The sequence below is a fragment of the Lactuca saligna genome, chromosome 2 (genome assembly GCF_052625555.1).
Source record: "Lactuca saligna cultivar CGN05327 chromosome 2, ASM5262555v1, whole genome shotgun sequence".
In the NCBI taxonomy this organism is placed as follows: domain Eukaryota; kingdom Viridiplantae; phylum Streptophyta; class Magnoliopsida; order Asterales; family Asteraceae; genus Lactuca; species Lactuca saligna.
The window spans coordinates 123501086-123573174 of NC_136418.1; the positions used below are offsets into that span (position 1 = coordinate 123501086).

Sequence of the window (72089 nt, forward strand, 5' to 3'; positions counted from 1 at the left end):
CGCTAGACCAAGGAAACTCCAAATCTCGGTTGGAGACCTCGGAATCTCCCACTGCATCACAACCTTAATCTGGCCGGATGAACTAGAATACCCTTCTGGTTGACAAGGTGCCCCAGAAACTGCACCTCGCACAACCAGAAATCACACTTGGAGAACTTTGCGAAAAGTTACTCCCTCCACAGTGTCTCCAACACCTCTCTTAGGTGCTCCTTATGTTGCTCCTGAGTCTTGGAATAAACCAAGATGTCATTAATGAAAACTATCACAGATTGATCCAGCATCGGTCTGTACATGCGGTTCATGAGGTCCATGAATGTGGCTGGAGCATTGGTGAGCCCAAACGACATAACCACAAACTCATAGTGATCATAGCGAGTCTTGAAAGTTGTCTTCTATACATCCTCATCCCTGACTCGCATCCGGTGGTAACCGACCGTAAATCAAACCAAGATGCACCCTATAGTTGGTCAAACAAATTGTCAATCCTCAGGAGAGGATAACGGTTCTTCACTGTTACCTTACACACCTCCCGGTAGTATATAAAGATGTGATGTGACCTATCCTTATTTTCACAAACAGGATCAGGGCTGCCAATGTTGAACTGTTTGGTCTGATAAATCCTTTGTCTAGCAGCTCCTGCAGCTGCGTAGATAACTCCTGCATCTCGGGAGGAGCCAACCGATATGGTGCCTTGGCTGTCGGATCCGCACCAGGGACTAGGTCAATCCTAAACTCAACATGTCTCTCAGGAGGTATCCCAGGTAAATCCTCTTGGAATACGTCCAGGTACTCTTGCACTATTGGTACGTCATTGATTGTTGCCTTAGCCTTATCCCGGGTATCCATGACATATGTGACATAAATTGCACAACCCTGCTGAAGGTAGCGCCTTGCTCTCGCTACTGACATAGGGTCAATCCCCCCTGTGGCCTCTCACCATGAATCACTAACCCTCCCCCACTTGGAGTCCGAACCCTCACTAGTTGCTACTTGCAGTCGATCACTGCTCCATTAGGGCTCAACCGGTCCATACCAACTATAACCTTATTCCCTCACAGGGGAATAAGGACCAAGTCTATAGAAAACTTCTCATCGAACAACTGCAGTGTACATCCTCGGTGAACCTTTGCGACCCTGATAGTCCTGTTGTCTGCTATCTCCACATCAAGTGGGCAATCCAGCTCCCCAGGAGTCCCTACGAATGGCTTGCTGAGCGCAAACGACACAAACGACCGGGTAGCACCCGAATCAAACAGTACCAAGTCTGATATACCGTTCACTAGGAACGATCCTACAATAAAACACATAAACAAAAGAAATGATCAGTATAAATAAAGAGATAAGGAGAGGATATATACCCGTCACCACGTCAGGAGCTGCTCGTGCCTCCTTTGTTGTCAACTGAAAGGCCCTGGTCTTCGCCACAGGCGACTCACCCCGGCCCTAATGGTCTTCTATAATCCTCAACATAGCAGGAGTGGGTGTTGACACCTGCCCTGCTACTGCTAAACTCGGGCGCTAGGACCGCTTGTTTCCCTTCTGATTGTACTAGAAGCAAATTAGGTCTGATAATGTCGTGGTGGTGGTAGTTGCTGTACAATCTATGCTCAAATGTCCAGTTCAGCCACACTTAAAGCAACCCAAACTACATGTCCTGCATACCCCATCATTTGGCCTGCCACACTTGCCACAACGGCCTCGACGCTGCTGGCCCTTCCCTCGGGAATCTACCTTGGGCTTCTTGCATCCACTAACTGAACCCCCTCTGTTTTCCTCTTTCTCTCTAACTCTCTCTCTCTCTCTCTTTTTCTCTTTCTCTCTCTTTATTTCTCTCTCTCTCTCTCTCTCTCCGTAGAAATCATGTCTTCCAGCATCTTGCAGCTGGAACGGCTGACAAACTAGTGGATATCAGTCCACAACATCTCATGATATCGGGCCTTCTTCATCTCCTTGTTCGCCATGTACTGTGGAACGAGAAGGGCCCTCTCCCTAAACATAGTTGTGATCTCATTCACTATCTCGATCGTCTACTGAAGATCCGGGAACTCTCTAGCAAGCTGATGAACCTCTATCATGGGTGCAAACTCCGCTCTGAACCTAGCCGAGAAGTTAGTCCAAGTCATAGTATCAAGGGCAACGTCACCTACAGCATGCCCAACTTCCTCCCACCGGTCGCGTGCTTTGTCCTTCAGAAGACATGACGCAAGTTGGAACTTGTCCCCCTCAGGACATCTGCTTGTGCGGAATGCATTGGCGACATTAGCCAACAATCTAGTGCTCGTAATGGGGTCTCTACCCCCATGGTAATCGGTAGCTCCACAAGCTCTGAACTCCCTGATTGCCAGGGTGCGCGACCCCATCATGGCCGCCACCTCAGTGCGGAAGACACTCAATCTCTCATCCAAAAGCTCTAAAATACCCTCCTTGATCGTGCTGAAGATCACAGGAGTCTGATCCAGAATACTGCGCGTGATCTCAGAGGAGATGAACTCCCTCGTCTGGACATCTAGCTTCCCGGATCTAGAGCCCGAGCTTGATCCCTCACCGACACCTAAATTGTCGACTGGTCTAGTGCATAATACCACCATTCTGAAAACACATCATAGTAAACATCATAACACTAATGATATCTCGTGGGATCACATATACTACAAGTTCCCTGGATTTATCTTAGTCTTCCTTGATTTGAGTACGGATCCTCTGATTTTAGTAGTACGGGCCCATACTACCTTCCACATCTATCCGTACTTTCCTCAAGAACTGCCTCGACTTCACCAAGTCCCTTCTACTACTACTGCTTCACAAGCTACTCTCATCCTAGGTTTGCCCTAGGGTAATCAACATCCCACTCTCCGCCATCAGTTGCATAAGAATTCCCTGCTATCTCCCCCTAACTAGCTCATGAATACCATTACATATCACTAAGACTAGATAATTCTTCGAATAAGAGATTCTACCCTACAACGGTTGGACTCAAACGAGAGCTGCGAAATAGAGCTAGACCTAACCTTCTAAAATTATTTAGTCCTTGGAATATGTAACTTAACATATTCGTTTACTAGTTAGTAAAAGATAACTAAGACTTCTAAAAGCACAAAGCAAACAACATTCGAGCATCGAGTAAAAATAATCAAGCATATCCTAACCAGGCCATCATATTACTAACTAAAATGTATTAGCATGCAGTTCATAAGCTCATACATATATAACAGGCACATAAGGCATCATTCCTAGATACTTAGCCCTAATCTAACATGCAGTCCTCATAAGCATGTCATAACATAACCTTGTATGGGTAATTTGGGAGTACATACTTTAGCTCAGCTGATTGCATGCACCACATCCTTTTCTCTTTTAAAAATTCTTTTCTCTTTTTCCAAAGTTCTTTTTACAAAAATGATTTTCTTTTGAAAAATTTCATACCAAGTCCTCAGTTTGAGTTCAGACACACCGGAGAGTATGCCCGAATCCCTCAAACCATGGCTCTGATACTAACTTGTAACATCCATAAAAATCAAGCCAATTTAAAACTTTTTCAACCATTCAAAACCATTAATTTATTACAAACTGTTTTCAAAATAGTTTAGAAATTAGAGTATCGCAGAAATCAGGATCATAAAAATGAGAGGAGGTGCACGATCACGCTTTTGCCTTCCCGCGATCATCTGACGTACCTGAAACAAAATCCAAAACTGTAAGCTCGAAGCTTAGTGAGTTTTCCGCACTATACTCAAGGGTCGAAGGCACCAAGGCTGGCACTGTATATGATCGAGCATCATATGATCTATTTGATCAGTATCCTGGTTGATAGGATGTTACTATACTGTTATGATCTATTAGATCAGTATCCTGGTAGATAGGATGTTATTATGTTGTTATGATATGTTAGATCTGTTTGCCTGTCTATAGACTGTTATGTGATTATATGATATATGTTCACATGTTTGATTAGTGGTTGAGGCTTATCTGCTTTGTGCGAGAGCTAATAAAACTGGGCATTCCAACCCGATGGTTGTGGGTCGAGGGTATACCATCCCGAGGATGACTGGACCCATAGTATGTTGGCATTCTAACCTGATGGTTGAGGGCATGGGGCATTCCAACCTAATGGTTGATTGGGCCTATAGTATGTTGTTATTATATGTTTGCTACTTATTGCGCAGGTATATTGGAGGAACTCACTAAGCTTCAGGCTTACATTTTTGGATTTTTTTTCAGGTACTTCAGATAATCACGAGAAGGCGAAAGCATGATCATGCACCTCCTTTCATTTTTATGATCTTGATTTCTGGGATACTCTGGTGTCTAAACTATTTTGAAAACACTTTGTAATAACTTAAAGTTTTAAAATGGATTGATTTTTATGGATGTTACACAATAAAACAAAATCTAATCAAAATCGAAAACCAAATTCATATCAAGAAATCAAAAACTGAATTCACTAAGCTTCAACATATGAACTTCAATCTTATTTTATTCTCTTTTTTAAAAAACATCCCATTAATGTATGCTTTCTAATTTGGATTTTAAAGCTCCAAATTTACAGTCCTATTTGTACATTCCCTAAAGGTATGAACGTTTTGCTTGAAACACATAGTTTAAGATCATTATGTGTCAATCTGATGAGCAGATTCCTGGAAAGCGCTAACCTGGAACTAGTTCTCATGAAGGATTAAAGGTTTACATTTATAACTAGAAACAAACCAATTGATGTTAGATGTGAAGTGCTTTACCATCTACCTGAGGAGCAGATTCCTTGAGTTCACCAGGGACGTTGGAGGTAGAAGCGATTAGGGTCAAAATCAGAACAACTCTCAATTGGAAGGCAACAGAGCTCACGGAGGCGGTGCTGGAAAGCGACGTTGAATTCTTTGGTCGGAAGAAGGAGTAGGGACCTAGATGATGTTTCAAATGTTCGAGGTGGGCGAAGAAGTAATAAAGAAACGAGAAGGAGAAAAACAAGGTCAAAGATGTTGTGTAACGCTTGGTCCAGGAGATATTTATTTCTCAATATTTTAGGGTTTTGAGGCTGTAACTCGACGAGTTGGGGAGCTCCAACTCGTCGTGTAGAGATTCATTTGGACGCGGGTTTAACGACTCAACTCAACGAGTTGGGGAGCTTCAACTTGATGAGTAGATGCTAGAAAGGAAAACCCTATTTTTTAGGTTTTGTATCCTATTTAAAGGCCTTAAACCTCATTGTTAGCCTCCCTCATTGCCCTTTTATCCAGAGAAACGCTAGTTCGTGCTTTTCCTACCAATTTGAGTGTGTGAGAACTTAAAGAGTGCATTTTGGTGTTTGTTTGAAGAAGGCTTGAAGTAGGAGGTGCATAGCTGAAGGGATAGGCAGTAGATCGGGTGTCTTTGCTATTGTGGAAACCATATTGAGGTAAAAAGTTGATACCGTGGTCACTTATTTACTAGATCTCTTCATGTGGGAGTTTATGGCCATTATTAGCTCATTTGGGGACCATTCTTGGATTTGATTATGTCATGAAGCTATGAATTCAGATCTAGACATCTCATGGCCTCTTTTGACTTAAAGTTGCCATCTTTATCAAGTCATGGCCTTCCTTCATGCCCTAAATCCCTTAAGAAGCTATGATTGAATGTTTTAACATCCTTAATGCCATGCATGGATGTAAAGTTTGCATCTTTATGTGATATCTTCACCATAGGGGATCTGATCTATAGTTTGGAGCTTTGGACTCGCTGGAAAAGTGGTTGAATGAGTTAAGATTGGGCAAACTCGACGAGTTGCCTTTCCAACTCGGCGACTTGGCCCGGGGTTTCCCCAATCTTCTGGACATGGTTCGAACTTGACGAGTTATTGTAATAACTCAATGATTAGATTAGAGTTTTTCCCGGTCTTGATGAGAACTGAAGGAACTCAGCGAATCAGCAAGTGCACTCGATGAGTTGGGTCAACATGGACTATTGACCTTGACTATTGACTTTGACTTGGATCCGAGTTAACCAAGCTTGACCTTAAGGGTATCTTTGTTAATTCGAGGTTTTGTTGAAGTTACTTGCAGGGTGGTTGTAGGCGGTTGAGTTCAGAGGTGCGAGTTAGGATTTGATTTTTACCGGTTCAATATTTCTTGATAGGTGAGTCTTCTCACCATACCAATGGGTTGAAGGCACCAAGGCTGATCCATTATGTGATATGTGGATTGTTAGTTGGTTATGTGTTACGTTGGTATGATATTTTCATGGAAGACCCTGGGGGTTTCCCGTGGCGGTAGATTAAGACCATGTGGGGGTTCCCATGGCATTTGGTGTAAGACATTGGAGGGTTTCCATAGCATCCTAGTATTTTTGTATGTTTAGCTTGCATGATATTTCTTTGATTGACTAAGACCATGTGGGGGTTCCCATGGCAGTCAGTGAAGACCATGTGGGGGTTCCCATGGCAGGTAGTTAAGACAATGTGGGAGTTCCCATGGCAGGTAGTTAAGACAATGTAGGAGTTCCCATGGCAGTGGTTCAAGACCACGTGGGGGTTCCAGTGGCACCCGATGTAAGATCTTGGAGGGTTTACATGGCATCCTTATATGTTTGTATGCATGGCTTATGTGGTATATGTAGATGATATAGCTAATATGGGTTATGTGATTATGTGGATTGTGTGGGGTATGCTCTGGGGAACTCATTAAGCATTAGCTTATAATTTGTTGGTTGTTTCAGGTACTTCAGGATCTAAGGGCAAGAACCCAGCGTGATGATGCAACATGCACTCTCTGGCTTTTCATTTGGGACACTCTGATTTTATGAATAAGTTATCTGACGCTATGGATTTTGAAAACAAATGTGTTTGGAATTTTATAATTTATGGAAATGAATTAATTATTTAAAATGAAAATTTTTATTGAAAATTTGGGTTGTTACATGTTTTTTATTTCGGGTAAGCTATTGGGTCAGTCATAGCTGACCGAGTCAGCCATTTTATGAGTTTAGCAAATTGGCTAATCGAACTAAGTCAATCGAAAATTGTTGACTAGAACGAATTAGCCTAATATCAAACAGGACCTTACTTATGTTTATTTCAATTTTGGGACGCTACAAGAAAAAGACCCTTTTACGATGCGCAAACCACGATACTCATTGATTTATGTTACGCAAAAGAGAGTGAATTAAAAAGTATCATCTCTTCAAAAAAAAATTTGGATTTATGTCACACATTATTGTGTGCCCTTAAATTAGTGTCTAATGTAAAAAAAATTAAAAACACGGAGGGCACTTTATCTAAAATGTGCGTCGTCTATAAGTGTCGCTTTATAATTTTAAAGAAACACGCGTTTAGTAGATATGGGGGAAAACGAAATCCACAAAATTTTGAAAACCCGCTTTTCTACCTTTTTTCTATCTTTCATCTTTGCAATCGATTCTCCCCTCTCCTTCTTTCTCCCTCTTCTCCGATCCGCTTCACCATCTTCAGTAAGTCAACCATGGAGGCCAACAATACAAAGAACTATAAGAAATCATAGTCCAAATCGGATTCTCTTAGGCATGAATGGGTAGAGATGACAAAGAAATACATGGCGATTCCAATGGAAAGGGATCAATCTTGTTCTATACTTCAAACTCTCTAAAAGCTTCAATAAACAAGTCTCTCATCCTTTTTGCGAAAGCATTCAGGTAAATCTTCATAGAAACAACATCAGAGATCATATTGAGTTGTTAAACATTCTAAATCATTAATCATAATAGAGATTACTGATGGATGAGATGGAAATTGTGAAATTTTTCACAAAAGAATCATTGGTTCCATATCGAGAAAGACGCAAATTGATGGTTGGTGTAGTCTATCCTGAAGATCTTTAATTGAGTTCTGTAGAACGAAAGCTTCTAAATGCTTATAACGATAAACCGGTTCTTTCACGCCCTCAACAAGAATTATATCGGGTTTGTAATTCATTTCCAAATCTTGGGTTTTAATATTTAAATCTCAATCTTCAATTCGGAATTACGAAATTGAAATTGTGTAGATTCTTTATATTCAAGGACATAACTACTTCAAAATTGACTAGATATACATGGATTCAGCTACATTTCACAGAAAGCACTTGATGCATTCCAGGGATGATTGAAACATGGGATTCTTGACATTGGTTTAACGATTTCCATAAATTTGGTTTCTGGTTTTTGAATATGGAATTGAATTTTGTGTTGTGATTCATAAACTGAATATATGTATTTGATTGGATTCTCAATTTTTAGGCACAACATCCTGAAGAACTACCCGAGCAAGTTTTATGTTGTGTTAGGCTTAACAAGATCGACTATTTTCCCACTTCATTTGCACCGTGAAAGTAATTGGGATACAGGGTATGAACAACCTCTGATTCACTCAACTACAGGTACATATTACTATTATATTATCAAACAAGTGACTTTTTTAAAGATTAAACATAACAGTTAAACTCTGGATTTGAAAGTGCAAAAGTGTATTTGTATTTCTTGCAAGTTGAACACGTTAGGAGGGAAAGTTTCTTCTACCTTAGAGAATCATTTTGTTTTAATTTATATAGCTTTGGAAAGATGTGTGATGGTGTGACTACTAAAAATCCAATGCTGACATCCAAGGCAGTTGATGGTATTTGATTATTGGTAGTCATTTTTCCTAATCATTGTTTTCACCATGAAACTTGGAAAATACTCTTTTTTTAAACATGAATAGCATTTGAACAAGCACATTATACTTTACTAAATTATTTGATTATTTATTAAAAGGATTTTAATGATCATTAACTATAAGGTATAAAAGAATACAATTTAGCCTCAACAGATTAGTTAGTTTGGTGGGGGAAAAAATTAGGGGCAAAGTTGTAAAGTTGAGCTCAAGGTTCCCAGAAGACCTCCCACTGCCAATTTTGTGTTTCTTTTCATTTGTTGTATTTGTGCATTAGGGAATTGTACTGTACTGGTCTGAAGCTATTGTGGTAATGTTGTATGCTTTGATAAACCTGCAAATCACTAGGAATTTGGGGCTTTTTGGTGTAAAAAAACATGTACATTGACTTTTTAGTTCAAATGCTAACTAATTTTGACCCTAGAATTAGATGATGATTATTAGCATTTGAAAAAAATGATAACTAGTTAAAACATGATGAACATTACAAGTAGGAAAAATAACAAGATTGAATTCTTGTGTTGGCTGCATACTTGAATCTAGTTGATAGTTATCAATTTTCCTAATTTGTGATCACCATCCTATTTATTACTTTTTGCATTCGAGTTTCCCACATCAAAAAAGATCCATATTTGATTCTTTCTGAAGGGTCTAATTAATGGTTTGGTCTAGGCTTTCGTTGTAATAGGTTCTTTTGTGTATGAATGCAATTTTGGTAGCCTGTTTAGTAGTTTACGGCTAGAGTGTGAGTTTACGGCCGTAAACCCAGTGTCGGCCCAGGTCACTATATATAGAGGTCTTGTAGGTCATTTAATGTTTGTTGATGCCATAAAGTTCACGGTTGCTGTAAACGAGTTGTACTAGACATTTTCGTTAATAGAAGCGTGTGCAAGATTGTTCTGATTTCTGTTTCTACTTCATTCTCATTATTATTGATTTTTTTTGTTTGCTTGATCACTGGTAAGATCCGTTTCACGACCTTACAATTGGTATCAGAGCAAAACCCGTGTCAAGGCATCTTACAATCGTGTTTTTGGCTATATTCATCACTGTTTGAGATTGGAGTTGGTGTTTACTGCGAAAGGGAATCAAGTTTAATCCAAAAAACATGGTTTCTTGAATTTCTACGAGATTACGGCCAAGAGCTTACGACCGGCTTACAGCCGCAAACTCGAGATTCTTTATAGACCGTAAACTAAGCTCATCAAGTATCTTCAATAACCGCAAACATATATTCAAAAACCGTAATCTTTGGACCACAAAAAGGTCACGACCGTAAACTGAGTTTACGGCCGTAAACCTCCTTTGACCGTAAACTAGTGTGTTGACCGGAAACTTAATTTTTTTTAATAATAAGTAAAATCTGTGTTTTTAAATTTAATAATCAATGGATTCTCAAAGTCAAACACATCACCATGAGCTGGACTCTGTAATGGGCACAACCACTCGCATTCCAAGACTGCTGTCTGCTAAAGGTTTTCCTGAATGGAAATATCGGATAGAAAAGTATATTAAAATGAAGGGCTTCAAGATTTGGAGAAGCATCATCAAGAATCCCGTTAGAATAACCACCACTGTTGCCGAACAAGTCACCGAAAAAGCTATTGAGAACTACATTGATGAGGATTTTGAGAAGGTTGAGGAGCAAGAACGAGTTTTGGCCACTCTTACAATGGCCCTATCTCTAGATATTGCTCAAGGTTTTAGGGAGTATACTTCAGCAAAGGCTTTGTAGGAAGCCCTAATTGAGGTATATGAAAGGAATGAAGACATGAAGGAGAGCCGCCAGGATATGCTGCGATAAAGGTTTAATATGTTCAACTACATTCCTGGAGAAACCCTGGAGGCCCAGCTGCAGCGATTCACAACTCTCACCACTGAGATGACTATAGCTAGGATCTTTTTCACAAAGTCTAAAATAAAAAGCTACTAAATGCTCTCCCAAAGTCATGGGACATGAATGTGGCTGTTATCAAGAAGACCAAAGATCTAAGTCGCCTTACTCTTGCTGAAATGATGGCAGTAATCAAGGCATGTGATATTGATGAAAAACAGCAGAAGATAAATCATGTGAATTCATACTCAGCTGCAAACCTTGGGATCTCATCTAACAATGCTCTTTCATCTCTCACCTTTTCCTCTGCAGATCAGCCTTTTGCTGCTCAGCAAGCTCAAATTCAATCCTTTTCCACTCCATCAACTACTTCACTTCCCGCTGCATCAACCATGCCTTTCTACCAGAACCAATCATTTGTTGCTACTCAAGCCGCTTCTCCCTCTAATGTGGCTTCTTCCTTAAACGCCAAGGAGTGTGATGAAAATCTTGCTCTCGCTACAAGACTGGTTAACTACTACGATGCTCTTGTAGCTGGAGACCTTCCACCACAATTGCCATTTGCTGATCTTGATCAGATTCATCCTGAAGACATAGAAGAAATGCATATTACATGGCAAATTGCGATGGTAATTTTTAGGGCAAAGCAATTTGCAAAGAAGACAGCGAAGAATAACTGGGGGATGAGTGCTGATAAAAAGGTAGGGTTCAACAAGGGAAAGGTGTGTTGTTTAAACTCTCCACGAGCCAAGTCATCTTGCTCATGAGTGCCCGAAGCTGGATAGAAGATTAAACAATGACCGGACAATGGTTGCAGTAGGAAACAATCGGAGCGATGCTCAAGTCAACAGTGAGAAGGCTACGGTTGAGCAATCATTTGACTGGGAAGATCAGATGCAGGCCTTGAATATATCAAGACCTGAAAATGCTCATTTGGCTCAAGTTGGTGGCGAAGCTTCCACAGAGAGTGTTGTAGCTGAAGATCAAGTAACGGAGATGCAGTTTACGCTAATGGTCTCTTCTGCTTTTGAACCAAATAAAAATGAGGTAAGTCTGCCTTCATGCTCTCAAGATTGTATTGATTATATTAAAATTCTTCATGAAGAAATAGAAACACTATGTAGAGAAGTAGAGGACCTTAGATATGAGGGTACTCAGAAAAGGAAAAAAAAACCCCTTAAGGCCCAGTTAGAAACTAAGACAAAGGACTTTAGAAGACTTCAGGAAGACTACAGTAATAAATGTGAAAATTATGACTACATAAAGAGACAGAACGCTGAGTTAATTACTAAACTTGAAACATTAAAAGGCAAATTTAAAACTGCTGATTTTGATTTTAGAAAATTTGATGTATCAAGTGAGGTAGTTTCCAATATGATAGACCACTGCATGCAATTTAAACATAATCAGTCAAAGGGTCTAAGGTATGATAAAGTGCCTCCTCCTTTCAACCATTCATATAAGTTTCAACCTTTATCAAAAGGAGGAGATTGCCAATGAACCATCCATGGTTTATGGCAAGCCATCTGGTTTTGTTTCGGGAGAATTATTAATGTTGAAAGTACTAACATTTCCACTTCTCTTGCAGATCAATCCTTAAATCAGTCAAAGCACGAATTTGAAGGATCTGTTTCTGAAAATAAAACTATGTCTGAACTTGAAGTTTTAGTTTTAAATAAAGACTTTAATTTTTCTGATGTTGAAAGTGACCATGTTTTTTGTGATTTTTCTACACCTTCTGATACTGGTTTAAATGTTTTTAAAGTGTTTGATGCGATGGTTGATAATTCTGATGCTTGTAATGATACTAATGAAAATACACCATTTCCACAAGTGTTTTTCCTTTTGGTACACCGTCACTTATCTCACAACCTACTTCTTGTTCTTGTTCATGTGAGAAAAGCAAGGGTGTCGGTATGGAAAGCAAATCTGAAAAGAGTAGTATAGGTTTTAACAATAACAAACATATTTGCTTCAATTGTGGTATTGGTGGTCATATAGCTAGGAATTGTTCTAATAGAATGTTTGTGCATTATATGTCATCAAGAGGAGAGAACGAATTCAGAGGAAGGTATTTAACTAGAAAGTCCTCTAGAAGTCGTTCTCGGAATGATGATTGGAAGGAAAATCACAGTAGAAAATGGGAAGTTTTTCAAAATAATAAAAAGGTCTTTCATAACAAAGTCCCAAACAGTTTGCTAAAACCGAACATGGCTAAGCCAAGGTCGGTTTCGTCAAGGAGCAATTATGGGTCTTCAACCAATTCAGGTAGAAAGCCCAAGTGCTCAAGGCAAGCTGATAAAAATCCTATTTCAAAACCATCGAGGACTGTTAGAAAAGCTAATTACCATGGTTGCCCAAAATAACTTCCAATTTATCATTAGTATCCTCTGGAAAATTAGTTAATAATGATAAATTTGAAAAGGTAATGGGTTCACCCAGGAAAGTGATGACCTGGGTCCCCAAATCTAAATGATCCTGCATATTTTGCAGGGACAATTGCGGGGGAATGTCGTCAGACCTTGGTTCGTCGACAGCGGCTGCTCCCAGCATATGACAGGAGATATCTCTCAACTGAACAACATTCAATCTTTTAATATGGGATATGTTTCCTTTGTGGATGGAGAAGGTGGCAAGATCACTCAGAGAGGAACCATCACAAATGGAGTGTTAAGTTTCAAGAATGTCAACTTTTCTCCCGAATTAAAGCATAGTTTGTTGATTGTGTTTCAAATATGTGACAAAGGCTATTCTACACATTTCACTGACAAGGAATGTATGATTCTCAAGCCAGGAATTGTCATCCCAGAAGAATGGATTCTTGTCAAATCCAAGAGGGATGGAAATGCTTACATCATTGATATAAATAGCAACCTTCCAGAACAAGTTACATGCCTCTTTTCAAAGGTCTCAAAACAAAATGCAATGTTGTGGCACCGAAGAATCGATCATGTTAACACCAAAAACTTGTATCGTCTTGCGAAGAATGAGATGGTCCGTGGTTTTCCTGTTAAAGACTTTATAACTTTTGAAAGGTGTGTGTCATGTGCACAAGGAAAACATCATAGAAAATCACACCTGCCGAAGCAGGTTAACTCAATCAGTCTGGTGCTTCAATTGTTGCATATGGATCTATTTGGACCAGTCAACCTTCTCAGCATTAACAGAATTCGTACTGTCTGGTTGTGATTAATGACTTCTCTCGTTTTACGTGGGTCTTCTTTCTATCCAACAAAGTTGGAGTTGTTGATCTAATTAAGATATTCATTGTGTTGATTGAGAACCAAACTAACAATTGGGTGAAGGCGCTTCGTACCGACAACAGAACAGAGTTCAAGAACTCTATTCTAGATCTTTTTTGCGCAGAAAAGGGTATTATGCGTCAATACAGCTACGCTCACACCCCTCAACAAAATGGTGTTGCTGATAGGAGAAATAGAACTTTAAAAGACGCTGCAAGGACGATGTTGTGTGACTCCAAGTTACCAGTTTTCTTTTGGGCCGAGGCGATTAACACTGCTTGCTACGTTCGAAATCGTGTGTTGATCAACAAAGCTCAGATAAAGACCACATATGAGATACTATATGGTCACAATCCTTCAGTCAGTCATTTCCATGTATTTGGCTGCCCTTGCACCCTTATTCACCTAGACCCAACCCAAAGTTTAATGCCAAAGGAGATGATTGTTACTTCGTAGGGTATGCTGCACGCACCACATATAGGGTCTACAATAAGAAGACGAAGTAGGTTGTGGAATCTTATGACATGCGTTGGTTAGAGGAGAATGAGAAAGATGCTCGAGTGGGTCCGGATTGGTTGTTTGATTACACATCGCTTCTCAAGTCCATAAATGTGTCTTCGGATAGCTTATCTGGATCTTTCTCTAGTTTGAAGAATATTTCTGAAGATGAATACGAAGAAGTTGTATAAAGACCCCCAATGGTATCCTCTTCACCATCTGAGGGGGAGTCCTCCACTTTGCCTGAGGGGGAGTCATCTGTACCACCTGAGAGTCCAAAATCTCCAGTTCAAAATGATACTCATGATGCTGAGACTACACCACTTACTCCTATAGAAAGAGAGTTCATGTCTAAAGACGCTTCTGCTGTCACTTCAACCTTTATGGAACTACTCTTTCCTGAAAACATTTCTAATGAGTTTGTAGCAGAGTCATCTGGTGTGGAACAACCAGCAAATGAAGGAGGTATCAATATTCACAATCTTCCTATCTTGCTTAATGATATCAGCCAGGAGGTACCCTCAAGGATTCAACACGATCATCCGATCGAGAACATCATTGGTCAGCTGGGCGAAGGCGTTAAAACTAGAAGTCAGAGTGGAGATGTCAATACCTGTCTTTACTCTTGCTTTATATCTCAGATAGAGCCCAAGAATGTTGAAATGGATCTGAATGAGCCCAACTGGGTAGATGTTATGCATGAAGAGTTACATCAGTTTGAAAAACTCAGGGTTTGGCAATTGGTTGAGTTGCTAAAGGGCAATAAGTCTCTTGACACACGCTGGGTCTATAGAAACAAGCAAGATGATTCAGGGGTTATAGTAAGAAATAAAGCTGGATTGGTGGTTCGCAGGTTTCGATAAATCGAGGGTCTTGACTACACTGAGGTGTATGATTCAGTAGCTCGCCTGGAGGCTATTCATATCTTCATTGCATATTCCTCTTACATGAAATTCACTGTTTATCAAATTGACGTCAAGACAACCTTCTTGTATGGCAAGGTGAAGGAAGAAATCTACGTTGATCAGCCCCCTGGGTTCATTGACTCAAAGTTTCCTAATCATGTCTAAAAGTTGGACAAGGCATTGTATGGGTTACAACAAGCTCCTTGAGCGTGATTCTAGTTCAAATCTACGTTGACGACATTATATCCGGGTAGACCAGTCCGCAGCTATGCAAGTAGTTTGAAGGCGTTATGAAGACGCGGTTCGAGATGGGTTCGTTGGGAGAAATGACCATGTTTCTGGTGCTTCAGGTCAAACAAAATTCAACCGGAATCCTGCTACATCAAGCCAAGTATGTGGAGGATATTCTTGAGAAGTTCGGGTTTCAAGACGCTAAACCTGCATTGACGTCGATGGCTGAAAGACCTCTTCTGACTCCAGATACTGATGGCGACTCCGTAGATCAGATACTTTACAGATCGATGATCAGATCGTTGATGTATCTTACTGCAAGCCGTCCAGACATCATGTTTGTACTTTGTCAATGTGCACGTTATCAAGCTAATCCTAAACTTTCACATCTTATTGCTGTTAAAAGAATTTTTTGGTATATCAAAGGCAGCCCAAAATTGGGTCTTTGGTAACCGAAGAATTCTGAATTTGATTTATATGCTTTTGCTGATAGTAATTATGGAGGATGTGAGCTTGACATGAAATCTACTTAAGGAGGGTGTTAATATCTTGGTGACAGGCTAGTGTCGTGGCAGTGCAAGAAATAACACATTGTCTCAACCTCAACAGCGGAGGTAGAATATGTTGCTGCATCAGCTTGTTGCTCCCAAGTTATCTGGATCCAACATCAGTTGTTGGACTACGGTTTGAATTACTTAAAAACCCCTATTGAGTGTGATAATGAGGTCGTGATTCAAATTGCCAAAAATCCTATCCAACATTCCAAAACCAAGCACATTGATATTAAAATTCATTTCATCAGAGATTGTTATGAGCATTCACTCATCAGGCTGGAACAGGTTCCCACTGCTAATAATGTGGCAGATCTATTCACCAAGCCTTTTAACAAAGCTCGATTTAATGTGCATGTGGGATTTTTGAAAATGATTCGTTTTGAGGATTAAGTTTTTCTGTTTTTTTTTTTACTTATTTTAAGTTCTTTTTATTTCTTTTTCTTACTTTTTATTTTCTAGTTTTTGTAGATAGGGTAGTTTAAATTTGCGCATTTTTATTCATTTTTATTTCATTCTCACCAATGCACAAATTTAGGGGGAGAAATAATCAAGAATCCAAAAACAATAAAAAATCAAAAAAAAATCAAAAACAATAAAAAATCCAAAAAATTATAAAAAAAATATTGCTAATAGTCTTGTTTGTAGGTGTTGTGACGGGAAGTGATATTATCAAGTGATAATGGGAAATATGAATCTGCGTAACGTACCAAAATTGAAGTGTCTACGCTCTGTGTTCGATGCACTGGTAGGCACGAAAGATTTTAAATGGACTTGACTAGGAAGATTTGAGCTTAGGGAATTCAAGGACTTGACAAATATTGAACTAGTTAGATCCGTTTAGCTTGACAATACGACACTCAGATAGGTTGAGCAGGGAGATATACATGAGAATCTACTGGTCACATTAAAAGAACCTGTATCTAGAACTGTGGATTAACTTTTCCTCGATGTACAGATTTTGTCCTTAATTCTGGTATTGATGGGGTGACTGGGGAATTCCGATAAATTAGGTCTGTAGAAGGTTATTTTCTTTCTTTCTGTTTGTTAGTCATATGTTGCCTCCTCTGCGTGATCGAGAGATCCGACCTAGACTGTAACATATGCAATTCTATTTCTTTGCATCTTCTCTCTATACAATTCTTTCTATCTATTAGCCATATACTGTCTCCTCTGCATGACTTACAATCCGACGTCGTACACATTATATGCATCATTCTCTTCTCAATCCCTCTAAAACTTCAATTAGTCATATGTTTCATCCTCTGCATGATTGGAAGAGATCCGACCTTGATGTATAGCATATGCAATCTAAATATATCTTCTCTCTTAATAATTGTCTGCTCACCCGGTGTAAGGAGTATTTTGGAAGTCCTGGATTGCTGGAGCATATCAAGAAGCAAGAAACATGTTCTAGTACAATTAAATTTGAACACATACAGATTGTATGTAGATCTCACCGCTCAATTTAGGTGGACAACAATATCCCTGGTTGTACTCAGCTAAATGGTCCCAAAGAAATTTATTTAAGAATAAGGGCTCAAAATGTAGTGTTATTCTTAAATTGTCCAAATTCTGTCACAAATGTTTTGTGCTTAAGTGGACCACAATAGTGGCGATCGATCAGATGAAGACATGAAAATAAGGGTACTGATAAGTGGAATATGGCTGTCCAACAACTTTGATCCCAATGTCAAAAAAATTATTTTCAGTAATTAAAATTTTTAGGTTGTTTATTTTATTTGTCTTATTTTATTTTTATTTTATTTATTTGTTAGTATTTAATTGTTAATTATAAATTTTGAAATTTTATTTTATTTTATTTTTATTTTTATTTTTAATTTTAATCCTCAAAAAGTTTTGTTTTTGAAATTTTTTGAAAATATTGGACTGTGCCTTACAATGTGTGGTCAGCAGGTAAAAGGGTCAAATGTATAAATAGAGTTTACAGCCGGAAACCAACTCATTCTTCAGATTCCGGCCGCAAACTCTCTCTCTCTCTCTCTCTCTCTCCTTGATTTTTTTTTTGTTATTTGTGAAATTGCTTCGATCACTTCAAACGTATCATGATTCCGACCATAGATATGTGTTTACTTCTGGGATTTGACGAGTTTTGAGCCTGAAATCGATGAAAAAGGACTCATCGGAGTTTACGACCCAAGCTTACGGCCATGAAGAGCTTACGGCCGTAAACTCCGTTTGTGGCCATAGGCTTACGATCACGAGTTTACGGATGTAAACCTCACGTTGACCATAAACTCCTGGTTGACTCTAAACTTAATTTAAAAAAAAAAAAATACACTTCATTTTTCGGCTCGAATTTAAATCATTTAAAATATTATTTGCTCAAATATCTTTCTTGTCTTACTTAGTAAGTTTTAGTGTAGATCAAATGGCAGCCTTAAAGTTTGCAGACATACACAATCTAGCAATGGTACTGGCAGATCCTGCGGTGGCCCATGTAGATCTCAAGTCAATGATTCATGGACTAAGAGAATGCTGTTTGGCATCCGCCATCAGCATGAACACCATTGTTTATCAGAATATCATAAGAGAGTTCTGGCAAACTGCCAAGATGACAAGAGACGATGATGGAGAAGTGACTGTAGACGCAATCGTTAAAGGATGCAAAGTTATGATCAATGAGCAGTTCATCAGAGAGACATTATTGATCAATGACCTACTGACTTTTCCCACTAAAATTGGTATTGAATATGCTCAGAAAATTTTGAAGAAGATGGGGTATGAAGGCGATTCTCCTCCTACAATGAAAAATCTTCTGCCACCCTACTGGAGATTCCTAGCCCATGTGTTCGTGAGCTACATCTCCAGCAGGAGGTATGGTGCAGATGAAATATCCCTGAGAAACACTGGAGCTATCGTTTCTCTTGCTGCAGGAATTGGCTTCAACTTTTCAAGGTTTATCCTGGACGAGTTTGTGGTCAACATCAATGCTATCACACGGGATACCTTCTTGATGTATTCTAGATTTATTCAACTCTTCATCAACAAACAATTTCCTGACATGGTAAAGGAGGGAGATACACTTGATATGAAGTCCTTGGGCCCTCACACTATTGGGGTCATTAAACAAAATCACAAGGGAAAATTTACCTTTTAAGGACTTTATCCACTAGTTAAATTCGAACGATTTGCTGAGCCGAATGAGGCGTCCGAGTCCCACGGATCTTATGATAAGATATCTTCAGAGCACACTTCATCAGAAAGGGTGATCTCGGAAGGAGATGTGATCACTATATCAGACCAGGAAGGGGAAGAGACAGTTGCTCCTAATGTGGCTGTAGCTGAGGAGCATGACCTGCGATCAGTTCGAATCAAAAGTGATTACAATGAAGGGTCTTCCATGAATGCAACTGAGACTGATCAGTATGAAGACCTTGACCTTACAGGTTTTGATAGCAATGAAATTCCAACCAATTTTGGAAGTAATGATGACTTTTTGTTGAATGTCAACCTCACCACTTTGCTTGATAGTATCAATGATGTTGCTCTCCTAGCAACGGAGATAAGGGATTCTGAAGATGTTCTTGATTCAATACCCATTTCTACCAATCAAGTGATTAGTTCTACAACTCCAATGGTGACAGTCTCAGGGATTCCTCCCCTTGACGGTGCCTCACCTATATTTGAACCACTTCAGGGTGATCGTACAACAGACCGGACCTTATAGCCTCCATCTAAGAGAAGAAGACGTGATCCTAGGTTTGGGCCTCTGGACTCTAACTTGACTCATGGCTTGCTGATTACGCCAACAACTACCCCTACTATCGTATCAACATAAACTTTATGTGGAGGTCCTAGCACCATCTTTGAAGCTGGTGGCTCCTCTGCTCCACTAGGATTTTCTACTCCAAGGGCAGATCTTGATGAGGCCTCTGTGCGGTTAGCTTTGCATCTTGCCCAGGAACAAACTGCAGTACCTTCCTCTAAAGCTAAAGGAGTTGCTTTTAGAGAAGGTCATTCAGGAGAAGATGACTCTGTGGTTGATGAGCTTCAGAAGAGAGTGAATGTGCTTGAACAGAAGAATATAGAGCTCAACATTCAAGTCGAAGATCTTTTAAGCGAGAATGCGAATCTGAAAATTCAAGTTTCTGATCTTCAGGATCATCGGGCAATAAAGACAAAGCGAATATCTAAGCTTCAAGCCCACTTTAATCTCCTAACCTCTAGTTATTTTGATTTAAAGAAGAAGCTTGAAGAAGATCTTGGTGCCAAATATAAAACATATGCACATGAGTACAAAATCAATCTTCATATTCAAGATCACCCTGTTGTCGTGCCAATTGCTCAAACCTCATGGGTTGTAGATCGTTTTGAAGAAGAGCCAGCTCATGCTCCACATGTTGCAGAAATTATTCGTGATAGACAAGCTAAAGCTGCTCAAATGGGACAACTCTTGTGCAAGAGGAGTTCTGACAAAAATGCACCAGGGAATTAATCAGCAACCACTGTTACAGATCTTGAGGCTGTACGCTTTAGAGATACGTATGGTGATCGGTCAGGGATCATTTCTTGGGGATTTCATGATACCCTAAATATGTGGATCGTGCGGAGAAAGGGTGGCAACACGGAGTTCTACAAAGATTGTCATGATTTCAATTCGTGGATCAGGGTGGATCTTTCAGAGCTATCCCAATCTTCTTTTGCAAACCCCTTAGATAATCAATAGACAACTCAGTTCAAACATTTTCCCAGAAGATCAGGTGAAAAAGGGTTTCCCTTCCATGAAGATTGTTGAGTCTGTCATAAAGCATTATCCTGATGTCATAGAACCCAAAACTGGTCATCCACTTCAGGTGGTGATGTGGCCTGCAACCAATCAGGTCAAACAAATCCCTATGCTTCAAAGTTACCCGGATGGATCCCTAAGCTGCATGCTTTATTGGGTATTCGATGAGACTACAGTGTCTGCTGCTATCAAACTAAAAAATGGATGCATCCGTCTGTATGATCGAAGGGAATTGTTCAAGTTCAGGAAATGGGACATTCATCATCTGAGCCTTCATCAAATTAAAGTTGCTGAGTAGATTTTTGAGCAAGCGCGAAGGAATACACGTCCATGGTTGCTGAGATCATTAATAAACACATGTGGAATGGGGCAATGGGGTAGGCAGATGTAATGGTGATTGACAAAGATTAACTTCAAGATATTATCAAACCAAGGGGGAGATTGAAGGGTCTATTTAATGGTTTGGTCTAGGCTTTCGTTGTAATAGGTTCTTTTGTGTATGAATGCAATTTTGGTAGCCTGTTTAGTAGTTTATGGCCAGAGTGTGAGTTTACGGCCGTAAGCTGTTTACAGCCGTAAACCTAGTGTCGGCCCAGGTCACTATATATAGAGGTCTTGTAGGTCATTTAATGGTTATTGATGCCATAGAGTTCACGGTTGCTGTAAACGAGTTGTACCAGACGTTTTTGTTAATAGAAGCGTGTACAAGCTTCTATTGATTTCCGTTTCTAATTCATTCTCATGATTATTGATTGTTTTGTTTGCTTGATCACGGGTAAGATCCGTTTCAGGACCTTACACTTTCTTGTAAAATTATTCATCTTCAGAATTATTGAAGGAAAATGTTTTTACCATTTTACCATTACTTGGCCTATTTTTGCAATAATAAGTAGCATTTGAAAATATTAGTTTATTATTTGATTCTTTCTTGTAAAATTACTTGGCCTAATAACAAGAAGGTGTTTGGGAATCATTCATTTCGTCCCAACCAAAGAGAAGTGATTAATGCAACAATGAGTGGAAATGATGTTTTTGTCTTAATGCCAACTTGAGGTGGAAAAATTCTCACATATCAGGTACTACATACCATTTTATAATGATTTTGGATGCTTATAGATTTATTTCATTAATTGCTTACAAATGTTAAGAGTCTGGTTAAAAGAATTGTGCTTTTTTATGTCCAATGTATTGAGTTTAAATGTTTCTTGCATCTTTTTCTTGCAGCTACCTGCTTTTATTTGTCTAGGTGTCACATTGGTGATCTTACCTCTTGTTTCTCTAATCCAAGATCAAATAATGCATTTATTGCAGGTATGTACATATTGATATTTCTTAACCTATGAACATTCACATTTATCTGTTATAGTGAACATCAAATCTTGTGTTTGGATACAATAACAGGCAAATATACCTGCTGCTTATCTAAGTTCAAATATGGAGTGGACCAAACAACAAGACATTCTCAGAGATCTTTGTTCAGGGCATTGCAATTACAAACTATTATATGTCACTCTAGAAAAAGTAGCAAAGTGAGTGCTTATGTTTATTCTTTTAGTTCTTTTAGCTATTTCTTTTATCATGTTGCTAACATTTTAGTGACTTGATATATGAGTGCAGAAGTGACACTTTATTGAGACAATTAGAAAACTTGTATGCACGAGAATTGCCAGATAGAATTGTGATTGATGAAGCACATTGTGTAAGCCAATGGGAGCATGATTTCAGACCAGATTACCAGGTTTTTATATGTTACAAATTTGTTCAAAACATTGTGGTTTTTCTATGTTCTTATATAACAACATTGCTATGTACTATTTACAAAGTCTTGGTATTTTGAAACAAAAGTTTCCGAATATACCCCTGTTGGCATTAACTACTACTGCCACAGCCAGTGTCAAAGAAGATGTTGTGCAGGCTCTTGGTCTTCTTGACTGTATTATTTTCAGGCAAAGTTTCAATCGCCCAAATTTAAGGTATGATTTGATCATTTGAATATAATTATAATGGGATTTTCAATGTGTTGACATATTAAACATGTTAATATTTCAGGTTTTCAGTTATACCCAAAACGAAAAAATGTATGGAGGATATTGACACGTTCATTAAGGAGAATCATTTTGATGAATGTGGAATCATTTATTGTCTTTCAAGGATGGACTGTGAGAAAGTTGCTAAAAAGTTGCAGGTTTCTGCTTTTGTGCTCTACTTTCTTTCTCTTTGTGTATGGATGAAGTAAGTTACTTCTGATTTTTAGGGTTTATGGTGTTACTCATCTTTCAGGAATTTAGGCACAAAGCTGCATTTTACCGTGCTATTTTTAGGGTTTATGGTGTTACTCATCTTTCAGGAATTTAGGCACAAAGCTGCATTTCACCATGCTAGTATGGATCCTAATGAACGTGTATCTGTTCAAAAGATGTGGAGTAAAGATGAGGTTAATATAATATTCGCAACTATGGCATTTGGAATGGGTATGGAAGAATGTGATCTAGTCTTTTTATGAAAGTAATTAATAATAATGTTATAAAAATGATTGTTTTAGGTATAAATAAATCGGATGTTCGATTTTTCATTCATCATTCTCTTCCTAAATCCATTGAAGCCTACCATCAAGTACCTTTTGTGACCACATTTCACTTTAAAAAATCTATGTATTTAGATGATATTTTTATAACTTGTAGATTTTTCAAAGTACAATTCAATGAAAGTGTTGCTGTTTCTTCCTTCTCATGGAACACTTTGTTGTAGGAATGTGGGTGTGGTAGAGATGGGCAACATTCTTCTTGCATACTGTATTATAGTTATAGTGATTATGTTAGTCCTTATCAATTTGTTTCTTTTTTATACTTAATGCAGAAAGATTAACTTAATAGGAAATTCATGAAAAGAAGGCTTAACCTTTTAGAAACTTTCCCTCATTTTCATTTTGTTTTCTTAAATACCTTTTAAATTGTTTTGAAGATTCGGGTCAAACATGTGCTTAGTCATGGATCCATAGAGAAGAGCTCCTTTTCATCTACTTCAAGTACTTTAAATTCTGGAAGGCTACTGGAAGCAAATATAGAGAACCTTTTACGCATGGTAATTAATTCTGATATTTCTTTTATTGACTTTAATATGAGCATATCATCATACAAACAAATAGTATCAAAATCTATAAAATATAACCACTTCTTATTTACCTCGGGTCGGTTACTGTGAGAATGAAGTTGATTGTCGACGCTTTCTACAACTTGTTCATTTTCGAGAAAAATTGGATCCTTTAAGCTGCAAGAAAACATGTGATAACTGTTCGAAGATGCATACTCTTATAGACAAGGATGTTACACAAATAGCAAAGCATCTGGTTATGATTTTATAAAATATATTTTTCTAACATGGCAAATTTGCCATACTACAATCCTGTTGTTGCCTATATTGGTCAATTTATGTGTTTCCATTTTCCACATATAAATGGTAGCTTGTTTATAAAATAGTTGGGAGACTGAAGGAACGAGTGAATGAATTGATGGGAATACAACTGAGGTAAGAAACCTTTATGTCACCAGCTGAAGTTGAGAAGGCTGAGCCTCAAATGATGGCTAAAACTAAGGTAAACTGAGATAGAGCTCTATTTTTAACTTTGTTTTACTAACTTCCTATTTTTAAAACATCTTGTATCTTATAAAAGTTTAATCTTTATCTGGTTTGTTGATCAATTGAGCAATTGGCAAATACCAACAGATGTGACTGAGCGTAGAAAAAAGCAAGATAGGTCTGGTGCAGAAGATGGACTTTCATCGATTAAAATCATGTTTTACAATAGTCTTCTATCCATTCTTAGCGTTTCTTATAGTAGTTACTGGAGAATTCTCAATTTCAATCTCATTATTATATGCAAAGGACAGGATCTCCTTATGTGTGTATATTTAGTGCTATGAGAAGCCTTTAATTCTTGACATTATTTGGTAAATAAGCAAAAAGTCAGTTACTAAGACCCTGGTTCTTTTCCCCCATAAGTGCTGTCTTGGATGAAGTGTTATATGATAAATGATGTAAAAAACATATTTGAAAAGTGAATAAGGGGAAACTTGTGAAAAGTTAGGACTTGATAAGGATAGTTAAATTCACATATTTTGTAAGGATAGTTAAATTCACATGCATGTTTTGAATCATTTAGACTACATGTTTCTCTCTTACATTATTTTTGTTTCATTTACTCTGTAGGGTGGAGATGATGTTCTTGACCAAGCTACAAAGGAAAGGGGAGATAAAGATACATTAATTGTTATGGCACCTATTGCTAAAAAAGAAAAGAGAAATAAAGCTTATGATGTGGACATGATATCTGAAACAAGAAGGTGCCCCTTGATAGCAATGTAGTATTAGGTCATATAGTTAGGGAAAATCTGTTAATAACAATGTACAATCGGATCCCCTTTATACCAATGTATTACAATTTTTTAACATGATGTTATGCATGAAATTGATTGTTTTGGTATATATTTGTTTCCATATTTTTGTACTGCGCGTAAATGAGTATCGTAAAGACGCGTTGTAAATGTATATCGTAAATGGTTGCTGAAGTTTATGACACGCAAATGTATATCATCTTCATTTATGACAGGGGATTAAATGATACGCAATGTGTGTCGCAAACGTGCGTTGTAAGGTCACGACACGCAAATACACATCATCTTCATTTATGACAGGGGCTTCTTTGATACACACTACATGTCGTAAACACGCGTCATAAATGCGCGTCGTAAATGCGTGTCGTCTCTCGTTATGACATGACCTTCCTTGATATGCATTTACGCATCGTCTGAGCGTTTTAAGACACGCATTACGCGTCATAAAATGTTGTTTTTCTAGTAGTGGGAGGTATGAGTGGTTTTCTCCCAAGTTATTAAACCCACTAGCACATCTGCTTTTCTATGTTCTCTTTCTTCTATCTTTTCTAACCCATAAAACATGGAAATAACATATCTCCCAACCCATTCAATTCACTACCACATAATTATTTTTAATTCAATTAAATTAGAAATCTTTAAAAAATTAAGTAAAACAATACTTTTATTATAATTTTCTTAATCTTTAAAATAAACTTATACTAATTTAAAACAAAATAAAAAAACATTAAACTTAATTAAAAATAACATTTAATAAAAAAACTATACTACAATAACATAAGTTAAACCACACTAGAATAACGTAAATTAAATTATAAACCAACAAACGAAATGACCAAAAAAAAACATACTACAAACAATAAATAGAAACTAAAATAAATACTTCAATTCTAAAAAAAAAAAGAGCGATTCTTTAGAATATTTTACTCCGCCTCGTGACGAGATTATTTCATGTTATATTGTTCGCGATAATCATTTTTTTTTGCATTTTAAACTTATTCGTCGTAAACTCTGGGTTTGCGGATATTCATTTTGTGGGTGAAGATAGCATTAAACTTTTCATTTTTCTTTGCATTTCTTTTCATTTTAATAAAATAATTGATGTGTTGAACGATCAGAACCCCAAACTGCTACCTAAAATGATGCAGAGTTAATTGCAAGAAATATGGCACTCTATGCTAAATCATGGGGTTATTTTCTAAAGTGTAAGTATATGCTAAGCCAATGCCATTTCTTCAATTTCATACCATTTATACAATTACCCTTGGAATGACATGTATTTCAAATTTTAAATTGGAATGTAAAGAGAATATAGTAAAATGGAATGAAATTAAAAGATCATAAGGTAAAGGAAGTATATGAGAATGAAATAAAATTGAAATAAATAAGATGTGGTTTTAAAATGGTAGAAGAAAATTTTTATACTAGAAAATAATAATAATAATAATAATAATAATAATAATAATAATAATAATAATAATAATAACAACGATACATTGAGCCATTAGCACCACTTGCGGGTTCCTCCACCTGTTTTTAAAGCCAAAGTCTTAGGTGCTATTTGATTTTCTGAAGTAAAAATCCATGAAGTCTGCGGACCACTTCTGCAACCCTCTGCAGTAGAAGAGGTGGACCAAACGGCTGCAGACTATAATAAGAAGCGTGTTTGTTTTTTTAACATCTGCATACTGCTGCAGATATTAAAAAATTAAAATAAACTAATTTTATAAACCGAAAATAGCTTTTTAATACGTAAAATTTAATAATGTATAACATTTCGGTAAAAATTAATGATATTTCAGTAAAAAAGAATGATATTTCAACAAAAAATAAAGATATTTTCAGTAAAAAATAATAATATTTCATCAAGAAATTATCATTATTGAATATAAAAAAAATGAAAAATAAATTCAATAAGAATAAACGAAAAAAAAAGAGAAAAAAATGTGAAATAAAATTTTAATAACATATAATCAAAATTTCAGCAATAAAAAAAGAAGAAGAAGAGGTTGGAAGAGGTTGGAAGAGACAGTACAAGTGTTGCGCCAAACAGAGCACGCGCAGAGGTTTTTGACTCAGAAGACTTCTAAAAAACAAACAACTGCGAGATGAAAAGTGTTGCGTGTGTGCGGCGCCGCGCAGCAGTAAGAGGTTTGAAGAAGTTTTTTCCAAAAAAACAAACAACACCTTAATTCACCCATCCATGATATAAGCCTCCCAACGGTACCACCAACATAAAAATGCCCCTCCCATGCCACTCCGAACTCCCTTAGATATAAGAATGGGGCATAATTTTAATTATAAATCGATAGAGATGCTCAAGAAAAAAGAAATGATAAATTATATATATATATATATATATATATATATATATATATATATATATATATATATATATATATATATATATATATATATATATATTATTTATTTATTTATATTTTATACTGATATTTCTTTTTATTCATATAAAACAATGGTATGTGAAATTCATAAAGTTCTATCCATAATTTCTTGTCTTGATTTTGATACTCGTCTTCATCAACTAAGTAGGATGATAGATATGAATAAAAAGTAAGGTATTTGATATCTCAAAAGTCAAAAGAAACTGAGAAGATATTAGTTTTGTTACAACACAAAGCACCATCTCTATTACCATTGAAATATTCCTAGGTTGTGTTTGGAATTTAAGAAATTTAGAAAAAGAATAACTGTAAATAAAACTCTTAGATAGGATATAAATTTGTTAAAATAGAAGAATATAAAGTTTTCTTCACTCTCTTCAAGTTGGAGCATTAAGATCTCAAACGTCAAGCTTGTCAAGGAAAAATCAAAACGCTTCGTTCCAAGCAACTTAGACGTTTGTTAATGATGTATGAGACTTGATTTTGATTGTCGATGAGGATTGGTCGAACCCCTTTAGATGAAGCATTCTCATACAAATAAACAATCTATTTCCACATGTTTAATCTATTTATGGATTAATCATATTATATATGTTATATAAATAGATAAAAGGTTTTAATAAATAAGATTTAAAAATTAGTTCAATAATTTTACATAGTAAATAAATAAATTAAAATTTATTTATTTAATTAGTAAAAGGTTTTAATATTAGATAAGGTTAATTATTAAAATTTAACAATAAGGGTTTTTAGTTTATGTATAGTAATCGACTTAGTTTTTGTATAGTAATCGACAATGAAAACTTTTAAAAACAAAGATTATAATGGTCATAAATAAAGGGAGGCTTTGTCACATCAGTTGCTTAACTTTAAAAAAGATACCAAACCCTAAGAGATCCTTTAAAGCTAATCCTAGCTATAGCTTGTTATCTCCTCTCTTAGAGACATTAAGAAGTCTAAAATTTTTAAATTATACAGTATATATGGAAAATAAAATTAAATTATCTAAAAATGCTAGAAAATCTATTTTTCTTTAAATTAGTTATTTTTATAATGTTGTGATCATATTTTTTTTAATAGTAAATTTTATAACGATTTATCTATTTTCGGTTTATTTTTTATTATATTCATGATTTTGAGTATTTTTTTTTGTCTTGAGTCCACTGTATCTTTGGACGGATCCTAAGCAAGCAAATGAATTTTGTTCCATTAGAAATCTATTAGCTCTTGTTTCTCTCCTATGTATGGATCAACAATGACAAGTATATGTTATTGATAATTTCTCTCCTGTTTGAGGTACATTTCTAGACGCTATGAGTTGATTGTTTGGGATTGATAAAAATTAAACTGTTAATGATTGTGTTGTTTGTACTGTTATGATTGTTTTTATACATCAATCTCCTAAAGTGGTATCAAAATCTCTATTAGAACTATAAATCACAATAACTATTTACGTTTTTTTATTATTTTTAGAATGGTCTGTGTTTTCGGAAATTGTTAAAACTAGTTCATACGTGTAAAAACTAGCAAACAAATATAAACAAAAGGTATATATATATATATATATATATATATATATATATATATATATATATATATATATATATATATATATATATATATATATATATATGGTAAAGTGAATATACCTAACAACCTTATATAAGCTTAGGTACCTAACCACATTATACTATGTAATTTTGTATCATATTTGCATTGTAATCACCCAAAGTTCTTAAACTTCAACCTCATAACTTGATTGCTTCCAAAATCTTTGGACTTTCACCATTATCTTCCTTCAAATGACGTCTTTCTATCGGAGATCCCCTAGTGGGCTTCGTATACTACCGTTACAAATCAAATGATGTAGGAGGAATATAATGATGAATGTCTAAAAATCTTGGAAATAAATCAAGTTGAGAGTTAAAGTTTAAGAACCTTAGACAATTGTAATGGAAATATAATGCAAAACAATGTAGTATAATGTGGTTAGGTACCTAAGTTTATATAAGATTGTTAGGTATATTCACTTTACCCATATATATATATATATATATATATATATATATATATATATATATATATATATATATATATATATATATATATATATATATATATATATATAAGTGATTCAATGTTATATAACGACCTCTATGTAATATAATTTACTAAATTAAAATAGCTATTTAATAATAGTTTTTCCGTTATTTATGTTTAAATGAAAGTTTTGTATATATTAGCAATAAAATTATAGAATAAAAAAGATTAATAGCATATACATGAAACCTGCATGTTAGAAACCTAATTGAAAAAAATAATAATAATATGCTGAGAAACAACAAAATATGTTTATAGAAAACCACATTCATGGAAATAAATGTATAGTGTTAACTTACACTTAAACTATTAACTTACACTTAAACTATCATTAACTTTTAACATTATTTTTTATACTATACTTAACATTATTGTGTAAAAGATAGTATAAACTTTAAAGTTCTTCAACCCATTATATTATTTGTAGCACTAAAAATAATATTCTAGATATATTGTTCTTTATTTAATACTACACTAAAATTCAACATTTTATATAGTGTTAGACTAAAATTCAACACTATATACACTGTAAGGTATAGTATAAGTTTGAGCATTATAGTGTAATTTATAGTGTAAAAGCGACTTTTTAATATACCGTTGGAGATGCCTTAAGGACAACATTTTGAGAAAAAAATTTATAGATTTTTTTTAATGTTTTTTCCAATAAATAAAATGATAACCTTATATATGCATGATGGAATGAAAATATACATTTATTAAAATTAAAACTAGGGTTTACAACCTCGTGTGATGTACTAGAAATCCTGAAAATAATTATAATAATAAGTCATATAATTTTATTGATTTATTTAAAGCCGTTTACAATTTTATATGCACAAATAACTATTTGGTCGAATAATATATTTTGATGATACTATGCATAGACACAAATTACCATAAACCACTTGAAATCGGCTATTTATGACGATGTAACATCCGTAACTCTAGGCATAGAAGGTTTGAGCTTTTAGTGAATTTTTCTTTTTAAATAAAATAAAGTGTTTTTTTTTTTGAACTTTTTCTTATGAATTATCTTATTTTAAAATTATTTAATGATTAATTTCGTTTGTTTATTTAAAAAATATGTATATAAATTTTTTTTATCTTTCTATCAAAAATTTCTTTATTATTTGATCTTTATTATATATATATATATATATATATATATATATATATATATATATATATATATATATATATATATATATATATATATATATATATATAATTTGTCGCAAACTAATATTTCCCCACAAACCACTCTTCAAATGCGATATTTTTGCGTGATATTATTTTCAAAAAAATGGCTTAATGTATTAAATTAGTCATATAGAAGTGCATTAACAAAAAATCTCGAAAAAAACGTGCACATATAAATGCATATGTTCAATAAAAAGGCACATTTGCACCTTTTGTATATGCGCATTTTCTTCAAGATTTATTTTTTCGTTTTTTTGTGGATGCATTTTTAAAAGTGGTTTACGGGAAAATATTGGTTCGCAAAAGATCATGACTATATATATACACACACATATGAGGGTTCAGTTCAGAAAAAAAATTGAGAATGATGAAATCATTCTCAATTAATCATTTAATTAACTTCTAACACTACAAGAATAATGGGCTAATGTCTATTGACCTCGATCCGCATCGAAATATAAAGTAAAACCTTAGCCGTTGATTTTGTCCCTAATCCAAGGACTGGAAATCAAAAACTTACATACCAATAGCAACGACACCAATAGCGGCGACGGTGTCGCCACTAATACTCGAAAATTTTGACCGCCAAAGTCCCCCCCCCCCCCCTCAAGATGTTGCCGATAATATTCAAAAGATTTGACCATCAAAATTCCCCCCCAAAGGTATCGCCGCTAATACTCTATATGTCGCCGCTAAAAGGCATCGCCGCTAATTCCCTTTGCAGACATAACCCCCTTCAACTCCTTCTTCCCTCTTCTGTGAACTCATTTCTCTTTGTCACTACCATGCTTCTCTACCGGATTACACACTACAACATGTTCTATATATGTTTATTTTAAAATTTATATGTAGAATGTGTCTTTTGTATATGTATGTGTATTATATATGTATTTGTGTATTAGTGTGTATATATATATATATATATATATATATATATATATATATATATATATATATATATATATATATATATATATATATATATATGCGTGTGTGTGTTTTTATATGTGTATTATATATGTATTTGTGTATTAGTATGTATATCATGTATGTATATGTGTTTTTGTATATGTATGTATATGTTTTTGTATGTGCATTGTGTATGTATGGATGTGTTTTTGGTTATATGTTTTTATAAAGTTTTTATATTTTTATAATTTTATAATGTTTGTTTTGTATATTGAAAGAATGTTTAAAAAAAACTAAAAAAAGAGAAAACTACAATTAGCAGCGGCAGAAAGTATTAGTGTGGACAGAAAGTACTAGTGGCGACATGGTATTAGCGGCGACGGTAAACATTCGCAGCGACAAATGAGGTATTAGTGACAAACCAACAACGGCGACCCTTTAGCGGCGATGGGTCGCCGCTAAAGGTATTAGCGGCAACAATCGGGACCTGTAACGGCGACGCCTATCGCCACTAATAGTCATTATTCTTGTAGTGTAAACCATATGATGCAGTGTCAAAGTTGTAAATATTGAAAAATAAATTAACCATCAATGACACTTGCGTAATTTTATCTCACATTAAATCATGTCAATAAACCATCATTTCTCTTTATCGTATTGCTTCATTTCCCACTAACATCTACAAACAATTTTGAAAACGATTTAACACTTCATTTCAATCAAAACAATTTCACTCGTCCTCTTCGTAGAAAAACCTTACAAATCAGTCGCGCAAAGCAAGAATCGAGCAAAATGTCTTCCGATGAAATCCTAAACGAAACCACTTTGTCGGTATTAACTATGAACGTTAATCATCAGCGTTTTTTACTTCGATTTTCACTGATATAATGATTTCTTAACTTATAAGTTGTTTATTTGAATTTTTCGTAATCCTCATTCATTATTAGTTGATTTAAAAGTACAAATTTTGTACTCATACTTTTTTGTTTGCTTAAATTCACTTTATAGTAGTTTTTTGTAAATTATATAAATGGTTTTACATTTTCTGTTCATTTTTATACTTATTCACAATTTTTCTATTAATGTATTTCATAGTAATTACTTTCATATATGAATAACAATATAAGTTATCATAGTAATTACTTTCACATATGAATAACAATATATGTATTTCATATATATGTTTTCATGTTTTATTCATAACTTTTCTGTATGTGACTTGCTTTAATACAAATAAATTTGAATACAACTTATATATATATATATATATATATGTGTGTGTGTGTGTGTGTGTGTGTTATATTCACATATGAATACCCTAAATGTATATAAGAATCAAATATGTTCTATTCAATTGTGAATACAAACAAAACCAAATATTTATGCTTTATTCATGTTAGGTTCATGTTTAGCTCTACCTTTGAAAGATCTTGGTTTAATAAGCATTCGGGACTCTGCATAAGATGGACAAATGCTAGGTCAGATAACCATACCGAAGGTTGGACCCTGGTATTGCTCTCTGATGCCTAAGTTAGATTGTGAGTAATAAAATGTTATGGTGTTATGTGTGAAGGTTCTTGTTATTTCTTTGCCCATATTTGGTTATCATGTTTCTGCTATATTTATAGGTTATTCGTGGTTCCACGGGTTCATAGTTCTATCCAGTTATTTGTCCATTGCTCAGTTTGCTAGCACTCTCGTCTTTTGTGTGTTTATTATTTTATTGCTCTCTATCTTCTCTTTTGTAGGTGTGGTTATGAGATTCGTGCATGGTTACTTGAGCGTAGATGTCACACCCCACAACTGGAACGACGAAAAATGTTTGGCGGTGGAGGACGTCATGTAAAGTATCATAACAATGCAAAGTAGTAAACAAGCAACAACATCATCCATTGCATTAATAGTAAAATTTTAATACATGTGTCTTCTTTGTAATGTATTAGACACCAAAAATGAATGATCAAAATAAATGACGAGTCATGACTGTACTCCGTCTTCTCAAAACCTGCCATCGGTACCTATGTACTGATGACCTGAGAATACAAGTTATTTTGAAAGAGTAGATCAACATTTAAGCTGGTGAGTTCATAATTATTTATGTTAAGAGAATGCTTCTTGTTTCTTTGAATAGATGAATGTTTCCCAGAAAATCATATATTTTCTGTAGTGCATGAAAAGTAGTTTCGTTTGTATAAACTCGTTATGTCTGTAATTTAATGTTCTGGCATTGTACTTATGCATGGCTAATTATACACCAACATATTGGTAATATCTTTTATATGAGTTATTATAACCATACTGACTACATGGCCTGACCCAATGTTATGAATGCATTGAAAACTGTTGATAACAATTGTCACTCGTAGGCGTGGATGTCTGACTGTAGCTAGCAGCCTGAGTGTGGGATTGTCAATCCCAATATAGATCTACACATACATTTTTTCGATCCCCTGCTGCAGATTCTAGTTATAATATCAACACTTAACTATATTGTTTAAAATGAAATAAACAACCTGAATCAAATGTCTCATAAATGTATATAAAAGTTACACGTATTTTAGTTATGAAAACCCAATCATTCTGAAATGAAGGATTGACAGTATGCTCTTTACTAGTATTCTTAACTTGTTATTGAGTATACTATGTACTTTAGTATACTTGAGTTATGCAAAAATGTTCTATGAATCATAAATTATACCTATAATAATTTATATGTACGTCTTGAATTATTACTAACTATGAATGTTAACCCATTGCTCAACTTATACAAAGGGTTAAGTGAATGATGAAACTAATGCTATTAAAAGATGTTTTGTAATACATTTTAAAGAGTTTAACAATAAATAATAATGAGTTGATGTCAGTTTTAAAGTATAAGAAATCATTTATTTGAAACACAGTTGAAGTGTATGAAATCCTTTGTTTGAAACATAGTTATAAATCACATGTGATTGATTATATAACTAACATGTTTTCTACTTGTATTCCCCCATAAAAGCATTTAAAATCATTTAAAAGATAAGTTAAGGGGTATAAACTCACCTGAAGTGAGTGATGCGAGTGTAAGATCGGGATAGGATGCTAAGAGTCAAATGAAGACTTGAGCACACACGGATCCTATTTAGCATATAATGACACATATATGTATCTAATTAGAGATTATACCACTAATTAAACAAGTATAGACACCCTAGAACATGGAAAACACTTTGATTCAAGTGTTATAAGTACAAAATGGTTGCATCTAAGGGTTGTAAGGCTTTACATTGGAGTTTATGGCCCATGGTAATCACAAGATGAGTTTGCGGCCAATGGGTAATTTCCCCATGAGTTTACGGCCATAAATTTATGGTATTAAGTACCAAGTTGTGTTATAAGGTCTTACAAGTCATAATGAAGTGTTATATGATCAAGTCTAAGCCTTAAGAAGGAATGGTGGCACCATTGCACCACTAATTAGGGTTTACGGCCCAAGGAGGTTCCTTGGCCATGAACACCCTTTTGATCTTGTTTTCTTGATGTTTTCTAGGTATAAACTAGTTGATTCAAGTATAAAACAAGCTAAGACAAGAGTACTTACTATATAGAAGCTTGTAAGGGTGTTTAAGGCTCAAGAGCACTAGTGTGTGTTCTTGGTGTTCTTGGTGAAATGAAGAACACTTGAAGATCTATGAAATGAAGAGATTTCATGGATGAAATCATGTACAAACACTAGATATTGAAGTATATCAACTAAACAAGGAAAGAAAAACTTACCAAGTTGAAGATCTAGTGAAAAAATCGAATGATACTTGAGAGAGAATGAGTTCTAGGCTTGAAAATGTTAAAAATGACATAAAATGACTAAGTGTCATATTTATACCTTAGAGTTTATGGTCGTAAACTCCTTTTTATTGTCGTAAACTCCAAACTCTTGGAGTTTTGAGACTTAAGTGTTGGATAATAAACTCTAGAGTATACTTCTTATAATTACCTCTCATGTATTTAAGATAAAAACACCTAAACTGACTCCAAAAGTGCTAAAAGTTAGCAGAAGTAAGTTTGACTTTGATTGAATACATGGTTTGTTATAAGATAGAAATTTCGAGTTGTCACATCATCCCCCCGTTAGAGGGAATTTCGTCCCACAATCAGAGTTTAAGCAAATAAGTAGTTACAAATAACAAAGTAAAAAAGATGATGACATTTCAATTTCATTTGATCCTCGCGCTCCCAAGTGAATTTAGGTCCTCACTTGGCGTTCCAGTGAACCTTTACTATCGGGATACGGCTTATTTTCGTTTGCTTGACCTCTCGCTCCATGATCTCTACAAGTTCTTCCATGAAGTTGAGGCTCTCGTTGTTTTCCATCTCGTCGAGTGGGATTACAAGAGTCTCGTCGGATAGAACTTTTTCAAGTTCGAGACGTGGAAAGTAGAATGTACGTTACTGAGTTCATGTGGTAGATTGAGTTTGTAAGCTACAGGGAGGATTCTAGCAAGGATCTCAAAAGGCCTTATGTATCTTGGATTTAGCTTTCCACGCTTTCTAAAGCGTATCAAGCCCTTCCAGGGTGAGACTTTCAAAATAACACGGTCTCCCACCTGGAATTCCAAAGGTTTCCTTCTCTTGTTTGCATAGCTTTTCTGTCGAACTCTAGAGGCCTTCAGTCATTCACGAATCTGAACGATCTTCTCTGTCGTTTCCTGAATGATCTCCGGACCTGTGAGAGTGCTTTCTGGAACTTGTCATGTAGCTAACTGGGTGTCACCCACCTCAGCCCAGCATAGAGGGGATCTGCACTTTCGGCCGTAGAGGGCTTCAAATGGAGCAACCTTTATACTCGTGTGATAACTATTGTTGTAGGAAAACTTGACAAGGGGTAAATGAGTATCCCATGCCTTCCTAAAGTCGATCACACAGGCTCTCAACATATCTTCCAAGGTTTGGATAGTTCTCTCACTTTGTCCGCGGTCTGTGGGTGGTAGGTTGTACTCATGTCTAGCCTCGTTCCTAGGGAGCTTTGTAGCGACTGCCAGAACCTCAAAGTGAATCTAATATCTCTATCGGAGATAATGGATATAGGAACACCATGAAGTCGTACAATCTCTCTAATGTAAGTTCTCGTTAGTTTCTCCATTTTGTCAGTCTCTTTGATGGGTAGGAAATGTGCGGATTTGGTCAATCTATCGACGATGACCCAAATGGTATCAAGTCCACCCGTTGTCTTGGGCAACTTGGTTATTAAATCCATAGTAATCTGTTCCTATTTCCACTCCGGTATCTACGGTTGTTGTAGTAATCCTGATGGTTTCTAGTACTCAACCTTAACCTTAGCGCAAGTAAGGCATTTACTTACGAAGGTAGCAATCTCTGATTTCATGTTAGGCCACCAGTATAACTTTTTAAGATCCGGATACATCTTATTATAACCCAGGTGGATGAAATATCGAGTGTTGTGCGCCTCGGTCATGACCAAGTCTCTGAAGCTACCGTGTTTCGGTGTCCAGATCCGGTCCATGAGATATAAGGCTCTGCCACCCTTGACTTCTAATTTTTTTTATCCATCCCTCTCAGGGATTCACTAGCCACATTTTCAGGTTTCAAGGCTTCAAGTTGAGCCTCCTTAATTTGCGTGGACAAGTGTGAATGGATAGTCATAGTCAGAGATTTTACCTTCATACCAGAGTATCCTTTCCGACTCAGCGCATCAGCGACTACATTGGCCTTGCCTGGGTGATAACGAACTTCGCATTCAAAGTCATTGAGTAGCTTGACCCACCGTCGTTGTCTCATGTTGAGCTCCTTCTAATCGAATATGTGCTAAAAGCTCTTGTGATTTGTGAAGATAGTACTATTTGTACCATATAGGTAGTGTCTCCAGATCTTTAAAGCAAATACAACTGCTCCTAACTCCAGATCGTGTGTCGTATAGTTTAATTCATGTGTCTTAAGCTGAAGGTTTTCCTCTTTGCATAAGAACACAACCAAGCCCTTGGTTGGATGCATCGCAATACACAACGAAATATTCTATCCCTTTGGGGAGAGATAGTATCATTGCGGTGCATAAGGCTTGCTTCAGCATTTGAAATGCCTTCTCTTGTCTCTCTTCCCAGTCAAAGGCCACGCCTTTCTAGGTTAGTGTGGTAAGTGGTTTCATGATGCTAGAGAAGTTCTATATGAACCTGTGATAGTAGGCAATGAGGCCTAGAAATTGATGAATTTATGTATGTGTCTTGGGTGTTGACCAGTTCTCAATGGCCTTGATTTTGGAAGGTCCATGTGAATTCCTTCTTCACTAACGATATGGCCCAAAAATTCGACTCTTCAAATCCAAAACTCGCATTTGGAGAACTTCGCATAGAGCTTCTCCAATCGTAATGTTTCTAAGACTTTTCGTAGATGTTGACTATGTTCCTCCTTACTTCGGGAGTAGATAAGTATGTCATCTATGAAGACGATTATGAACTGATCCAAGTAAGGCTGGCACACCCTATTCATCAGATCCATGAATACAGTGCGTTGGTTAATCCGTATGGCATAAGTACAAACTCGTAGTGTCCATAATGAGTTCGGAAGGCTGTCTTGGGGACATCCTCCTCTAACACTCGTAGCTGGTGATACCTGGATCTTAGATCTATCTTCGAGAAGTAGTTTTCTCTCTAGAGTTGATCAAACAAGTCGTCAATATGCGGTAGAGGATAACGATTTTTGATAGTAAGCTTGTTCAGTTCTCTGTAGTCAATGCACATACGAGACGATCCATCTTTCTTCTTTACGAACAAGACCGGTGCTCCCCATGGAGAGAAGTTTGGCCTAATGAATCCTTTCTTGAGAAGTTCGTTAAGCTAACTTGAAAGTTCCTGCATCTCTGCTGGTGCCAGACGATAAGGTGATTTGGCTACTGGGGTAGCCCCCAGAACTAAGTCGATTCTAAACTCAACTTGACGCTGTGGTGGTAATCCCGATAGTTGTTCTGGAAAGATGTTGGGAAAGTCACGTACTTTTGGAATGTTCTTAATGTCTTTCACTTCTTGGCTCGTATCGACGACATGCGCAAGGAATGCATGATATTCCTTTCGCAAGCACTTCTGAGCTTGAATACACGAAATGATGCGAAAATTCGTACTTGATTTGTCGTCGTAGATAAAGAGGGATTCGTTGTTAGGGAGGTTAAGTCGAACTGCTTTCTGAAAGCACATGATGTCGGCGGGAAAAAGACTCAACCAATCAATGCTGATTATGACGTCGAAACTTTTAATTTGGACCGGCATGAGGTCGATTGGAAAAGAATAACCATCTAGGGTTAGAGTACAACCTATGTATATGCAGTTAGTACAATTTGTTTTCCCGTTTGCCATTTCTACATTGAATGATTCCTCTAGTGCACATGGTTTTTGTTTAAGTAAGTGTACAAATTTCTGATTTACGAAACGTTTCTCCGCTCCAATGTCGAACAGTATATGAATTATCGAGGAGAAACGTAACACTAACTATCATAGTATCAACTGCTGCTTCTTCGTGGCTTATAGCCAGAAGTCTTCCCACTCTTCCATCATTTCCTGCCTTCGGGCAGTCTCTCTTGAAATGACCCACCTCGCCACAGCCATAGCAAGCTTGGCCTACATCACGAGTAGGTACTTGGTTAATCGGTTTGGATGGTGACTTACAGAATCGAGCGGTATGCCCTTTCCTATTGTAGTTACGACACAACATCTCTCGGCAATTTCCTATTGTGCCAGTTCTTTGGTGCTGTCAAAAGTAACAGTCCTTGAAGCTAACACACTCGACTGAATCTGGGACGACAGTTCCCAAATATATCCCTCTATTTTTTTTTTCTCTCAAGAGCAACCATATCCAGGCAAAGAATTGCCAGATCACAGAATCTATTAGTATAGGTTGATACGTCAGAACCAACTATTACATGACCCCAGAGTTCCTGCTCAAGTTTTTGAATTTCCCCTCGTGGACAGTACTCTCTCATCAGCATGGCTTTTAAGTTCTCCCAGCTTATCGAATTTGCCACTATTAGAGGCAGTGACTTAACGTGGCCATTCCACCAAGTAAAGACCCTATCAGAAAAGGTACAAGTAGCAAACTTGACCTTGTTGTTCTCTGGGCAGGAGTAGATTTCAAAGACTACTTCTGTCTTTTCTATCCACTTCCTTAATATCAAAACCCCTACAGTTCCATTGAAATTCATGGGTTTGGCATTCATAAAATCTTTGTAGGTCCACTCTCGGGAGTTCCCATGATCTCGCCATGGTTGGAAGAGGTGCACTAGTTCCCGATCCACTAGCGACAGGAGTATTGATGTGTGACATGGCAGCCGCTACGACCGTCGTGATAGCTGCTTGGAACATAGCAGTGTCGAACTGAGGAGGTGGTAGTAGCGGTGGTGGTATCGGTGTTGCATTAATATTGTTACGTCTTGGATTTCTGCGAGGAGGCATCTTTCAACTTCAAGTTTAAAAGATAAAAACAATGATAAGAATCCAATAGTATAGAAATGAAAGTGTCTTGAGAACTAAGTCACCATAGTTCGATAACAAATGAGGGTATGGCTTTCTTAATAGATAAACGAGAGTATTTGAATAATGGTTCTCACACGTGATTTGATGACTGCCAATTATCTTGATATTCAAGATGTAACGAGTTTGAAAACAAATGACCTATGAATAGGTCTTACATCATATCAAAAGTAGGAAAAATTTGACAGAGTTACAACCTAACAAGACTTAACAGATTCAAAGTCTTAACATAGTTAGGAAATTGAACTAGAGTCATTACATAACTAAGTTATATCCAAAAAGGAAGTCGTGTAGGTTCTATCTATGACGAGAACCACTAGAATGAGTCCTTGACTCGGACAGACGGCGTTCCATGTCTCTCATGCGCCTGTCAGACACCTCTTACCGAGCTCAAAGTTCCCTAACATCAGCTTGGGATGCAGTTAGTTGCTGCTGCATACCCTCATTGGTTCTCCTAGTCCTCTCCATATCCACTCCGAGTTGGCAAATGCGGACCGTGTTAACGCCAGAGTTGGCGTCAATTTCCTTGACTCGGTCAATGGCTGCCTGACCTTGCTCGACATTCCGAGCAATCCTGCGGACAATAATAGGCAGGACTCGGTCAGCCGAGCCTCCTTCGATGAGATTGTAAAAGCTTTGGTCTCCATTGAATGGTAATGGTTGACCCTGCTCATCACTCCAACGATTCAAGTTTGTCACCCAGAAGGGTGTGGGACCGTCAAATGTAGGTCGGGGGTTGAGATTTGGGTTCTGAACTACTTGAGGTAGGTTGTTGACTTCTGGTTCGGAGTCAGAACCATCTGAAAATCCTTCTGCGAGGTGATCATCCAAAGGGATTGGATGGTCATCTTCTGGCTCTTCATCTAGCCATCCAGCATTTCCCTGATTTAGGAAGTACGGGTCTCCAGGGATATGCAATCCAACCAAGATATCTATGCGAGAAGTAGGGGTAAATGAATCAGTTAATAGATGTACTAGCTAAGATAATTGTTGGGTCAAAAATATGGTTTATACTTTGTTTTTGTAAGCATTTATTGTATTTATTATTTGGGCCGAAAATAGTATTAGATTATTTGTATTTTGGGCTTGGCCTTAGGTCCATATATATATATATATATATATATATATATATATATATATATATATATATATATATATATATATATATATATATATAGGGTGAGGAGTGCATGTGAAGAGAATATCCAAGGAGCTTAATGTAACGCCTGTGTTTCCAGGCTTGCCATTTTTAGCAATGTAATAGTCTAGGTTAACCTTTGTAACCCGTTTTGAAATAATAGGAATGTATTATTTGAGTATTATGTGTTTTGTGCTTAATTGCTTAATTATGTGGTTTGATTAATTAAGAATAAAAATAAGCGTCAAAATTTAAGTGTAAAATAAACTTGATATCTTAAGATAATGTTGTAGAAGTTGAAACAAGGTTTCCGAAGATATAAAGAATGCCGAAATCCGAGTTATAATGAGGAAGTTATGATCTGTCGAAGTTTAGCGACAGAACCGGCACCGCTGAATAAAGTAAAAAGTGAAATTTACGTTAGAGCGATATTTAGCCTTAGTAATCTAAATGAGAATCAAAGATCTCATTGTTGGTATCGAAGCGATAAAAAGTTAGGCAAGAACGGACGTCAAACGAAGAAGTTATGAATTTATAACGAAGTTTTTTCTGTCGCGGCCTATTAAAAATAAATAATAAAAATAAAGTGAAAATTAGCCGACGGAGTCTAAACGAAAGTTGTAGAGCGTAGTCTCACCTTCCCGTGGATATAAAGAACGTCGAAAACGGAGTTGGTATGAAGAAGATATGAATTTCCGAAGTTTATTAATTAATTTGTATTTATTTTTAAATCAAAATTCGGAAGCCTTATCCGAAGGCGAGTCATCGATCTGATCCGAGGTACGCGCCGCGTACTCGAGTACGCCCCGCGTACTCTGAAGTTGTCGACATCGCAGCAAGTGGCTTCGGATACGTAAGCGATGACGTTTCTCGGACCAGTATGCCCTGCATACTGGCGTACGCCCCGCGTACGTGGGAGGCTCAGCCCCTATAAAAGGCTTGCGAGGGCAGCCGAGAGTTTTGTTCATTTCTTCTCTTCTCTCTCCCGTTTTGCATCGTTTTGCGTGCCAGAAATACCCCGAAGCCCCGGTATTATTCTCTAGCCCCGAGGCAAGTCCCGAGATCCCAAAGATCCCGAGAAGTGCGGTTCCCGAGCCGAAGCTCTGCCCGCGAGAAGTTCGATTTTTGTGGAGATCTTCCAGATCTGTTGTGGATTACTACTTCTGCAAGCCGTAGTGCTGTCCGATCATCTTCTGATCAAGTGAGTGTATACTACCTTTCATAAACGCAATAATAATACAAGTATGGTTTGAGTGTATTAAGTTTATTGTCGTTTATACGTGTGAATGCGTTGTTACTTTCTTTTAAACGTATAACTATGAAGTATTTTATACGAGATACGTATTATGTGTATATTTTGTTGTTATGTGTGTGAATGAATATTCACTTTCTTCTATCTTACAGATATGATTATTTCTATAGGAAATACGTGTTATGTGTGTGTGCCTCATCTGTTATATGGAAAATATTTTGATCAAGCATGCTATACAGGTTTTGAAAATATGTATAAAAATGTATGTTTTTATCTACTAATATGTTGGGTAGAACATGGGTAGATAGTTGGTGTGTAATAAACAGATGAGAGGCCTCGTTGTTGTTTTGATCCAGTCATCTAGCGGAATTTAGATGACGACCACAGACTTTTCTAGATAGTCCAGTGGAACGCTAGCAGGCTCATAACCTGTAGGTGTTAATGAACTTGGGTGTTCATTCGCTGTATTCCATCCCCCTCATGGTTGCCTTATTTGAATTATATTGCTGAGGAACCCCCGCAGCATGTGTTGTCACCCCGATGAAAATATTCTTAGATTAGGTCCCTTGTGTTAGTTATTTTAGGGACGTAAAGTGAGAATAACGGGAATGGGTAATTGGTTATTGTTGGTTGATAATAATTAATTTAATTATTTATTGTGGGTTGAAAACCCTATATGCTCACCAGGCTCCCAAGCCTGACCCACTCAGTTTTATTTGTATTACAGGAAGTGGCGCAAGGGCGTAAGATGGATGAACCATCAAGTTGTTTTGTTTACAAGTCTGTATATGTAAATATTTGTTGAATGGCTTGTAATGTTATCATTTATGCTTGTTGGTCTATATCGGAACATGACACCCCGAGTTTTGATTATATAATGAAAAATACATTTCTTTTATGAAATGCTTTGGTAAACATTGTTTTATCATGTTTTGTTTTTGTGAACAAATTTCGCAACTCTTTCAAATCAAAAGGATTTACTCTGAATTTATTTTAAAAGCATAAATGAAAATCGGTCTTTTCTGGCCGAGATTTTGGGGATGTCACAGTTGGTATCAGAGCATTAGTTTAAGCGAACTAGGAATTTTTAGGATTTCTAGACTTAAACTTAGAATGCTAAGTGAAATTTTGAGATGTGTGTCTGTTATATTTTAGACACGAGCACTAGTTTATTTTAAAAGTTGCCTAAAATGCTTTTATGTGCTAAATGTTATATGTTGCCATATATGATATTATTTGTTCGGATCTATGGTCTGTTGCCGACCGGATCTAGAAACCTTATGTGTGTAGGATTCTAAGCGTACGCCTACGATATTAGAACTAGCATGTAAACGTTTCGGAGTGATAAGGATGATTTGAATATCTATCGTAAATAAGGATCTAATTTCACCTTATTCGGTGTGTAGATCAAAAAATGGTGAGAACAAGAAGTGGAGTTGGAAATGCTGATGAAAACAGGAATCAACTACCAGTGATTGAGCAAAGACCTGTCATAGCAGCAACACCTGAGCCGATAACAATGGCCGGTGTACAATTGATGATTCAGACGATGTTGGATCGTCAAATGGATGAAACTAAACGGTTGCTTCAACAAAATCGTGAAGAACTGTCAATTCGTGTGGAAGAGCCTGAATTAAATGAAGGGCACTCGGAAGGTGGAAACTTTAGCGGGTCTGTTGGTCAAGCCAACCCACCGATAGTTAGACAAGACAACCGTGATGGAAGGAATGATGGAATGGGATGCAAGTACAAGGAATTTCTAACTTGCAAACCATCGACCTTCAATGGAAAGGAGGATCCGATAGGAGTGATGGATTGGATCTCTGAAATGGAGTTAGCCTTCATGACTTGTGGCTGCAGAGGTAAGTTGCAAACTATCTATGCAGTGTGATAGTTCCGAGGTGGAGCCGTTCGTTGGTGGAACACTCTAGGGAAGACTTTAAGCCCTAATGAGCCACTACAATTGTCTTGGGAAGAATTCCTGGTGCAGTTCAAACGCAAGTTCTGCTCGGCTCAAAATCTATTGGAGTTGGAGAACAAGTTCCTGACATTGACTAAGGGCAGCATGTTAGTTGATGAATACACCAATAACTTTACCGATAAGATGGAGTTTGCCTTGCGTATCATTCCAGACGAGCTGACTAAGGTGGATCAGTATGCGAAGGGACTTCCATGGGAGTACGAGGTGCCAGTACGTCATGCACTTACTCTAGAGGCAGCTATCTGGGCTGCCAAGTCCGTGGAGAACATGATCAAGGGGAGAACCACCAACAAGGCTGATGTTGGTGAGAAAAGAAAGTTTGAGGGAGTATCTGGTTCTGGTAAGAAAGGAAAATTTTCGAAATCTGATTCGAAAAAGTTTGGAGGAAAAGGAGGGGAAGCGGAGTGGTGTGATAAGTGTAAGAAAAAGCACTTCGGGAAATGTAGCGAGGATGTAACTTGCTACAAGTGTGGAAAGGTTGGACATTTTGCCAATGAATGTCCGAACAACAAAAAGATGTGTTTTGGTTGTAATGAAGAGGGGCACATTTTGAAAGACTGTCCGAAGAAGAAGGAGGCAACTAAGCCCAACATTCCACCAAAGCCGAAGGCGAGAGCATTGCAGATGACACTGGAAGCTGCTAAGGATGAAGCTGATGTCGCTTCAGGTACCTTTCTCGTTAACAATTTTCCTGCCCGAATTTTATTTGATTCTGGAGCCAACTACTCCTTTATATCGCATGAATTTGGTAGAAAACTAGCTTTGCCTGTTGATAGACTAGATGATGCTTTATTAGTCGAAGTTGCGAGTGGCAAGTTTGTACCTGTTAGCCATCGCATGAAAAACATCTTAATCGAATTGAATGGGAATAAGTTCCGCGAGGAATTATTGCCTATTGAACTTAATGGTTTCGACATCGTCTTGGGAATGGATTGGCTTAGCGCCAATGATGCCGAAATTTTATGCAAGAAAAAGATAGTTAAAGTAAACCTGCCTGGAAAAGATTCGTTTATGGTGTATGGGGACAACCAACGAGTGAATTCTGGGATCATTTCTCTAATGAAACCCAGAAAGTGTTTGACCAAGGGATGTACATCATATTTAGCATTTGTGATTGATGCTAAGAAAGAAAAGAAGGTGATGCAGAGCATTCCAGTGGTGTGTGATTATCCGGAAGTATTTCCCGAAGATCTTCCTGGATTACCACCTGATAGACATGTAGAGTTCAGAATAGACTTGTTACCAGGAACCACACCAATAGCAAAAGCACCTTATCGATTAGCACCGACGGAGATGAAGGAGCTAATGATGCAACATCAGGAGTTGTTGGACAAAGGTTTCATTAGACCTAGTTCATCACCCTGGGGAGCTCCGGTGTTATTCGTGAAGAAGAAAGATGGAAGCATGAGAATGTGCATTGATTACCGAGAGCTGAATAAGGCAACAATAAAGAATAGATATCCGTTGCCGAGGATTGATGACCTATTCGATCAGCTACAAGGTTCATGTTATTTCTCAAAGATCGACTTGAGGTCGGGATATCATCAGCTGAAAGTAAGAGAGCAGGATATAGAGAAGACTGCGTTCAAAACTAGATATGGACACTATGAGTTCTTGGTTATGTCGTTTGGACTAACCAATGCTCCGGCACCATTCATGGATTTAATGAATAGAGTTTGTAATCCGTTCCTTGATAAATCTGTGATAGTGTTCATAGACGACATTCTGATTTACTCAAAAAGCCAGGAGGAGTATGGCAGACACTTGCGAGAAGTGTTAGAGGTATTGAAAAAGAAGAAGCTGTATGCTAAGTTCTCCAAATGTGATTTTTGGATTCGTGAAGTCCAATTCTTGGGTCACGTGGTCAACCAAGGAGGGATAATGGTTGATCCAGCGAAGATTGAAAATGTGATGAAGTGGGAACAACCGAAAAGTCCCACGGAGATCCGAAGCTTTTTGGGATTAGCCGGATATTACCGAAGGTTTATCCAAGGCTTTTCTTCAATTGCTACTCCATTGATAGCTTTGACCCACAAAGGAGCTACTTATGCTTGGAGTGAGAAGCATAAAGAAGCATTCGAGAAGCTAAAGAAGAAGCTATGCGAGGCACCGATACTTTCTCTACCCGATGGAGTTGAAGACTTCACCATTTATAGTGATGCGTCTGGGGTTGGATTGGGATGTGTTTTGACCCAAAGAGAAAAAGTGATAGCATATGCGTCTCGACAGCTGAAAGAGCATGAAAAGAACTACCCGACTCATGATTTGGAGTTGGCGGCGGTAGTTTTCGCTCTGAAAATATGGAGGCATTACCTCTATGGCACGAAGTGCAAACTTTTCACTGATCATAAGAGTCTCCAATATCACTTTAATCAGAAGGAATTGAATATGAGGCAACGAAGCTGGCTGGAATTACTCAAGGACTACGACTGTGAGATACTTTACCATCCCGGTTAAGCTAATGTTGTTGCTGATACTCTCAGTCGGAAAGTCAATCTTGAAAGGAAAAGGCCAAGAGCGTTTAGAATTGAAGTTGTCTCGACTATTTTGGAAAGTATAAAGAAAGCTCAAAACGAAGCTTCTGAAAAGAATGACCGAAAGGAGGAACGTTTGGGCAAAACGTTGGTGTTTGGTACAAACGGTCATGGATTGAAGGTGTTCCAAGATCGGATTTGGATACCTAAGGTAGGAGGAGTCAGAGATCTTCTGATGGAAGAAGCTCACAAGACCACGTACTCAATTCATCCCGGTAGCACTAAAATGTATAGGGACCTGAAACCCTACTACTGGTGGCCGACGATGAAGCTTGATATTGCAAAGTATGTGGCCGAGTGTGTGACTTGTGTGAGAGTCAAAACACAACATCAGAAACCGTATGGGAGTTTGGAACCTTTACCTATGCCTATGGGTAAGTGGGAAGACATTGCTATGGATTTTGTCACTAAACTACCCAGAACGAAGAATGGTCACGACATGATTTGGGTGGTCGTCGATCGATTCACTAAGAATGCGCATTTCATAGGAGCCAGGGAGAAATGGTCTATGGAAAAGCTTGCGAATTCTTATGTGAAGGAAATTGTGAGACTTCACGGTGTTCCGCTAACAATTGTGTCGGATTGTGATAGTCGTTTCACCTCAAGGTTTTGGAAATGTCTACAAGAGGAAATGGGTACCAAATTTTGTTTAAGTACAGCTTACCATCCGCAGACTGATGGTCAGAGTGAAAGAACGATACAAACACTTGAAGTTATGCTGAGAGCATGTACCTTGAAATTCCTAGGTAATTGGGATGAACAATTACCATTGGTAGAATTTTCCAATAACAATAGTTTTCACTCCAGCATTAAGATGGCACCTTATCAAGCTTTGTATGGACAAAAGTGTCGTACGCCGTCTTGTTGGCTTGAGGCTGGGGAAAAGCAGTTTATGGGACCGGAGATGGCTCATCAAACTGCTAAAAAGTTGAAAATAATTAGGGAAAGAATGTTAGCAGCTCAAGATCGTCAAAAGGGGGGGTTTGTTCTTCGCGTTTTTCATAAAAACGAGTTTTCGAGCAAAAATGAGCAAAAACGTTGTGTTTCGTCGTAACCAGCGATTTCCAAGGTTCTCGGTCACGTTTTCGGTTGGAGTTCTCGGCCGGAGTTTTGGGTCCGAGGTCACGTGTTCGGATTTATGGGACCGGAGATGGTTCATCAAACTGCTGAAAAGTTGAAAATAATTAGGGAAAGAATGTTAGCAGCTCAAGATCGTCAAAAGGGGGGTTTGTTCTTCGCGTTTTTCATAAAAACGAGTTTTCGAGCAAAAATGAGCAAAAACGTTGTTTTTCGTCGTAACCAGCGATTTCCAAGGTTCTCGGTCACGTTTTCGGTTGGAGTTCTCGGCCGGAGTTTTGGGTCCGAGGTCACGTGTTCGGTCCGACGTTTTCGGTCCAAGTTTTCAGTCCGAGGCTCGCATGTGTTCGGTTCAGGCACGTTTTCGGTCTCGCTTCTAGTTCACGGCTCAGCAGCATCGCTCTCGGCTTCACGGCTTCGTCCTCGCATCGCAACTATTTTTGCAAGCGGCAACCTTCACATCTAAAAATATTGGAAACGGATTTGTGGGTGCCGGGAATCGAACCCGAGACCTCTAGTTGATCAAGTCAGAGCGCCTTACTAACTCGACTAGCAGATCCTTTGTGTCATCCCTTCGAAATTTAAAATATAAGCTGTCCTTATCGGTTTCAACTTTTGAAAATTTGACAAACTTAACCCAAAAACCAATTTCCTTTATTTTTAAATTTCATTTTTAACCAAAAAATTTTAGTTTTTAATTTTTGACTTTTATTTTTTGACTTTTGACTTTAAAATTTTGACTTTGACCTTCAAGTTTGTCCTTTGACTTTAAACTTTGACTTTTTCGTTTACCTTTTAAATTTTCAAATTTAGCCTTTTGGTTTGACTTTTCAAGTTTGACCTTTTAAGTTTGACTTTTTAAATTTGAATTTAAAGGTTGACTTTCTCGGTTTTTAAGTTAAAGGGCGATTAAAAAGAAGGAAATTATTATAAAAAGAACAAATGAGTTCCGCATCAATTCCCATAAATGAACTTTCATGTACTCCATCTTGTGAAACTACTATTAAATTTCTTCGAGATCAAATCGATTTATTAAAAAGAGAAAATGTGGACCTCAAATACGAAGGCTATACTCTTAGGAAAGGTCAGAAACCTCTGAAAGCTAAATTAGAGGCCAAGACTAAGGAGTTCAGGAAATTACAAGAAGATTACAGCAACAAGTGTGAAAATTCTGATCACATTAAGAAAAAACTTGTTGTAAATGAAGAACTTGACACTTAGAAAATTAAGTGTGGAAAAACAGATGTTAGTTTCAAAAATTATACTGCATCGAGTAAGACATTCAAGTCCTTATTTGAAAACCAATTAAAATTCAAAGATAATCAAAACAAGGGTCTAGGGTATGATAATGTTCCTCCCCCTTTTAATCATAACTATATGTCCATCCCTATGACACAAGAAGAAATTGACAGGGAGGCACATCTTCAATATGGGAAACCTGCTGTGGTTGTGCCAAAAAAAGGTTGAGGTGAACGTTTCTAATGATTCTGTTACATGTGCAGGTAAGGTAGCAGAAGATGAGAACAAGGAGAAAACAATTGAACAATCCAATGACTCCTTGAACTCTAAATCTGTTGCTTTGAACTTAGTTGCTTCTGATCAACATGTTGTTGAGAAACACAGGCCACCAAAACAAGCGAAACCAATGGCTTGTTGCAAGTGTGCATGTGGGAACAACCTGAGACAAGGCATGGACACGCCACCAGGGGCAGGAAGAAACAACTTCCCAGTAAAGAAAAAGACATGTTTTCACTGTGGAACACCTGGTCACATTGCCCAAAACTGTCCAAATCCCGCATACGTTCCCTACTGCGCACAAGGATGACAGAATGTGCCAAGAGGGAGACCTTCCAAAAGAAACCCCTCAAGGTCATGTTCAGACAATGGCGACTGGAATGCGCAGACGAGTGAGAATTCAACTCCCAAGGCCAAGAATCAAAATCCCAAGGTCAAGAAGGAAATGTCGGGCAAGAAGCCTAATCCAAGAGATTCTCCCGTGAAGCCAAAATCAAAGTCATCTCAAAGGACGACTTCAAGTTCAAAATCAAGTGCCGAGGCACCCATCCGCTCGAACAAGAAATGGGTCAAACCCAACTACAGATGGGTACCAAAGGTTCAATCTCCCAAATCTTCTAACGGTTCTAATATTTCTACATCTTCTATTTGTGATAAACATAATATGTCATGGGAGAGAGTACCTTGCAAAGATGACAAAGGTCAACCCAGTTTCAAAATGAACTGTGTTCCAAAGATAAACTGATCCCGCTCGGTGTCAGAACAGCTATAAAGGCATATCATCAGAATTCGGTTTGTTGATAGTGGTTGTTCCAGGAACTTGATAGGAGGTATCTCTCAACTGTACAACATTCAGAACTTTGTATGAGAGTATGTGTCCTTTGTGGGAAAGGAAGAAAGGAAGGGATCACAAATGGGGTTAGTGCTTAATGACATGAAGAATATTCGGATCTATTCTGAGATTATGCATGTTGTTCTCAGACCTTCTGGATGCAAATTCAATCGGTGAATTATGGTTTGAGTTTTCTTCTCGATACTTCTAAGTTTATTTTACACTGATTCATTTTGAAGTTAATCTTTTATTTTCTTATAGTTTTTCATTAGTAGGTTATATTGGGATGTGATATAAAATTTGTGATAACAGGCAATATGAGTCTGTGTAAAGTACTAAAGCTGAATTGTCTAGGCTATGTGTTCGATGCGCTGGTAGGCACGAAAAATTTAATGGTCTTGACTAGGTGCAGATGAACTTAAGGAATCTAGAGATTTGACAATATTTTGACCTAGATAGTTCCATTTAGCCTGAAAATACAACACTTGGATAGGTTGAGCAGGGAGATATACATGAGAATCTACCAGTCACATTAAAGAAACTCGTATCTAGAACTGTGGATTAACTTTTCCTCAATGTACGGATTCTGTCCTTAATTCTGGTATTGATGGGGTGACTAGGAAATTACGATAAAGTAGGTCTGTATAAAATTATTTTCTTTCTTTTCTACTATTAGTCATATGTTGCCTCCTCTCTGTGATCGAAAGATCCGACCTGGAATACAACATATGCAAATCTGTCTCTATGCATCTTCTATCTATGCTATTCTTTCTAACTGTTAGCCATATGATATCTCCTTTGCATGATTAATAATCTAACCTGGTACACAACATATGTAACCTTCTGCTTCTCAATCCCTCACAAATTATAGTTAGCCATATGATTCACCCTCTGCATGATTGGAAGAGATCCAACCTACGTATACGACATATGCATTCTAAATCTATCCTCTCTATGAATGATAGTCTACTCACCTAAAGTAAGGAGTATCTCGGAAGTTCTTGATTATTGGGGTATGTTAGGAAGCGGGAAACATGTTCTAGCACATCTAAAATTGAAAAATGCTAGATTGTCTGTAGATCTCGTTGCTCAACTTAGGTGGACAACAATATCCCTGCTTGTCGTCAGATGAATGGTCCTTAGGAAGTTTTATCTTGGAACATAGGATCAACTTGTCTTGTCACTTATAGCACGTCCAAAATTTGTCACAATTTTTCGTGCTTAAGTGGACCACAATACCGGCAATTGACCAGATCTATTCATGAAGGGGAAGGTACTGACAAACGGATTAAGACTGTCTAACAACTTTGATCCCAAATTTTTTTTTTGTTAAATTTGTTCATAGTTTTCCTCTATGCAAAAATAAGGGGGAGTATTAAAAAAAATTCCAAAATCAAACAAAAATCAGAAAATTAAAAATCCAAAAATAGTGTTATATTCCGTTTTATTTCTTGTTCAGAGAAAGCAAAAATCCAAAAAAAAAAAATTTCTGTTTTTATTTTTCCAGAAAATATAAAAAATCCAAAAATATTGTGTGCTAAGTTTTCTTTTAGTTTTGTTTTGTCTTGAAATAATGAATTCAGGTGAAGATGAAACTCATGGAGTCTGTATTGAAGATTTTTTGAACCAAGGCTTTATCCGTGTTCATCGAAGAATTCTCATTCGAAGGAGCAAGAAATGAAGATTATTCTTTCGCCATTCAATCTTTCAACCCCAGAAGCATGGTGAAGCTATAATAGAAGATTATGTGATAGATTGCATTGAAACCTCCTCAATCGGTCTGCTGCTATCTTTGTACCTGGTGAACTGATCCATAAGATTATTTCTCTCTGTTAGTTCTCTCTGAAGATTCTCAATCTGAAAGCGTTATCTTTCAAGAATCAGTACATGAAGCTTCCTCACCCAATGTGTGTTCAATGTCAAATCTTGAAGAAAAGCCCAACTGCTCCAGATGAAGTCATTCATTGAAGATTCATCAAGCTCATCTTGATGTTGTGAAGAACTTGAAGATAATAGTTGAAGCCAAGCTCCCAATGAAGATTGACAAGAAGTGCCAACTACTTTTTAGGGGGAGCTTGTTGGGTCAATTAGAAAAGAAAGCTATAAACCAAGGGGGAGATTTTTGGGTCAAAAATATGGTTTATACTTTGTTTTTCTAAGCATTTATTGTATTTATTATTTGGGCAGAAAATAGTATTAGATTATTTGTATTTTGGGCTTGGCCTTAGGTCCATATATATATATATATATATATATATATATATATATATATATATATATATATATATATATATATATATATATATATATATATATATATATATAGGGTGAGGAGTGCATGTGAAGAGAATATCCAAGGAGCTTAAGTATGTGCATTCTAAGGTGTGAGAGAAACAAGAGAGAAGAGTGTGCGTGAACTATGTGTATGGAGCTTCACTCATTTCATTGAATACATCATAGATTCATCTTCTTCTTCTTCTCATTCTCTTTTATGTTAATCTGACATCATCCAATTGATTGGGATTCCGCACCATCAATTGGATCTGATTGATACACACGCAGATTTGGGGGCTTACAATAATTATAAGATGATCTTTATTAGTTACTCCAACATTTACGTAGTGCATACCAATCATATGTTACCAAAACATGATAGACCCTCGAATAAGTGACCCTAACTCTAAGTCCACAACAAAACAAGGAACAGGAAGTAAAGTAAAGATCACAGATTCTGAGTCTATGGCACCCTAGTAACATATAACCGTAGTGTATCCACTCAAAACCTATTGACATACCAATAAGGACCTGTTTAGTTCTCAAATAAGAAATTATAGTAATGCAAACAACTCTTTTAGTATTTTAAGTTTATGTTTTGTTCTAATGTTATCATTGTAGTAGTGTTGGTAAATTTTTAGACTTGTTGCAACACCACAACCATTCTTAGGCACATGCTAGTCATTCCTCGGAAAATATAGTTGATCAAGCTATATCCTCCCAGATTTGACTATATGTCTCTAAGCCTAATTATGTTGTTCAACAATCGTAATACTTTTGTTTAGTCCTAGTGACACTGATTTTAGTATGAATGCAGGTATGTATACTTAGTTAAATATTTTACTATTTAAAAGTATAAACTCTTGGTCAGAGTATTTTAATCCCGTTGTGTTTATAGTTTGTATATCTTTTATGGGTTGATATACTCAATTAACTATAAACACTGCTCTGATACCAATCTATCACACGCCAAAACCGGAACGGCGGAAACGTTCGGGGGTGGAGGACATCATGTAAAGTATCATAACAATGCAAAGTAGTAAAAAAGCAACAACATCATCCATTGCATTGATAGTAAATTTTTAATACTTGTGCGTTCTTTGTAATGTATTATACACCAAAAATGAATGATCAAAATAAATGACGAGTCTTGACTGTACTCCGTCTTCTCAAAACCTGCCATCGGTACCTGTCTACTGATGACCTGAGAATACAAGTTATTTTGAAAGCGTAGATCAGCATTTAAGATGGTGAGTTCATAAGTATTTATGTTAAGAGAAGGCTTCCTGTTTCTTTGAATAGATAAATGTTTCCCAGAAAATCATATATTTTCTGTAGTGCATGAAAAGTAGTTTCGTTTGTATAAACTCGTTCAGTCTGTAATTCAATGTTCTGGCATTGTACTTATGCATGGCTAATGATACACTAATGTATTGGTAATATCTTTTATATGAGTTATTATAACAATATTGACTACATTGCCTGACCCAATGCTATGAATGCATTGAAAACTGTTGATAACAATTGTCACTCGTAGACGTGTATGCCTGACTGTAGCTAGCAGCTTGAGTGTGGGATTGTCAATCCCAATATAGATCTACACACACATTGTTTCGATCCCCTGCTAGAGATTCTGGTTATAATATCAGGACTTAACTATATTGTTTAAAATGAAATAAACAACCTGAATCAAATGTCTTATATATATATATATATATATATATATATATATATATATATATATATATATATATATATATATATATATAAACGTTACATGTATTTTAGTTATGAAAACCCAATCATTCTGAAATGAATGATTGATAGTATGCTCTTTACTAGTATTCTTAAGTTGTTATTGAAAATACTATGTACTTTAGTATACTTGAGTTGTGCAACAATGTTCTATGAATCATAAATTATACCTATAATAATTTAATTGTACGTCTTGAATTGTTACTCAGTATGAATGTAAACCCATTGCTCAACTAGTACAAAGGGTTAAGTGAATGATGAAACTAATACTTTTAAAAGATGTTTTGTAATACATTTTAAAGAGTTTAACAATAAATAATAATGAGTTGATGTCAATTTTAAAGTATAAGAAATCATTTATTTGAAACATAGTTGAAGTGTATAAAAGCCTTTGTTTGAAACATAGTTATAAATCACATGTGATTGATTATATAACTAACATGTTTTCTATTTGTATTCCCCCCATAAAAGCATTTAAAATGATTTAAAAGATAATTTAAGGGGTATGAACTCACTTAAAGTGAGTGTAAGATCGGGTTGGGATGCTAAGAGTCAAATGAAGACTTGAGCACACACAGATCCTATTTAGCATATAATGACAAATATATGTATCTAATTAGTGATTATACCACTAATTAAACAATGATAGACAACCTAGAACATGGAAAACACTGTGATTCAAGTGTTATAAGTACAAACGGGTTGCATTTAACGGTTGTAGGGCTTTACATTGGAGTTTATGGCCCATGGTAATCACCTCATGAGTTCACGGCCAAAGGGTAATTTCCCCATGAGTTTACGGCTGTAAAATCATGGTATTAAGTACCAAGTTGTGTTATAAGGTCATACAAGTCATAATGAAGTGTTATATGATCAAGTCTAAGCCTTAGGAAGGAATGGTGGAACCATTGCACCACTAATTAGGGTTTACAGCCTAAGGAGGTTCCTTGGCTGTGAACACCCTTTTGATCTTGTTTTCTTGATGTTTTCTAGGTGTAAGCTAGTTGATTCAAGTATAAAACAATCTAAGACAAGAGTTATTACTATATAGAAGCTTGTAAGGGTGTTTAAGGCTCAAGAACACTAGTGTGTGTTCTTGGTGTTCTTGGTGAAATGAAGAACACTTGAAGATCTATCAAATGAAGATTTTATGGATGAAATCATGTACAAACACTAGATATTGAAGTATATCAACTAAATAAGGAAAGAAACACTTACCAAGTTGAAGATCTAGTGAAAAACTCGGATGATACTTGAGAGAGAATGCGTTCTAGGCTTGAAAATTGTAAAAATTACATAAAATGACTAAGTGTCATATTTATACCTTAGAGTTTACGGCTGTAAACTCCATTATATGGACGTAAACTCCAAACTCTTGGAGTTTTGAGACTTAAGTGTTGCACAATAAACTCTAGAGTATACTTCCTATAATTACCTCTCATGTATTTAAGATTAAAACACCTAAACTGACTCCAAAAGTGCTAAAAGTTAGCAGAAGTAAGTTTGACTTTGATTGAATGCATGGTTTGTTATAAGATAGAAATTTTGAGTTGTCACATCAGATTCGTTCGTGACAAACTGATAATTTCTTCATGCCCTACCTTGGAAGTACAAGGTCAGTTTTGGGTTCTCTTGAATTACCATCTCGGGTACACCATTAAGCCCCCCATTATGAATGGTAAAATAATATTGAGAAAAATATTTTTACGTTCAAAATTGATGATCCGCCTTAGGTACTAGAATGTCGTTCACATGTGGCACATTAACTTCTTGCACCATCAGAAATCTTTTCTTCTGCGTTGGTTGGATTGCCCTTAATAAATGCTTTAACCATTTTTTCCTGTTATTTAATGGATAAACCTGGTTTTTTGGAAGCTTCTATATCTTTATTCCTTTTTGACTCTTATATCATGGCTGCCACATGTAGTGGCATCTCCATAATTGTTTCACAAGTGGATAAACTAACGCTTGATCGATATACGCAAGAATATCATTTGTCCCCCATGTGAGGTTTTCAACTACCATCCATGTCATTATCTTTTCTTGATGCCCCATGTGGTATGGTTGGGTTATACCTTAGGCATATTATTTATGGTTTAAGGTTGCCTTCGCCTTCATTCTTTTTGGAGGTGCTTTATATTTATAAACTTCATCTTGTGCAACTATTCCCTAATACTGTGTTGAAAGTGCTTACTTTCGAGGTCTTCTATGTAGCCCATAAAATACCACTCGATGTCGCCTTGTTTTGCTATTTTTATCGTCTGAAGAGGTATGGTGGCTGGTACTCATTTTGTAGTCATAACTTCCCTCTTTCTCTTGACTTAGCTTGTCTCCCTGGTAATCGGAAAAGTAGGCTCTTGTGGGTAGGTGTTCATAGCTTATGCCTTCCTTTTGCTCCTCGTTATGTTCCTCTTAGTGATGATCGGATGTTCTTATTCGATGATTTATCCTCTTATGTACTCTTGTTTTCTCATTTTTGTGTAAAGAGATCATAGTTTCCAGAAGTTGTACTTGCCTTGTGTCACACGAGTCCTTTTTGGAAAGCTCAACGTCAACTGCCAGTTTATTTGTACGTCATGCAGGTTTGTCTAACTATCTATGTCTCTTACTAGTTTTGGTGTGGTTTATTTTCCCTTTGTTTTATGGAATCTCCTGATATAAATGTTGTTGTTTTTTAATTTGTACATTCTTTTGTTCATTTAATGTTGTAGATGGGAGTAAATTCCCTTTTCTATTGACGTCATATTTGGCTAGTAAATTTCCTCCTGAAGCTATAATGTTAGATGATGTTATTTCGGACCCATATGTGGACCCACTGATTGTAATCCCTAACTCTCCTGGTAGACTTTCGGGGTTTGGTTTGGATGCTTTTTCTGTGGATAAGCTTTTCGAAACTTCTTGTCCTTCTATTTCTCCTTCAGGCGTTGGTTCCTCTCGTTCTATGGAAGGTGTGCCTACAGATGCTCCTTATGCTAGTAAAAAATGTAAGTGCTTTTTGACACCTCTCCTATGTGAACATTTTTTTGTGAGGTTTCCCAAGGTCTTCGCTATATGTCTTCTTTGCCTTCAGAGTACGTTGCTCCAAAGCCATTCAATATGTAGACATTTTCCTTCTCTTGATAGTTTTTACCGTTGTATACACGTACATCTTTGTTCCTGTTGTTTTTATGATTACTTTGTAGTATCAACATTATTTTTCGGATGTATGTAGGTGGTTACCCTTCTTTCTTTCGGTTAGAAGAGGAGTTAGACGAGGCATTTCGTCTTGTGGCCCGTGCTGGGAATATTATATCTACCGTACTTAGGCGATATCTTAAGTTTTTTGATGGGTTGTTGGCACTACGTGATTAGTTTCTAGCCAACAAAGTAAATCTATGGGTTGCCAATGGTATAAAGCTTGATAGTGAGGAGATGTTGTTGAAGGCTGGGGAAATGTATGTTGAGATGTCCATTCAGTATCAGAACATTGTGGCTAGGATCGTCGTTTTAGAGGAATAAAAGGCTTTTGTTGAAGCGGACTATGAGGCATGCCTTCGGGAGAACAATATGCTTCGTGATCAACTTGACTTTAAATCTTGATGGTGTTGTTAGATGTAGGTCGGTTATGCTCTTTGGTTGATTTTTGGCAAGAAACAACTCTTTTGTATTGCTTTCGTGCCTAACCGATCTCTGGAGTTAATTGCTATTCTTTTTGAACAGTTGTTCTTCTTTTAGTTTGTTTGTATAAGTCTTAATGTGTCTAAGGTATCATCATGGATCGTCAGTGGGTGCCCGTTGGTGGCACTGTCTGATGTTGAAATGGATTTACTGGTAAATAAAGTTTGTGTATGTAGTAGATTTGCCAAGTTACACATTTTGCGTGTTGTTGATGTATCGTGTAATTAGAGATCCCATTCAATGATTTGTTTATGAATGTCGTGGGCTATCCAAGCTATATGTTTTAAGAGTATATAGTATCTTTGGCTTAGCAAGTAGTCTTACATCGGGGTTTTGAACTTTGGCTTTTAGAATGATGTAGTTGCGTCACCAAGCTACATTAGCTAGAAAGAATAAAGATATTCTTAGGCTAAACGGGTAGCCTAAGTCAGAGTTTTGAACTTTGACCTTAAGGAGGATGTTGTCGGCTGATCAAGCTACATTATTTAAAAAGAATAAAGATATTCTTTGGCTAAGTAGGTAGCCTAGGTCGGAGTTTTGAACTCTGACCTTTAGAAGGATGTAGTCGACTAACCGAGCTACATTATTTAAGAAGAATAAAGATATTCTGGGGCTAAGCAGGTAGCCTAGGTTGGATTTTTGAACTCTGACCTTTAGAAGGATGTAGTCGGTTGACCGAGCTACATTAATTAAAAAGAATAAAGATATTCTAGGGCTAAGTAGGTAGCCTAGGTTGGAGTTTTGAACTTCGTCCTTTAGAAGGATGTAGTTTGCTAACTGAGCTACTTTATTTAAAAATAATAAGATATTCTTAGGCTAAGCAGGTAGCCTAGGTTAGAGTTTTGAACTTCGAACTTTAAAAGGATATTTTATGCTGACCTAGCTACATTATATAAAAAGAATAAATATATTTTTATGCTAAGCAAGTAGCCTAGGTAAGAGTTTTGAACTTTGACCTTTAGAAGGATGTAGTCGGTTGATTGGGCTACATAATTTAAAAAGAATAAAGATAGTCTGCAGCTAAGCAGGTTGCCTAGGTCGGAGTTTTGAACTTCGACCTTTAGAAGGATGTAGTAGGCTAACGAAGCTACAATATTTAAAAAGAATAAATATATTCTTGACTAAGCAGGTAGCCTATGTTGGAGTTTTGAACTTCGACCTTTAGAAGGATGTAGTCAGCTTACCAAGCTACGTTATTTTAAAAGAATAAAGATATTCTTAGGCTAGGCAGTTAGCGTAGCTCCTTTTCATATAGAAGATAGTCGCATCATTTTTCTTTTCATTTGTAATAATAACTACTTCATTTCCTTACTTACATATCACTCAGCACGTATTGCTTTGCTTGCCTAGATATAGATTTTCCACAGGTTTTTCATATGCCATGGTCTCAAAAGTATCTCTCCTTCCATTGTTTGTCGGATATATGACCCATATCTATCCGCCTCCTAGATTATGTATCGACCTTCTCATATTGCTCTTAACTTTCTGTGTGTCTCTTTTCTATCAGCTTCATTATTCCTTAGTACCTTCTCTCCAATCGTGAAACACATGTCCTTGACCCGTTGGTTGTAATAACTCTACATTTGTTTCTTATAATGCTCCTTTCGTATTGCCTCTACTTTTCTGCGTTCCATGGAGACTTCTAAGTTTGGTATCAAATCTTCATCGTTGGTCTCCTTGTGCATGTTAGATGTTTGATTAGTTAGGATGATTAAATCTAGTGGTAATACTACTTCTGACCCATAGACTAGGCTATAAGGTGTTCCATTTGTCTTCGCATGTACTGTCGTCCAGTATGCCCATAACACACTTTGTAACTCGTCAACCATCACCCCTTAGCTTTATCTAGTCTTGTTGCTAACTTATGCACGATTGTTCTGTTGGTGACCTTGGTTTGTCCATTTGCCTCTGGGTGTGCTATGAAACTGAATTTTTGGTTGATTCTAAGTCCTTCACACCATTCTTAGAAAGGATTATTAGTGAATTGTGTGTCGTTATCTAAAATTAGCATATGTGGTATCTTGAAGTGGCAGATTATGTGTTTCCAAAAGAATCTAAAGATGTTCTCGCCTGTTATCATGGCTAATGGTTCTGCCTCTACCCATTTGGTGAAGTAGTCTATTGCGACCACTAATAATTTTACTTTCGAGGGTGCTTCCGGGAAGGGCCCTACTATGTCTATACCCCACTGGATGAATGGCCAGGGGCTAATGATGCTAATCATCGGTGTTGCTGAGTTTCTTGGGATTGGTGCATGTTTATGGCATTTGTCACATTTTTAGATTATACTTTCTATGTCTTAATACATGGTTGGCTAATAGTAGCTGATCCTTGTTATTTTACGTACTATCGTTCACACCCCTTCATGTGCTCCAGTGACTCATTCGTATACTTTCCTTATGATGTATTCCACTTCCTTACTGTCCATGCAATTTAAATGAGGTGTTAAGTATCATTTTTGATATAACACTCCCTTTTGTACTGCAAAGGATGGTGCTTTGACCCGTAACATCTTGTCCTCCTTTTCATTTTGGGGTAACCTACCTTCTGTTAGGTATTCAATTATTGGTTTCCTCCAATCGCTCGTGCCTACTGCCACTATCATTACTGGCCTTTCACTTATTGCTTTTGTTCATATAATTTCTACCAACACTTTCTTGGTCAGATGGGGAAAGTTGAAGATTCTAATTTTCTCAATGCAGCCGTATGTTGGTTTTTTGATCTTTTTACATGTTCCAATTTGAAGCTTGCGAACTACTTTGTTAATGTCTTTACTTTCTTTTCATGTTGTGCTAGATTTTTTTTCTCGAATCTTGTATAACCTATTTGTTTGATTGGCTACTACCATTGAATCTATAAAAGCTTGTATGTGTATGTACCCCATCTTTATTCCTATTTGTAATCCTGCAATTAGCACCTTGTACTCTGACTCATTATTCAACATTGGAAAATCAAATCTTAACACGTAGGTCACTTTTTGTCCTATTGGGCTTATTAATATTAACCCGTATCCTGCTCCTTCCGTGCAGGAAGATCCATATGAAAAAATTCCATTGGTTTTCTTGTGTAACTTTAGTACTTGTTTGGTTATCTTTTGATTCGTCTACTGACGATATCTCCTTATAACCTGTTATTTCGGTAATGAAATCTGCTAATGCTTGTGCTTTTATGCTAGTTTGTGGTTTAAAGACGATTTCATGTTCTCCCAATTCCATAGCCCATTCGACTAACCTTCCTAACTTCTCCAATGTTAATAGGACTTGTTGCAGTGGTATGTTTATGAGGACTTCGATGGTGTGCGCTAGGATATACCTCCTTAATCGTCTTGCTGTATTAACTAGTCTTATCGCCAATTTCTCGATGTATGAATATCCTATCTCTGCTCCTTGTAATATTTTGCTTACAAAGTATATGGGTACCTGCCTTTCTTCCCTGTTTTCTACTAGAACCATCTTGACCGTTGTTTTTGATGTCGCCAAGTATATTATTAAGACCTCACCTAGAATTGGCGGTGTCAAAGTGGATAGTTCGGTTAATGTTATTTTGAGCTTTCTCAATGCATTTTCATCTTTTTCAGTCCACCGGAACGTCTTTTGTCCAATACCATTCTTAGTTTTTTGTAGAAGGGGAATTTTTCTGTTGATTTAGCCAAGAAACGTCCTATTGCTGCTAATTTACCGCTTATTGCTTGCACCTCTTTTACTGTCTTTGGCAAGCGCCTTTCTAGCAATGACTCTACCTTCTTTGGATTTGTTTTTTATTTTGTCTTTTGTGATTACATGTCTTAAGAACCTTCCTACTTCCGTCCTAAAGATGCACTTTTTTAGGTTTAACTTCATATTTTCCGCTCTTAAGCTATTGAAGGTTTCTGTTACATCCTATAGGAAATGGTTATCATCTTTGCTTTTGATGACCATGTCATCCACGTGAATTTGATATTCCTGCTGATTTTCTGTTTGAAAACTTTGTCTACTAACCTTTGGTGTGTTGTCTCTACATTTCTTAATCCAAACGACATTTTTATGTAACATAATGTTCCCCTCTATGTGTGGAAAGAAGTTTTTCTTCATCCTGTTTGTGCATATGTATCTGATGGTAACCCTTGTAAACGTCTAAGAAACTCCTCCACTTATGCCCATGTAACAATTCTATCTTTTCGTCGATCGATGGAAGAAGGTGATAATCCTTTGGGCACGCATTGTTTAAGTCTGTAAAGTCTTAAACAAAATCAAACGTTCTTGATCTAAATCTAATCTCCATTGCAATTCCTACAGATGGAGGACCATCAGAAGATAATATAAATAAAACAAGACTGAAGAATACTACTTTTCCTTACAAATCACCTTGAAAAATTAAGATAATAGACATAAAACCTAAACTGACAAATAACGAGAGTATAGTCTGTGAGTAGTTATTCAACTTGCAAGGGGAAACATCGCAAGCAACTTTATTTTGAAGACCTACTCATATATGATCATTATATAACTAAAATTTTGGAAATTGATTACATATTTGTAGAGATCTGGTTATTCAAACAAAATATGGTCAGGTAACAAAAAGAGCAATTATGGAAAGCCTATATGGATACATAGATATCTTTTAGAAGTTTTACTAGTCCAAAATTTTGTGCATGAATTATTAATTCATACCATATGAATTATGTAATGTTACTTGCTAATTAAAATTATTATTTCCTAAAAACAAAGAGTTTATTGAATATTTATTAAATTCAAATTCTAATAAATAATCAATTGTGTCAAGTTGTTGTTAGTGTGACCCATTAGTATCATATGTTAATTAGCAATATCACTTTAATATGATTCTTGAGCATTCTAGTTCTTTCAATCTCCCACTTATGGACGATTCATATTACACTGATATAGATGGTAGTGAACATCTAGCAGCATTTCACTGCCCCCATCAACATACGACTTTGTGCCATTCTATCAAAACCCAATTCCCAGAAGCTTAAAGCTACAATTGGTATATAAAATAAGTTTATCAGTTATCCCTTTTTCATAAACATTATGTTGAACATGAGATACAGATTGCAATCAATCTCATATGTGTTCAACTTTTGGTAATACGCCTTAGATATCTAACTCTAAGCACATAAGAGGAACAAATCTCATCTTGACAACATAAGCTTTTTGCATAGTTCAAATTATAGCTAACAATAGCTTTTATAACTACCCAATTAAGGATCAACATTTGACCATATCAAAGCACAGTATTCCCAACACTCAAGTCCCACTATGTATCTCAGGTGTTCAGGATATAAAGATAGTACCTTTAATCAAGTATCACTCATGATAGCGATCCATGATGTGAACTTGATGCAAGTTAAATCAATACTAGTTCTCTGACAACTACTTATGAAACTTGGTTACAACCACTTGCCTACTTTCATCTGGTGAAAGTCAATCAATCCAATTAATATTAGTCTTACTTAATAATTGCTCCCATAATTATAACCGATTATGAACTTTTAGAATAATAACATTATTCATGGATTAAACATGTTAATATAGAACACAAACAGTATTGAGGTTATGTTCATATCCACGTATATCAAAACATTATATAATAGTTGTTATCACAATGTTCCAATATCCAAATACTAAATCCAAATAAAAAATCCCATTTCTAGAATAATAAAGTCTTATAGTTGAAGTGTGACCATTCATACTTAGCTCAAAAGAAGGACTTTATTAATGGGTTTGACTAAACTTAATTTGCGTGAATTGTTTGAATATTTTCGTCACCATGTTTGACTTTACTCTAAGTACAGTTAAATATCTCGAAGATTATGATTGGTGTTCTATTGTGACATAGAGTTTCTTAGCTAGATTAAGTATACTCTCAAAGTCACAAAGATTTCTATGTGCTCCTTCAATTGAAAAAAACAACAGAGTGTTTCAATATGCTCATTCATCCAATATTATTTGATTTCAACTTCTAAAGTAGTGTATTCTTATTTTGTAGTAGATTGTGTCACTAAGTTTTGCTTGGACCTCGTTCCAACTAAACTTAATCTTCATCCCACAATGAAGTCATAATCCAATTATAATTCATAATTATTTATATTTGTTTAGAAGTCAAAATCCTATGTAGCTCATTACATGAAGATTTTATTCTAAACTAATTATCTCATATACATTCTTTTAGTTCTTCTTAAATACTCTTAAAATGTTCCTATGGTCATCTGGTGACTTATCCATGTATCTAATTTGTATGTTATGATATGCTTAAAGCATGATCACATACCAGGTCTTATGCATAATATGAGATAAATGACGGATTTATTTACCAAGAAAATTGAATATTAATCATTTCAGCTAGTTCAAACCTATGAGTTAGGTCCTTTTGAGGTTGTCTCAAACTTAGTGCCATGTGACATGCCAAAATTCCTCTAAAGGAATTTTATATCTTGATCTCTTTCAAGATATATTGTCAAGATATGCATAAAAATATAAAACTTTGAACATTCATTTTATCTATTTCTATAGATTTTACATTCCAAGAATGTATCTTGTCCTTCCTAATTCTTTCATCTTCGAAGCACATTTTGAGTCAAGGTCAAAAAGCCTTGGCATGGTCAAAATCTAATTTCTCATGATTAATTTCGTCTCATTTATACAAGATTAGGAATGCCACTATGCTTCCCACTAGTTCTTAGTAAACACACATGTTCTATTTATTTTGATAGAAGCATACATTGTGGTTTTATATTAAAATAAGTATTGCAACCTTGATATGTTTGCTTTATATCCACATATGGATCTCAAGCTTTACACATTTTTCTAGGATAACATGGATAAAGAAAACTTGATGGCTAATCAATATAGATATTTTCTAGTAGATGTCTTTTAAGAAAAGTGGTCTTTCTTAAAATATATTTGTTATATCTCATATTAAGAATATGAATTATAGTAAATAATATCCTTGTTGATCAAATAATAGCTACTTGTGAAATTATTCTGATCATATGCAATGCCATGAGTACGATGAGGACCATAGCCAATGACATGAGTATGAGAGATCCTTTTATAACAAGTCTTGCTTTGAATGTGTATAGTTATACATGTCATGTATTCTTTTTAGAAGAATCTCTTACTTCTTATAGCATTGTTATAGGACGGAAGATTAATTAAGAACACACTTAATTATTATATATGGATTACATTTGATGTTCATGACTCTTAGTTATTTATTAGATTCGAGATTTGATATAGCATTTCAGTAGCTGATGGATTTCCCAGAAACCATCAAGAAGAGCTCATCAATGAGGGATTCCACATTTCTCAAGTCATAGATGATTTCTGCCATTAATGCAAAAAAATTGTGTTTGTGAATAGCAGTTATTCAAGTTTAACAATCCCTTGTTAAAACTAGTGCCAACTATTACTATGTACTTTAGTCCAACATTGGCTTTAAATCCACAAAACATTTAAGTAAGATAAGGATGGAGCATTTTCGTACAAAAATTTATAAAGAAAATGTTCTATCCACTTATTAGTTGGTATCTGCACTCAAGGTACAATTGATAGTCTTCTAGGTGTTATCCCAAGGAAATAAAATGACAATATTTCTACGGATTATAAAGTAAATCATACCATGTAAGATTTAATTCATCATTTATTATCATTAAAACTTTAGATAGTTCTTCCTGTTTTGTATCTTAACTTTATATTTGAAAGCTTCAACAAAGATTCCATAATTGTGTTTTAACATGTAAAATATCATTATAACTACTATAGTTAATAAAGTTGCTTTGGTATCTTATGCTTAGTCTTAGACATTCACTAGAAAGGAAGTCATACGTCATTATGTATAGTTCCTAAATTTATTTTCTCTACTATTTAGTGAAAATATCATTAGGAATCTTTTATATATAGATAGACTTCACATATGTAAAATAAACTACATTATTTGCCTTTAAATATCCCTTTCTTGAAGTTAGAATACGTGAATGTCATTTATATAATAAATATAACAATGTCAAATATGAGTTTGATTTAAAACAAGTTTAAGTTAAAAGTAACATCCTGAATTTCAGGATTACGACTTAGGAGTTTAAAGTGTAATTTCGAAGAAGGGAGTCGACGAGTAGGTACGCTTACTCGCCGAGTCGGAGCAGGTTTGGGTCGCGAATTAAGTGACCAACTCCCCGAGTCGGAAGCTGGACTGGACGAGTTGGTGCTTGGATGAGAAAAACCCTAATCTTAGGGTTTGCACCCAAGTTAAAGGACTTAATGGCCCCCCCTCAGCTCCCTTAGCCCCGTTTGAGATCCAGTAAACCCTAGCTTGTGTGTATAAGGCCATTGGAGGGAGATTGAAGCTTTGAGAAGTGTTCTAGTGGAAGAAACCTGAAGATAAAAAGGGTTTGCATCAAGAAAGTAGTGTATATCCAGAATCTACTACAGTGTTGGGCACATCATGGAGGTAATGAGCTGTTACCTTTCCTTTTTTGCTCCTACATTTATTCTTGAATGAGATTTGGGGCCATTTTGGTATGATTGGGATCCACTTCGGGTTGGAGTCCAGATCAGAGGTTGCTACTTCAGATCTAGACTTGTATTGGTCCAGAAAGTCATAAAGCATCAGTTATTGAATTGTGGGTGAAGCCCTTTTGTCCAAAACCTAATCCCTAGTGTGTTTTGGGCCTATATCTCCTTGGTTTCACGTAAAGTTTGCAACTTTATGTGAGGGTTAGACTGTAGAAGAGTGGATCAATGGATTGGAGCACCTGCATGGCTCGAAAAGCCATTTTATGGATTAAGAACTGGAGAGACTCGGCGAGTCACATGGGTGTACTCGACGAGTTATATGAACATAAGCATGGACTCGGCGAGTTGGAAGAACAACTCGGCGAGTCAGTTGAAGATTTCCTTGGACTCGGCGAATCTGTTCTTGGACTCGATGAGTCTGGTCGCAGAACCCAACCCCTTTTGGTTAAAGCTTTGGATTAGTGAGTCAGTTGGCGACTCAGTGAGTTGGCCAGGAAGGAATTCCGAGATCGTTGGACTCGACGAGTCTTGGGGCGACTCGGCGATTTGAGTCGTGTTATGGGAGTTTCTGAGTATGGGGACTAAACGAGTCAACGGGTGGACTCAACGAGTAGAATCAACCAGGAAGGTTAACTTTGACTGAGGACCTTGACTTTGACCAAGAGTTGACCAATTTTACTTCCAAGGGTATTTTGGTATTTATGGAATTGGTTCTTTGGTAGTGTTTTGTGGTGAAGTTCGTGTCGGTGGTCGGAGCAGCTCGGTGAGTTGTATGATATGTTGTTATCATGGTTACAGTATGCTACATGTGGTTATGATATGTTAGATCGGTATCCGGGTCTAAGGCCCTTTTAGTTGTTATCATGGTTACAATATGCTACAATAAGGTCTAAGGTCGGCCCTTTTAGTTGTTATCAACAAAAAATGTCTTTAGTATTCACTTATGATTAATATACCAATATCATGTATTCATTTATGATTAACAACTTACTAATCATTTAAAGCTATTTTGTATATAGATTGCTTATGTTATTCAAAACTGGATGATGAGAGAAAGTATGAAAAGTTCAAGGAAAACTTTCGTGACAACATTGATGGATACAAAAAAATATTGAAAATAAAATACATTGACATGGTATGTTAATTTAAGTTTTTTATATAATTTATCAACAAAATACTTACATTATATACATAAAATGCAAGTATTCTTCCTAGTTGTTAGAAGCTGTCACATTTATGTCATTGTTTTCAACTTGAAGAAACTATCAACTGAAATTCTGGTGTGTTCGTAATGAGATATATGGCAACGTATTAGAGACAACCAATCTCAATGTGGAAACCAAGACATTATAAAGAAAGTGCACTTCAACAAACTACTTTCGATAAACGTAGGTAAAAGTGTGCACACCGAATGTTAACTTCTGAGATTAAAATGTTGAGTGATAAGTTGTTGGATCTCACCAACAAATATCAAAATATGGAATTCTCATTGCGTAATGATCATGCATACAAGGCTATGTATATAATTAATATGAGGTTAAAATCATATTGATGTTTATTTGTGACAAAGTGTGATGGTTTGGGAGGACAAGATTGATAAAAAATTTTAGATGGCTTATTAAATGTTTATTAAAAACTTTTAAATAGTTTGTGAAATGTTTCTGAACAAGTTTTATTATTTTGTGTTAAATCATTATGTAATAGAACAAGTTTGCTTATATTTGTTTGTTTTTATATTCAAATATTTTCAAAGTTTGTGCTTATGATTTATGAGAAGTTTGGTTGTTTCTAATTGTTTTCATATGAACATAACTTCTATCACCAATATTATGTATTCATTTACAACTAAATGTAATTCATATAAAAATATAATTGTTTGCATCGAAACATAACTTCTTTATTCATAAATGAATACCAATATGATGTAATCATTTATGATTCAGTTACGATAAATATACATTGGAATTTAACTAGTTCAAATCTAAATATAACTTCTTTATTCATAAATGAATACACCAATATAATTATAACTTCTTTATCAATAAATAACTACCAATATAATGTATTCATTTATGATTAATTTTTAAGTAACATACAAATATAAATGTTATTCTTTACTCATAAATGAATATAACAATGTGATGTATTCATTTATAATTAATGTGTAACTAGAAAGGTTACCCCCACTATGCGGGGGCCAGAAGCTTTCAATGTTGTTTTCGAATCGATAAATATGACAGACGTAGAATGTGCAAGAATAAAAAGCCTCGACTTTGCTCCGGATCATTTTTTCATGTTTTTATGAAAAAATGTAAAAAGTTTTGGCTGCAAGGATCAGAAGTGTCAAAACGGTTAAAGAATTAAAGGGGTAGGAATTAGCAAATTTTTAGAAAAGGGATCAAAGTTGTCAAACCGTTAAAGTTTTGTAGCCAAACTTTAAATATTAAAAGGTTTCTAAAAAGATTAAAAATATTGATTGCAATGAACAAAAATGTCAAAATAGGTAAAGAATGAGGAGCAAAGTGTAGGGACCAATTTTGCCAAAATAATGGTCACTTTACTATTCCTAAGATTCATATCAAACCTTTAAAGTTTTGTAGCCAAACTTTAAATATTAAAAGTCCTAAAAAGTATAAAAATATTGATTGCAAAGATCAAAAATGTCAAAATAGGTAAAGAATGAGGAGCAAACTGCAGGGACCAAGTTTGCCAAAAAAATGATAACTTTACTATTTCTAATGTTCATATCTTTAAAATATATATATATATATATATATATATATATATATATATATATATATATATATATATATATATATATATATATAAATTTAGATAAGAATACTATATTATTACAACATGAATATAACTTTATAAAACACATATGAATATATATATATATATATATATATATATATATATATATATATATATATATATATATATATATATATATATATATATATATATATATAAGTGAATGTGTAACATCCCAAAAATACGAGCCAAAAATTTCATTTTTGAAAACATATATTTAGCAAAACATCGAATTAAAACGTTTACTGATCATAACATTTTATAAAGATATCGCATGTCTAGAAAAACATTTCATAAAACACAATAATGTCAGAGTACAAATCCCCAGGAAGATCTCATGATGCGGAATACTGAGCATGTGTGTGATGTACCGCTACCGCGTCAGCTCCTTCCCCTTCGAGGAAGAGGTACCTGAAATCAAAACTGAAAATTGTAAGCACGAAGCTTAGTGAGTTCCCCCATCATACCGCATACCATACAATCGCATATCATACATATTGCCAGGCATTTCTGGGGTGCCCGACCTACCCGGTACTTCCATTCTAGGGTGCCGACCTACCCGTGTCAAGCCATTCTGGGGTGCTGACTACCCATGTCAAACCATTCTGGGGTGCTGACTACCCTTCGATCCTGACGACCGAACCTCGGGGACTATTTCACCCCTACTGCTACTATCACATATATCAAAACATAACATATTATCATACATATCTGGGGTGCCTGAACTACCCTTTGGTTCTAGCCACCGAACTCGGGGACTAGTCCCCTCCTACTACCTCTATCGCATATAACGTAACAAGCCAGCATGCAAACATATCATCATATACTATCAGACGTATCTGGGGTGTCTGACTACCCTTCGGTCCTAACAACCGAACTCTACTACTATCACATACAACATATCATGCTAGCATATAACATATCAGGTAGTAGCAAACCTAGATGATATCACAAAGACAATCATCTATCATACATCTCCTACTGGTGGGCCAACATTGTGGCCTTAGACCCACCACTACTGGAAGGTAACTCACTTCGTAGTTGCTGATCTGGGTGGGAACGGTCTTTCTGCTGCTGCTGCTACGGAAATCCTCCGACTGTAATTCTCACCAAACACTTAGTCCAATACTACTAACCGCCTTCAGGGTAAATTGTCCATTTACCCTTAACAAGTCATGAGTCAAGTCACAATCAACTTCTAGTTGACCAGACTCGCCGAGTTGGCTTGCCAACTCGCCGAGACCCTTTCTCTATACCCAAGTCCAATAGTCCTTCATCCTACTCGCCGAGTTGTATGAACAACTCGCCGAGTTCACCATCATTCGATGAACACTCTAAGATGTGACTCGCCGAGTTGTATGAACAACTCACCGAGTTGTTCTTGAGACAAGAAGATTGCCATGTACTCGCCGAGTCATGGCATTGACTCGCCGAGTGACTTCATGAATGAGTCTAGCTTCCGACCCACTGAGTCACACCCACTGACTCATTACTCCTGACTCGCCAATGCGAAAAAGGGGAAACTCGGGGACTCGCGACTCGACTCGCCGAGTCGGCCACATGCAATTACTATACAATCGATATTTCTTGAATCCAGCTCATGCCATTCACAGATCTGGGTTTCTAGGGCATGGATTACACGTCAAGTTTCCAACTTTATGTGTAGATAATCACCAATGAAGGTTTTAGGGCTCAAAGTGCACCAAAAGGGGTAGATCTAGGGCTTTCATGCAATATGACTCCATAAAGGCAGTAGATCCAAGCTCCTGGGACTCAATCATGCCTAGATCTAGAGGCTAACAACTTATTACAACCCACAATGCACAAACAAGCTTGGGGAATGGCTCAAGAAGGACTTTCATGAAGCTAATAGAGACTACAAGCTTGAAAACAGAGGGGAAACGAGCTATACCTCAAGGAAAACGTTGAGATGACACAAAGATGCCTGGTGTCCTTCTCCTCATCTTGATCTACTCTTCTTTCTCCTCAAAATCTTCAAGAACACACCAAAACACTTCAATCTCACAAGGAATAAGGGTATAAACGATGTTGGGAGCTCTGAGGGTGAATGGGGGCGAGCTTGGGGCGGAAATGAGGATTTAAATAGGGTGCAAACCCTTGAAATTTAGGGTTTCATCAAACAACGGGGACTCGCCGAGTCTAGAATATGGACTTGCCGAGTCGCCAACTTAAACGTACCCCCGGACCGCATCCCTACTCGGCGAGTCGGACCTACAACTCACCGAGTCCAAGGCTAAAAATGACAAATACTTAGATAAATTTTGCGTACCGGGAACCTGGTGCTACAAAGCTCCCCCACTTATTTTAGACTTCATCCTCGAAGTCTACCGCTCGATTCGGAAACAGCTCGGGGTAATGCTCCATCATTTCTTCCACCGGCTCCCAAGTCTATTCCGAACCCTTGCGGTGCTGCCATTGCACTTTTACTAGCTCCACCCTCTTGTTCCTTAGATCCTTCGACTTTCGGTCGAGGATTGCGACTGGGCGCTCAACGTAATTCAGACTATCATCAACCTGTATATCCTCTAATGGCACCACCGCTGAATCATCCACAAGATACTTCCGCAG

The 72089-nt window shown here is 36.4% G+C and overlaps 1 pseudogene; it reads left to right on the top strand.

Moving 5' to 3' along the window:
- The first annotated feature begins 20638 nt into the window (after positions 1-20638).
- On the top strand, positions 20639-58014 carry LOC145030048 (ATP-dependent DNA helicase Q-like 4A; annotated as a pseudogene).
- The last annotated feature ends 14075 nt before the right edge of the window (positions 58015-72089 follow it).